The sequence below is a fragment of the Lepidochelys kempii genome, chromosome 4 (genome assembly GCF_965140265.1).
Source record: "Lepidochelys kempii isolate rLepKem1 chromosome 4, rLepKem1.hap2, whole genome shotgun sequence".
Lineage (NCBI taxonomy): Eukaryota > Metazoa > Chordata > Testudines > Cheloniidae > Lepidochelys > Lepidochelys kempii.
Window position 1 is genome coordinate 132,871,482 of NC_133259.1, and position 72,089 is coordinate 132,943,570.

A 72,089-nucleotide genomic window follows, 5' to 3' on the forward strand; every position below is an offset into this window, starting at 1 on the left:
TCTTGTGACACCACTGCTGTTTGCTACTATTGTTTCCCATCAGACGTCATTTTCAGAAAGCAGTGGCAGCTCCCATAACCCCAAACCATATTGATTTTTTTGTTTTGACTTATCTGTCTCTTTCTACAGCTGCAAGTCCCCAGCGACTCTGACATCAGCTTCTAACAGTGCCGGCCTTCTTATTTTTGGTTGAACAAAATGTCAACAGGTGACAAGCCATGCTTCTTTGGTGCCATTCACCAAATTAACAATGCTAAATACGGATCAGAAGCTGACTGCACTGCCTTGTACAGTAGCCACTTTATTATGCAGACACCATTTTCCACCAACCCCCTGGGCTGGGGAAATTGTGACTAGTGGTTACATATCTAAATGCAAACTTCACTGCAAATTGCTTAAACGCATGCCCGCTAATCTGTGGCCCATGGTCAGACATTACTATCTTGGGTGTACCGTGTCTAGGAAAAATAGATTTGATATGCACATTCACCAGTTTAGTTGTCGTATCTTAGAATCATAGAATCATAGAATATCAGGGTTGGAAGGGACCCCAGAAGGTCATCTAGTCCAACCCCCTGCTCGAAGCAGGACCAATTCCCAGTTAAATCATCCCAGCCAGGGCTTTGTCTTCTTCTAGTAAGGCTATCTCAGGGAAGTGTGAATATTACCGTAGGCAAGTACATAGGGTTTTTTTTCTGGTCAGTATTAAGAAATCTATGCTTTCTTTGCTCCATGGGGCCTGTGACATTACTGACATGAACTGTGACCATATAGATCATTGTTGCAACCAGGGTCCTATGATTGCACCAGGTCTTGTACAGAGGAGGCCAAGTGGGTTGTCTATGGAAAGGTTGTAGTTTGCTAGTTATGATTATTCTGTCTGTATGTGTGTATCATTTTTGTATTTGAAATTATGAATATTGGCTATGTACTTGTATCTCAATGTGTTTGATTCTAAGTAGCCCCAGTGAAGCATTTGGTCAGTTTCTTGAGAAAGGACTATTGGACAGTAAGTGCCCAATCAAGAAACACTTAACTGACAATGGACTTTGGGAGATGCCAATCCACATCTGAGCTTTCCTGGGAACATTCAAACTAATATATAAACAGTGGTGTTGGCCTTCAAAAAGCTGAATCATTCATAGACATGTGATTTGCCCAGGTGGCTACAAACTCTGTCTTGTTGCTGTGATTTTGAACAGGAGACCAAAGGGGTTTCCACCCACAAGAGAAGGAATATAAAAGGCCCTGGAAACCTCTCCATTTTGTCTTCAGCTGGCTCAAAAGATAGCCTCTCCACCCCGAAGAGATGCCTAAAAGAAACTGGAACAAAGGACAGTAACTACGGGGGTGTGCGTGATTGCTGGACTCAGACTAGAAAGGAGTGTAGTCTGTGAAATAAGTTTATTGGAACATCTCTGAGGGTGAGATTTAATTTCTTACTTTATTAGGCTTAGACTTCCATGTTTTATTTTGCTTGGTGATTTACTTTGTTCTGTCTTTTATTACTTGGAACCACTTAAATCCTACTTTTTATACTTAATAAAATCACTTTTGCTTATTATTGAACCCAAAGTTAGTGACTAATACCGGGGTGGGGGGGGGAGCAAACAGCTGTACATATCTCTCTATCAGTGTTATAGAGGAGGGACAATTTATGAGTTTACACTGTATAAGCTTTACACGGAGTAAAACAGATTTATTTGGGGTTTGGATCCCATTGGGGTTTGGGTGCTAGAGACAGGAGCACTTCTTAAGCTGTTTTCAGTTAAGTCTGGACATGGTTCACACCTGGGTCTGTGTTTGCAGCAGGCTAGAGTGTCTGGCTCAACAAGACAGGGGACTGAAGTCCCAAGCTGGCAGGGAAAATGGGTTCAGAAGTAGTCAGCACATCAGGTGGTAGTCCCAAGGGGGTTTCTGTGACCGAACCCACCCCAGGGCCTTTTTTTCCTGTGCCATGAACGTGGGCTCATTCCTTGACTTGGTCTGTGTTTTTGGCATATGCAAAAAGCCTTAGGAGCTTCCTCAATGTCACTGTTCATTTGGGAAGAACTGTCCTACCCACTCTGTGCTAATAGCCTTACTTACTTTCTCTTCAATATCTCATCCTGAACTGTCGCTCTGGCAATCACAGTCCACATTTTGTCTGAAACTAGACAGGGGTTTTTTTTTTAATCAGATCAGCATGTACATAATCTAGCTCTGGACTTTGCACCACTGCCGTAAAGAGTCTGCCTGCAACCACAAAATATCTTCCAGGTTTGCATATGATTTGCAAATCAGACATCTGTAGCTGAAAAAATAATCTCTATACTCTCTGGGCGGTATTTGCCGGGACCCTTTCAGCAATGCCAATAAGTGGTTTATGGTCTGCCTCAGCTAACACTGGCCTCCCATAAATAAAGAGGTGAAACTTTCTACACCCATGGACTAAGACCAAAGTTTCCTTCTCTATTTGAGCATATTGACACTTAATTTGTGTTAATGCCCACGACACGTAAGCCACTGGTCTCCAGTATTGACCATGTTCTTGTAAAAGGACTGCACCAATATCCTCCTTGAATGTATCCATGGTCATCTTAGTTTTGCAATTACTGTTATAGTACCTCAGGAATGGGGCCTTTTTAATTACCCCCTGCAGCTTCTCAAACTCTCAATCAAGATTTGCATCCCATGTCCATTGGGCATCTTTGCACAATAGTGCTCTTAGGTTGCTGGTGCGGGTACCTAGATTAGGATTAACTATCCCTACAGAAAAGGAGTACTTGTGGCACCTTAGAGACTAACCAATTTATTAGAGCATAAGCTTATGCTCTAATAAATTGGTTAGTCTCTAAGGTGCCACAAGTACTCCTTTTCTTTTTGCGAATACAGACTAACACGGCTGTTACTCTGAAACCTATCCCTACAGAGTTCACCATTCTGAGATACCTTTGTACTCCTCCCTTGTCTGTTGGGGCCGCGATGAAAGTCAAGGCCTCAACCTTACTGTAATCTGCCTGGAGCCCTTGCTATCTTTATCCTCTTTGTCCATGCTGTGCACATTCTGTTGGTACCTGCAATCTGTTGCAAAGTGATATAATCCATTGTATTTCTTCCATCTTTTACCCATTGTCTTGGCTTGTGTTGGTTGCCACAGTGTATGCACATGCTTATCTTGTCTCCTATCAGGGATTCAATTAGCCCTCCAAACCTGCAAGGTTGGCTTTTCGGCCTTAGATCAGTCACAAACTCTTACATGGTTTCACTTTTCTTTTGTACTCTGTGATTAAAAATATCTCTTTCATATGTCTCACTTTGGCATTGAGTGCTGTACTCCTCAAATTTCTGTTCATCGTTAGCCTCCTTTGCACGAGTTTACTGAAAACTATTAAATGCATCAAATGCTACTGTCAGAAAAATGGCTACCTTCTGAATGTCTCCTGTTTTACTGGAAGCCATTGCTCGCAGATACACACTGGAGGGCTGTTTGAAGTCCTTCAGATGTTTTCCACATTTCCTGAGAGTTTCAGTTCTGGTGGATCTTTTAACTACTTCATTCTTCCACTGGGGGGTATTTTCTTAATTTTGTTTTACTGCTGATAGCATGTGGTGTCTCAGTGGTATCAGGGATTAAGGTGCTTGCAAGTGCTTTGCTTTATTCTGTGTCTGATTCCAACTGATCTTGGCTGGAACTTCTCAATGCCACACCTGGACTCTGTCTGGGAAGTTCAGTCCTTAAAGACACAGTCACCTCCAGCTTCTTATAGGACTTATGTATTTCCAGAAAGCCAGTTTGACAATATTTGTTTTACAGGGGCATCTAGGTGCCCTAACCAAGATCAGGGCCCCATTGTACAAAGCACTATACAAAAACATTATGAATGACAGTCCCTGCTCCAAGGAGCCTAGGGTCTTAGTAGTCAAGGGGTGGGAGAGAAATCAGAGGCCAACAAGTGGTTTGCCTCAGGTCATACAGCAAATCAGTGGCAGAGCTAGGAACACAACATAGGTCTCCTGACTCCCATTCCAGTGCTTTATCCATTAGACTACACTGCCTGTTAACTAGTTATTGCTCTAAGCGCAATTGTAGGCTGGACTAGTTCTGATGTAATACCTATAACTGTCTGAACTGTTTATTTGGCTTTAATTATTGCTAATAATTTTAGTCTTCATGTCCTAACTATAGAATTGAGCAGAATACCTTCTGCCAGAACCTTATGCAAGAGCAGAGATCACATGTTCTGATATAAGCCAGATGTTTTCTGCATTGAATAAGAAGAAAACGTTTACACATAAATTGAAAGTACGCGTCTTGAACTCATCTACTGAAATGATTAATGGGTCTTTTTGATCTTCATCCTTTACAATCTGAAGTGCAGTAAACCAGTGCTTCGCAAACAAAACAAACAGACAAACAAATCCTGGTAAGCCTTTAAAAGTTATAAGCCTCAGTATTTAACAGCTCGATGCAAACACAGGAGTAGCCGCTGCAAAAGAGCAGATTAAAATAGGAGAGCTTGCTGAGAGTGAGATTTAACCACATGAAAGAGAACTTTAAGGGTATGTCTACACTACGGAATAAGGTCGAATTTATAGAAGTCATTTTTTATATATTCGAGTGTGTGTGCCCCACAGAAAATGCTCTAAGTGCATTAAGTGCATTAACTCGGCGGAGTGCTTCCACAGTACCGAGGCTAGAGTCGACTTCCGGAGTGTTGCATTGTGGATAGCTATCCCACAGTTCCCGCAGTCTCCGCTGCCCATTGGAATTCTGGGTTGAGATCCCAGTGCCTGATGGGGCTAAAACATTGTCGCGGGTGGTTCTGGGTACATATCGTCAGGCCCCACTTCCCTCCCTTCCTCCGTGAAAGCAAGGGCAGACAATCGTTTCGCGCCTTTTTTCCTGAGTTACCTGTGCAGACGCCATACCACGGCAAGCATGGAGCCCGCTCAGGTAACCGTCACCGTATGTCTCCTGGGTGCTGGCAGACACGGTACAGCACTGCTACACAGCAGCAGCAACCCATTGCCTTGTGGCAGCAGACAGTACAGTACGACTGGTAGCCATCCTCATCATGTCCGAAGTGCTCCTGGCCACGTTGGCTGGGAGCGCCTGGGCAGACATGGGCACAGGTACTAAATTTGGAGTGACTTGACCAGGTCATTCTCTTTAGTCCTGCAGTCAGTCCTATTGAACTGTCTTATGGTGAGCAGGCGGGCGATATGGATTGCTAGCAGTCCTATTGCATCATCTTCTGCTGGGCAGGCAAGAGATGAGGATGGCTAGCAGTCCTACTGCACCATCTTCTGCTGAGCAGCCATGAGATGTGGATGGCATGCAGTCCTTCTGCACCGTCTGCTGCCAGCCAAAGATGTAAAAGATAGATGGAGTGGATCAAAACAAGAAATAGACCAGATTTGTTTTGTACTCATTTGCCTCCTCCCCCGTCTAGGGGACTCATTCCTCTAGGTCACACTGCAGTCACTCACAGTGAAGGTGCAGCGAGGTAAATCTAGCCATGTATCAATCAGAGGCCAGACTAACCTCCTTGTTCCAATAAGAACAATAACTTAGGTGCACCATTTCTTATTGGAACCCTCCGTGAAGTCCTGCCTGAAATACTCCTTGATGTAAAGCCACCCCCTTGTTGATTTTAGCTCCCTGAAGCCAACCCTGTGAGCCATGTTGTCAGTCGCCCCTCCCTCCGTCAGAGCAACGGCAGACAATCGTTCCGCGCCTTTTTTCTGTGCGGATGCCATACCAAGGCAAGCATGGAGGTCGCTCAGCTCACTTTGGCAATTAGGAGCACATTAAACACCACACGCATTATCCAGCAGTATATGCAGCACCAGAACCTGGCAAAGCGATACCGGGCGAGGAGGTGACGTTAGCGCGGTCACATGAGTGATCAGGACATGGACACAGATTTCTCTGAAAGCATGGGCCCTGCCAATGCATGCATCATGGTGCTAATGGGGCAGGTTCATGCTGTGGAACGCCGATTCTGGGCTCAGGAAACAAGCATAGACTGGTGGGACCGCATAGTGTTGCAGGTCTGGGACGATTCCCAGTGGCTGCGAAACTTTCGCATGCATAAGGGCACTTTCATGGAACTTTGTGACTTGCTTTCCCCTGCCCTGAGGCGCATGAATACCAAGATGAGAGCAGCCCTCACAGTTGAGAAGCGAGTGGTGATAGCCCTGTGGAAGCTTGCAACGCCAGACAGCTACCGGTCAGTTGGGAATCAATTTGGAGTGGGCAAATCTACTGTTGGGACTGCTGTGATGCAAGTAGCCCACGCAATCAAAGATCTGCTGATATCAAGGGTAGTGACCCTGGGAAATGTGCAGGTCATAGTGGATGGCTTTGCTGCAATGGGATTCCCTAACTGTGGTGGGGCTATAGACGGAACCCATATCCCTATCTTGGCACCGGAGCACCAAGCCGCCGAGTACATAAACCGCAAGGGGTACTTTTTGATAGTGCTGCAAGCTCTGGTGGATCACAAGGGATGTTTCACCAACATCAACGTGGGATGGCCGGGAAAGGTACATGACGCTCGCATCTTCAGGAACTCTGGTCTGTTTCAAAAGCTGCAGGAAGGGACTTTATTCCCAGACCAGAAAATAACTGTTGGAGATTTTGAAATGCCTATATGTATCCTTGGGGACCCAGCCTACCCCTTAATGCCATGGCTCATGAAGCCGTACACAGGCAGTCTGGACAGTAGTCAGGAGCTGTTCAGCTACAGGCTGAGCAAGTGCAGAATGGTGGTAGAATGTGCATTTGGACGTTTAAAGGCGCGCTGGCGCAGTTTACTGACTCGCTTAGACCTCAGCGAAACCAATATTCCCACTGTAATTACTGCTTGCTGTGTGCTCTACAATATCTGTGAGAGTAAGGGTGAGACGTTTATGGGGGGGTGGGAGGTTGAGGCAAATCGCCTGGCTGCTGGTTACGTGCAGCCAGACACCAGGGTGGTTAGAAGAGCACAGGAGGGCGCGGTACGCATCAGAGAAGCTTTAAAAACCAGTTTCATGACTGGCCAGGCTATGGTGTGAAAGTTCTGTTTGTTTCTCCTTGATGAAACCCCCCACCCCTTGGTTCACTCTACTTCCCTGTAAGCTAACCACCCTCCCCTCCTCCCTTCGATCACCACTTGCAGAGGCAATGAAGTCATTGTTGCTTCACATTCATGCATTCTTTATTCATTCATCACACAAATAGGGGGATGACTACCAAGGTAGCCCAGGAGGGGTGGTGGAGGAGGGAAGGAAAATGCCACACAGCACTTTAAAAGTTTACAACTTTAAAATTTATTGAATGCCAGCCTTCTTTTTTTTGGGCAATCTTCAGTGGCGGAGTGGCTGGTTGGCCGGTGGCCCCCCCACCGCATTCTTGGGCGTCTGGGTGTGGAGGCTATGGAACTTGGGGAGGAGGGCGGTTGGTTACACAGGGGCTGTAGTGGCAGTCTGTGCTCCAGCTGCCTTTGCTGCAGTTCAGCCATACACTGGAGCATACTGGTTTGGTCCTCCAGCAGCCTCGGCATTGAATGCTGCCTCCTCTCATCATGGTGCCACCACATTTGAGCTTCAGCCCTGTCTTCAGCCCACCACTTACTCTCTTCAGCCCGCCACCTCTCCTCCCAGTCATTTTGTGCTTTCCTGCACTCTGACATTATTTGCCTCCACGCATTCGTCTGTGCTCTGTCAGTGTGGGAGGACAGCATGAGCTCGGAGAACATTTCATCTCGAGTGCGTTTTTTTTTTCTTTCTAAGCTTCACTAGCCTCTGGGAAGGAGAAGATCCTGTGATCATTGAAACACATGCAGCTGGTGGAGGAAAAAAAAGGGACAGCGGTATTTAAAAAGACACATTTTATAAAACAGTGGCTACACTCTTTCAGGGTAAACCTTGCTGTTAACATTACATACATAGCACATGTGCTTTCATTACAAGGTCGCATTTTGCCTCCCCCCACCGCGTGGCTACCCCCTCAACCCTCCCCCCTCCCTGTGGCTAACAGCAGGGAACATTTCTGCTTAGCCACAGGCAAACAGCCCAGCAGGAATGGGCTCCTCTGAGTGTCCCCTGAAGAAAAGCACTCTATTTCAACCAGGTGACCATGAATTATATCTCACTCTCCTGAGGATAACACAGAGAGATAAAGAACGGATGTTGTTTGAACACCAGCAAACATACACTGCAATGCTTTGTTGTACAATGATTCCCGAGTACGTGTTACTGGCCTGGAGTGGTAAAGTGTCCTACCATGAAGGACGCAATAAGGCTGCGCTCCCCAGAAACCTTTTGCAAAGGCTTTGGGAGTACATCCAGGAGAGCCGCGAATGCCAGGGCAAAGTAATCCTTTCACATGCTTGCTTTTAAACCATGTATAGTATTTTAAAAGGTACACTCACCGGAGGTCTCTTCTCCACCTGCTGGGTCCAGGAGGCAGCCTTGGGTGGGTTCAGGAGGTACTGGCTCCAGGTCCAGGGTGAGAAACAGTTCCTGGCTGTCAGGAAAACCGGTTTCTCCGCTTGCTTGCTGTGAGCTATCTACAACCTCATCATCATCATCTTCTTCGTCCCCAAAACTTGCTTCCGTATTGCCTCCATCTCCATTGAAGGAGTCAAACAACATGGCTGGGGTAGTGGTGGCTGAACCCCCTAAAATGGCATGCAGCTCTTCATAGAAGCGGCATGTTTGGGGCTCTGACCCGGAGCGGCCGTTCGCCTCTCTGGTTTTCTGATAGGCTTGCCTCAGCTCCTTCAGTTTCACGCTGCACTGCTTCGGGTCCCTGTTATGGCCTCTGTCCTTCATGCCCTGGGAGATTTTGACAAAGGTTTTGGCATTTCAAAAACTGGAACGGAGTTCTGATAGCACGGATTCCTTTCCCCATACAGTGATCAGATCCCGTACCTCCCGTTCGGTCCATGCTGAAGCTCTTTTGCGATTCTGGGACTCCATCATGGTCACCTCTGCTGATGAGCTCTGCATGGTCACCTGCAGCTTGCCACGCTGGCCAAACAGGAAATGAGATTCAAAAGTTTGTGGTTCTTTTCCTGTCTACCTGGCCAGTGCATCTGAGTTGAGAGTGCTGTCCAGAGCGGTCACAATGGAGCACTCTGGGATAGTTCCCGGAGGCCAATACCATCGAATTGTGTCCACAGTACCCCAAATTCGAGCCGGCAAGGCCGATTTAAGCGCTAATCCACTTGTCAGGGGTGGAGTAAGGAAATCGATTTTAAGAGCCCTTTAAGTCGAAATAAAGGGCTTCATCATGTGGACGGGTGCAGGTTTATATCCATTTAATGCTGCTAAATTCGACCTAAAGTCCTAGTGTAGACCAGTGCTAAGTGTCTTCCAAAGTTAATCCACCTTTACATTCAAAGTGCTGCTACTGACCAAAGGGTAAGTGGAACAGGTTTTTGTAGCTGATTTTTCTCCCAGGACAAATAGATCCAAACCCATAGAACAGTTTTCTTTTGCATTCACACACCTAAAACCCTCATCCAGACTCTTAACATGTTATGTCTTGGTTATAGTCACCTACTTCTCTTTAACAGCTCAGACCCCACACAGACTTCCAATCTACTCAAAATACAGCTGCTAACACCACCTTTTGGGTCCTGTTGCCGAACTGATCCATCAGGATCTTGCCTTCTCCTTCAAAACCCTCCTGACGATGTTATTTAGTTAAACTTTCAAATGATGTATAACAATTGAGCTGGGCAATAACTACCTGTGTAACTCTGTGACCTTGTTACGCTACACTGGGTTTCTCCCCTCCTTTCTCTCCTATTGCTGTAGCTTGTTTCAAATTAGTTTGACCCTCTTTGAGGTAGTGTAGAGAGGTTAGCCGGGGCTCGTCTCTCTCTGGAGCGGCAGGGAACCACACTGCCTCACTAAATTGGAGAATAGGTCTCGTGGGGAAGTCTTCCTCTGCGGCCTTTGTGAAGGTAAAAATAAACACAGTAAGCCCAGGCCCTAGGTCAGGGTGGGATGCTGGTGAGTCAGGCACTCAGGCCCTCAGGCAGGGGCTGAGCAACAACAGTATATAATAGCAAGCCCAGGCCCTTGGCTCCGAGTGGTCTGGGAGAGGGGGAGACCCACTGCGTCCCAACCTGGGGCCTTAGCAGCAGCAGAAGACCCACTGCTGCATCAGTGGGGATCCTGGCCACAAAACACTGACATGGGCTTTGGTAGTGCTGCAGCCAGACCAGCGTCGACTGCCCCCGGGCTACTTCCACATTCCCCTTCTTGAGGTACCTGGGTCAGCGTGGTGTCCTCAGGGGCATCCAGCACCATGCGTTCCTCGGGATAGCTGGTGAGGGGTAGACTCGGCAACTCCTCCGGGGGACTGGCGCGGGGCAGGTCAGGACAGTCCTTGGGTTTATCGCAGGCCACTGGGGTTTCCCAATCGTGAGCTAGGCCGGAGGCATCTGGCCTCCCCGGCGGCTGCTCTCTCAATGAGCTCTGGAGTTGGGCCTTTATACTTCTGGTGCCATGCCTGACCCTCTGGGGGGCGGGCTCAGAGCTCCCTGGCTCCGCCCACTCTGGTGTCCAGAGGGACTCGTCTCTCTCCGAGGCGGCAGGGAACCACACCGCCTCACTACAGGTCGGAACTGTGACTCTTGTGAGTGTGTCCAGCTGAGGCCTCTGAATGCTGCCACAACACGAAGACTAACCAAGCATGAATAAGAAACAATTTAAGGGGCAGAATTTAGGGCTCAGGTTTGGATTTTGGTTTAAAACAAGGTTTCACAAAGCTGAAAATGAAGAGCAAAGTGTTCTCTTTTTACAAAAAAGTACTGAAAGCAGGTGAAGAGAGAGGGGGTTCCTTGTTTGATTTTTCTTTAACCACTCCCCTCTAGAGCAGGACACACCAACAAAACAGCGTTGTGTCCATCCATGAGACAAACAGGCTAGAAACAGAAACTAAAATGCGTTGCTTTAGTTCCTTTGTCCCTGCTTGAAAAAGTAAGCCAACTGCATCAACAGTGAGCAGGTGAACTATATATATTTTTAAATTCATCCAAATGTTCTTAATCGTTGTTTTCCAAACTTATGTCCTGCTCTGTTGTTTATACCGCAATGACATTATGAAGAAACCACGCTGGCACAAGTTGGCTTTCAAATAACCGTGTTTACTAACTATTCACAAACAGGTAAGGCCTAACCACATACGGCCTGCTGCCCTGCAAGTGTCGGGCAGCTTCTAAAACAATGCAGAACATGGTGAGCGCCATCTGAGGACTCACTATGTATTTAAATGGATATTACACTTTCCTTTAAACTACAGGTCCCAGGCCAGAAAAGCTCTTAAGCTCCTTGCTTAAGTCTGTCTCTATTTGGAACAGCACTTAAGCAGGTTCGTAAGTCTCACTGATGTTAAAGTGAAGTGTGTGCATTAGTGCTGTCCTGAGCAGGGATGTTTTTTTACCAGGGATGGTAATTGCAACTAAGATGTTATTAATAACAACTAAGGAAACATTTTTTGTCACCTCCGAATGCCAGGCTGCTTTGGTTTTTGAAGCCTAAAATTGACTGTAGATGCCTAAATTTTAAGCACTGAAATTTGAAAAGTTGGGCCAGTATTCAAAGAACTGCTGCATGATTGTGCCATGAGTACATCAAAAGACAGCTAACGGCTGCATCATCAAAGACTGAAGCAGTAGTTTGAACATGGATGACATATATTTAATTTGCCCTTTAATAAAGGTAGGGACAATAAAAGGTGCCAGTCTGACAGCCCTGGAGAATGACGACGGTGGCTTATCCACAAAGCAAGTACAGCCAAGATAGGATCAGAATCAGCACCAATTTCCTCCACCCTCACCCGAACAATGTGCCTGAACCCTGACCTGCAATATATAAATTTAATATACTCTGCAGTATCCCAAAGCATGCCAGCCACTTGAACGTACCCTCAAATACCAGTGTCTGGAAGGGACTCTCCTTGGGGCACAGTGAGTTCATCAAGGCATATGGAGAACAATCAGATAACTGACTCTAAAAGCAGTCTGGTCCTTGTTTCACAGCAAACAGCTGTGGATGGTGTTGTCAAGCTTTTTTTTTTTTTTAATATCGCTAGATGAATTGAATGTGTCTAACAACTTGGCAGAAGGTGACTATTTACTATATGCCCTAGAGTCTAGAAAGGCATCACTGAGCGTAAATTGATTTGGAAGGGGGCTTGCATTCCAGGACTCCCGTACGCAGCTGACAGTGGACCTGTATAGCTTGACATAGCCAGCAAGAATGTCAAGATATTCTGTGTGTCAGAAAGATGGATGCATAAATTTTCCCTCTCTATATATCTATATCAATCTAAACTCAGGTTTCTTAAGACACTCATCGGTATATATAATGCATCCAAATAGCACTTTTTCCTGCTGAGCAAAAAAATAAAATCCTACATAGCCCTAATTAGGGAAATATCATCATAAACAAAACTATTGCAATTGACAGAGACTGGACATAATGCTTAGGTCATATCATAAAAGCTGCTCTATTACATTAGAAGAGGAGCTGTTCATGTCCTAATGAACCATCACACTTTATATTACAGAATAGTGGATCTAGATACTCAGTTATTCATATTTATAATGTTGAAATGGCACAAAAGGGCCTGTTACATTTCCCACTACACTGAAACATATGACGTTCATTGATTTCAGTGGAAGTTGGACTGGGCCATAAAATCTAAGACAAAACCACAGACAGAGTTGAGGTTGTTTAGGTGGTCATGGAAAATGTTTCTGTGTTGCATGAACTGGATGTTAGGGTTGATGTCAGAGTTGTGTATGAAACCTTAGCTTTTGATTCCCACATTTTCTAATGTCTGGGAATTTTTAAGGGTGCCTTTTAATAATGGAATGGCTTCTCTTGCACTGGAAGACCTTCAGAGTAATTTGTATATAGTTGTGGGAGGTTGTTTTCTTGTTTGTTATTCACATTATGTAGTGAATGTGATTGTTTCTGTAGCACATGGATTTGTGATATTCATGGTTTTCTCTCTCTCGTTTCTGGAATGGCGTCACTCCTATTCGATGCCAGTGGCAGCTGTATGCTCACAAGCCAGTGGGAGCTGGCATGGCCCACTGGAATGGGCACAAAACAGGGAGCAGAGAGACCTTCGGTCTATTCCAGTCTCTGCCCCACATTCACTGGGTGATCTCTTAGTGTCCCCATCTGAAAAATGGGGCTAATGGTACTTCCCTACTGTTGTGAAGCATGTTGAGATTGATGAAGGAAAATGCGATGGGGGAGTGATTTGGGAAACAAGCTTAGCTAAAATAATGTGACTTACCAAAATACAGAAATATCAGCACCTTCCATAAAACCAGGCATCTCCTTCTATTCACCAGGATACACCTCATGAACAGGTCTACAATTCATTTACTTGATGGACAAACAGTCCCAGAGTCTCAGAAGTGTCTAGGTGCCTAATTCCCATTGAAATCAATGGGAGCAATCAATGAGAAATCAGTGATCTAGGTCCAAAATAATTAAGGCCTGGTCTACGTTTAAATCATAGGTCGACCTAGCTATGTCACATGGTGGGGAAGGGGGGGAATTTACATCGCTAAGAGACATTGTTAAGCCAACCTTTGCCCGGTGTAGACATTGTTACACCATTGGAAGAGGTCTTCCATCAACCTTGTCACTGCCTCTGGGAGGGGGGGATTACCTACAGCAATGGAAAATCCCCGTCTGTCGCTGTGAAAAGTGTTTGCAGTTACTTGTGCTGCTGTAGTGTCTGTAGTGTTGACAAGCCGAAAGGCTCAATGGAGACTGTGCATTGTGCTGGGGGAAATAGAACCGCTGGGTGACTGAAGAGGCAGAAGGTGAAGCCAATGAAAGACTAAGTAACAATGAACCTCTAGTCACGACAGACAAAAATTCAACATAATGGCTCACGTCACGGTTATGGGACTGCCCACATGTCCATCTCCAGTCTGGTGTCACTGAGCCACTTACGCAGGTAGCCCTTCCCTGTCTTGGGGAGGAATCATGCAATTCTCTCACTCTTAGACTGGCATTTGGGTACAACACCCCAAATTGGAGAAAGTCCAGAGAAGAGCAACAAAAATGATGAAAGGTCTAGAAAACATGACCTAGGAGGGAAGATTGAAAAAATTGGGTTTGTTTAGTTTGGAGAAGAGAAGACTGAGAGTTTTTCAAATACATAAAAGGTTGTTACTAGGAGGAGGGAGAAAAATTGTTCTTCTTAACCTCTGAGGATAGGACAAGAAGAAACGGGCTTAAATTGGAGCAAGGACGGTTAGGCTGTAGATTAGGAACAATTTCCTAACTGTTAGGGTGGTTAAGCACTGAACTAAATTGCCTAGGGAGGTTGTGGAATCTCCATCATTGGGGATTTTTAAGAGCAGGTTGGACAAATACCTGTCAGGGATGGTCTAGATAATACTTAGTCCTTCCTTGAGTGCAGGGGACTGGACTAGATGACCTCTCGGGGTCCTTTCCAGTTCTATAATTCTATGATTCTATCTATGCCAACTGCTTCACCTTACGCTTCGCTGCAAGCTAAGTTAGATGGGCTTCCTTCTGGTGGTACAGGAACGGAATAGGCCCAATTCTCTTCGCAAGCCCAGGAGCTCTTGGAACCCAGCCTAGTGTCAGTGTGGCTCCTCAAGGGTGCATGCCCCCGCCTGTTCCCAGTCTCTTAGGACAGCTCTTTCTCAAAGCCTCACTGTCCTAGAGTGATGAGCCTGAGCCCAGTGGCCACAGCGGTTTTTGTAGTGGTTTTTGTAGCTGAGGTGACAAAGCCTGGCCATCTAAGATACCGCCCTGGTGACGGTTGCTGTGTTGTTTGGCAGTTAGACCCCTGGTTTTGTAACCACAGGCCTTCTGAGTGTGGAGGATTCTGTTTCCCCCTGTTGTTCCAACCCGCCATCTCAGGCACACTACACAAAAAACACGTTGTGGGGTCCAGATCAACGGACATTACCAGCACCCCCACACATCCGTCACACAGCCACACTGCTGGGTTATGCTCTCAGCTAGGTGCAACTCAAATACTGGATGAAACACACCCAGAAAGGGCCGGTCTCTTGGCAGCTCACATTCCCTGCACCATTGACTCTGAGGACTAGAGCGTAGTGTTTTCCACAGCCGTTCAGTAAGGGGCGGTACATAGCTGTGCCGCTAAAGGTGGGGCCCAGGGACCCAGATACTGGGACTCAGAGAAGCTCAAAGGCTCCCAGGGATCCCCTGTGGTCCTGGGACAGAAGGAGAAATTCACTCTACCATTTTTTGGGGTGCGGCATATGTCCCCCACAGCCGCACAAGCCAGCACCCACTCCCCAGGGGGAGTATCACATGTGCACTCCCTGCTCTTCCCCAGCGCAGCCAGAGCTGTGATTTGGGAAGCCCTAATTCAACCACAGTTGAACTCAACCACTGTAGCGTCCCACGGCGTGGCAGCAGGATCTCATCAGCCCCCGAGGACAGCTGGCAGCTACGTCCTGTCTTGGGGAAAGTCATTGTCACCACAAGTCCACCCTCAGATTCATAGGAACAAAGGCAGGGAAGGAAGCGTGAAGGCCAGAGGGACTCAGCGAGGAGTTGTGTGGCCAGCACCGTCCTCTTGTCATCCAGTTTCAGGCCCTCAGGGCCCCAGACGCCTGCCCTAGCAGGGTTTTGCTCACTGGTTTGCATTCATGCCCATTTCCTAGCCTGTGGAAGCTGTATTTGAGTGTGAGTCCCAGCAGTGCACAGCTGCACGACCGACTCATTGAAATACCCACAAGCAGGAGCTGGTTAGGGCTTTGACTCCGCAGTTGTTGTGAATGCCTGTTTAACCTTTGCTGATGCTTAGAGGCAGGGAGCGGCTGGAGAGTGCTCGAGGGAGCCTTTGTTAACTTTCTACCAAAGAAAGGAACCAGCTGCTGGAACCACCCCCTCTCTGGACACTGATAATCACCCTGCCGGAAGTGACTTACCCCTGGGGCTCATAAAAATGCTTCTGAAGTGCAAACTTTCTGCCTGTTGCAATGGGCCAGATTGCACCATCTGGCAGCTGTCTGTAAACAAATGTCCCAGGAAAGGGTAAAACCCCAGCACACATTTTTCACATGCAACCTCCACCCCAGCCCCTCTTTCAAATCACAGAGTTCAGACACAGCTTGTTGTCAGTACGCTCAGGAAACAATGTATAAAGATACTACCAGTGAAGACAGTTTAAAAGGGGATTCCCAAACACAATTCGCTCCTTCCTGGATTACGGTGATGAGGGAGTGGTTTTGTTTAACTGGGAGACCAAATGATTAGGTTCCCCCATTATTATGAGTCATACAGCAGTGCCAAGGGGCCTGGTCAGATATCAGGGCCCTGTTGTACTGGGGCTGTTCACACATGCAATAAGAGATAGCTCCTGTCCTGAAAAACTTATATTCCAAATGGACAAGACAGACACAGAGTAGGAGGGTGTCAAGGTTCCTTCCCCACTCTGAACTCTAGGGTACAAATGAGGGGACCTGCATGAAAAACCCCCTAAGCTTATTTTTACCAGCTTAGGTTAAAACTTCCCCAAGGTACAAACTATTTTTCCTTTTGTCCCTGGACTTTATTGCTGCCACCACCAAGCGTCTAACAAATATAACAGGGAAAGAGCCCACTTGGAAACGTCTTTCCCCCAAAAAAATCCCCCCAAGCCCTACACACCCTTTCCTGGGGAAGGCTTGATAAAAATCCTCACCAATTTGCATAGGTGAACACAGACCCAAACCCTTGGATCTTAAGAACAATGAAAAAACAATCAGGTTCTTAAAAGAAGAATTTTAATTGAAGAAAAAGTAAAAGACTCACCTCTGTAAAATCAGGATGGTAAATACCTTACAGGGTAATCAGATTCAAAACATAGAGAATCCCTCTAGGCAAAACCTTAAGTTACAAAAAGACACAAAAACAGGAATATCCATTCCATTCAGCACATCTTATTTTATCAGCCATTTAAACAAAACAGACTCTAATGCATATCTAATTAGATTGCTTATTAACCCTTTACAGGAGTTCTGACCTGCATTCCTGCTCTGGTCCCGGCAAAAAACACACACACACACAGAGAACCCTTTGTTTCCCCCACCCCTCCAGCTTTGAAAGTATCTTGTGTCCTCATTGGTCATTTTGGTCAGGTGTCAGCGAGGTTATCTTTAGCTTCTTAACCCTTTACAGGTGAAAGGGTTTTTCCTCTGGCCAGGAGGGATTTAAAGGTGGTTAGCCTTCCCTTTATATTTATGACAGAGGGAAACAGAAGCAATGAGAGGTGAAGTGACTTGCCCACGATTCTCAGCAGAAGAGGGAATCCATATCTCCTGAGGCCCAGCCCAGTGCTCTATCCACTAGACACCACTGCCTTTCCACTGCTATTTACCTAGTCATTTTGGTTTATATACTCATTCCATTGAACAGCACGTTCCTCTGCTGTAGGTGCTCCATGGCTCATTTTACAAAAGCATTGTTGCCATGTTGGCCCCAGGATATTAAATCCATGATTTTTAGTGTCTAGTAAAGTTATGAATTTAAGTTCCCTGGCTCGTTTTCTGAAGGTGTTGTGCAGGATTCCTTTGAGGATGAGGACTAGGAGGTCAGATAGGGACTCAGTAAAGACACTGGATTTATGGCTCATTACAATAATCTGTAACCCACTAACCCTTCTTTGTCCAATGACTGTAGAGGTGTTTACTGCCCACTGCACCTTGAATGGTTTCTTGCAACATATGTTAACTCCTTATGCTAAACAATCTGTTCCATCTTGTATTTAGCCATGACATTTTCAGTGCCTTCCCCAGTCCGAAGAAGACCTCGGTGTAGCTCAAAAGTTTGTCTTTTCCATCATCAGCAGTTGGACCAATAAAATATATTATCTCACCCACCTTGTCTCTCATTTTAAAAGCACAGTTATACCAAGAGACTACTTTGGTAACAACCCAAAATTTCATCTGATTTATAAACCTATGCTAACCCAGAAGCTGAAAACTCACTCAAGCTATCAAGCTTCCTGATCTGCAAAGAACTGAGTCTGTTACAGCAATGCTCCTCACTCAAGCTATACAATCTTGACACTCTCAGCAGAGTCCTCTCATTCCATCACCTCTTGGCAGGGGAATGGGCTCGGTAGCATGGCCTGACAGGCAGTAGCCTGGGACTATGAGACCATGTCAACACTACAAAATTAAGTTGACCTATTTTACGTTGGCATACAGCCCACAAAGTAATTACATCACTTCTGCGTGTCTACACTTTGCTCCTTGTGTCAGCGGTGCACGTCCTCACCAGGAGCACGTGTTGATTGTACTATCAGTGTGAGGCATTGTGGGACCGCTCCTGAAAGCCAGTAACATAAGCAACACCATGTCTCTACTGACACAGTGTCAAGCTAACTACATCGACCTTGACTCTACGCCTCTCGTGGAGGTGGAGTTATTAAGCCGACGTAGTGGGGCAGTTACATCAGTGGGAGCGAAATTTCAATGCACACGCTTCCAGAGGCAGGTCGATGTAAGCTGCCTTGCAATGGCCTAACTCTGTAGTGTAGAACAGGCATGAGCAAGCTGCTAAGCCCCAGGGGCCTTTTGAAGAATGTCCTGGATGGGAGCCTCCTGCTCAGCCACCCCCACTGAGCTTAGCTGTGGCAATGAGGCCTGGGCAGAGAGGGTCTGTCACTTGCAGCCCTGGCACCGGGTGTTTCAGGGGGCATATCTGTGGCTCCCCTTTTTAAAATATTGGCAGCACACTGGTGCCTCTGTAACCCACGGGGGAGGGTGCGTAACAGGTGCCCCTCTGTACCTGAGCTGCGAGGAACTGAGTCTGTTACAGCGATGCTCCTCACTCAAGCTATAGCAGCTCATGGTTTTCGCTCCAGAGGTCCCTGGTTCAATCCCTGGTGTGTCGGCCAAGGGGGCATCTGTCACGGCTGCACACGTCAGCGCCCATTGAGCCTGGCACCATTGCTGGTTGACTTTTTTCCATTCTGTACCTTTCTCAGTGATTCCTCACAGAAACGGGGGCTTGGCACAAACATTGCTAACGTGGCCAGTGAGAGCACAGCTCATGGAGGTGCAGGGTGGTGACACCCTAGAAGGGGCCAGCTCATTGGGCAGAGGCATGGTGATGCGTTGTATGTGCCCAGGGTTTCCTTTCCCCCTCCCACTGTCATTTACCCTCTCTGTGCTTCCGTTTTCCCATCTAGGAAATAAAGCTGATACTCATTAACCAACATCACAGGCTTCATTGTCTGTAAAGGCTGTCGACATAGGCGCCGACTCTGTGGGTGCTCCGGGGCTCCAAGCACACACTGAAAAAGAATAAGGAGTGCTCAGCACCCACAGAGCCGGATTAATCTTGTATGGGCCTGTAACAGGGTGTAGCAGGGCCCGCTTTGCTCCTGCCTCTACTCTGCTCCAAAAACTACTCAGAGACCCTCTGGCTCAGCAATCACCGGTGCAGTTTATTTACGGCGTGCAATCCCACCACCTTCTCACCATAGACAGCATGGGGGTTTCAGGCTGAAGGACTTTCCAGCCTCTGCAGCCAGGAGAGAAGTGCTCCCACCCTCCTTCCACTCTCTGGCTTCTCCCTTTCTGTCTGCCCCCCTTGGCTTTCTTCCTCTGAGGCTTTTATGCAGTCCCAGGCTAATCGGGCTGGCAGCTGTTTCCCCTTTGCTGATCAGGTGCAGGCTTCTCTAGGCAGCTCCAATCTAACTCCCTTAATTGGAGCTGGCGTGACAGAGGCTGAGGAGTCCCAGCCCAGCACCCTGTCACATTGCCCCAACGCCCAGAACGTGGCCCTGCTCCACCCACTGCTCTGCCCCAAGGCCCGGCCCACCCACGGCTCGCATGGGGAAGACGGAGCAAAGAGGCGCACCCGCTGGCCAAAATAAAAGTCAGCACCTGTGCATGTTGAGATTGTTGGATGAAAGAAACTTCAGTCAAGCTAGTCTTTATCCACCGCTTAAGGGACACAAAAATTGGTTGCCCAATGAAGGCTGGCTTCCTAACCCGAGACAGAGCAATATTATACTCAATGGGTCAGACTCTACATTGCCTTGCTCCTTGTGTAGCCATTCACACCTGGGCAAAGTGTCTGCAAAATATTACCATTCTTGTTTAAATGACCATGGAAGGCATGGGGAAATCAGGCCAGTACATTTGGGGTTGCCAAGGAGCAGTATCTTCAGCTAGACGGTTGCCTAGTACCGATGGTTCAGGCTGCACTGTATATAATTGCAAAGCATCTATTAATTATTAACATTACGCCACACTTAGCGTAGGTGGCATCTTCTTGCATAGTCTGAAAATCGACGTATTCCGAGACGAGCTGGACCCAATGTGTGAGCGGGGGGGTATACCTTTTAGACACCAAACAAGGCAAGCCAAATGATGGAGAGAGGCCAGTTACTGCGGCGAGACTGTCTGGCGCCTCGTATGAAATATAGTCAAAGGGAAGAGTCAAAAACTCAACGCCAAGGCTGGTTAGAAATAAATAACCACTATTTGGAGTGTTGTTATTGAACATTCCACTTGGAGGAATTTCCTACTTTAAAAAAGCACATGAACTGGTCAGACACCATTAACACGATGCTTTTTTCTTTTTATTGGTCTATTTATAACTGTGTTTAATCTGTGCCCTGGGTTGAGCTCTAAGGCACATAGAAGGGTCAGAGCTCGACTGTGTCATTGTACTTTCTTTTCTTACTCACTCCCAAAGATCTCATACCTGGCACATGGCCTTGCCACCCAGAGTTGAGACCCCTCCCCCACCCTACAGCCTTCTGATGGGGTTTCAGAGCCCGAGCTCCAGCCCAAATGTCTACACTGCAATTTTTAGCCCTGCAGCCCAAGCCCCATGAGCTTGAGTCAATTGACTCACGCACTGAGACTCAGTGTCATGGGTTTTTTATTGCAGTGTAAACATACCCAGTGAAAAATAGCAGGAACCCTGGTGCCCTTTATATCTCTGGACTCCTCAGTCTTGTTTCTGAGACACTAACAGTGTGGCACTGATCCTGCCAGGGCCTGAACAGCCTCAGCTCCCAGTGACTTCAGTGAGACAATGCAAAAGAGTGGAGCTGGTCAGCCAATGGGGTTTCGACCATGTGAATAATTTCGAGATGGAAAGCCAACATTTAGACATAGTCAGCAAAGGAAATCCTGGGAAAAAATCATTTGGGGGTCACTTGAAACATTCCATTGTGATGGACTATTTTAAATCCCCATACATAGAAAATAAAGTAAAATTAGAAACAAAAAGCCATTTTGAGGTTTTTGAAAAAAAAAATCCCAATTTTTTTTCCTTAACAAACATTTATCGAAGTGATATGATGCCGTGGAAAGAATTTGGTTTTCAGCAAAACAGCATTCTCCAAACTGTTTTGATGGAAATATTCTGATCCGCTCTACAAAAGCCCAAGAGCAGCAGCCAGTGGTGGCCGGTCTGACCCCTGCAAACTATATGTATGGTCTGTAGGGGTTTGCCATACCCACCCATTTGACTGTGCATGTTCTTGCCCTAGAGAGGAAGGATGGTTTTGTGATTAAGGCCCTGGCATGTGACTTAAGAGCTGTTGCTTCAATTGCACATATAACACGGACAGATTTTGCAACACGTCATAGCCAGACTGTGCCGACAACAGTGTGAGGACATGGAAATGTTTCTGACTACACGTGCACCCAGCCTGTCTGGAAAGGTCAGACAAGTTTGAACAGGGGTGAAGCCAACGGTGTCCTGTATGGACTGAATTGGGTTTTTTCTACCCACCCTCGAGGACACCCCTATGATTTACCTTGGCCAGCTAACTCATGTTAAAACTTCACCTTCTATCCTATTGACAACAAGCCCTGAGGGGCAGATTCTGACACCCCTATGTAGGGTGAGCAGTACATTACTCCTTAATTAGCCTCACTGAAGCCAATGTGGCTTCTTGAAGAGTGAAGTATGTAATGTGACTCACAGTGACAAAATCCAGCCCTTAGCTTCTTGGACTTTACTTTCCTGTGGATAAAATAAAAGAATATTAGGGTTGGAAGAGACCTCAGGAGGTCATCTAGTCTAACCTCCTGCTCAAAGCAAGACCAACTGCAACTAAATTATCCCAGCCAGGGCTTTGTCAAGCTGGGCCTTAAAAACCTCTAAGGATGGAGATTCCACCACCTCCCTAGGTAACCCATTCCAGTGGGTTTTTTATTGCAGTGTAAACTGATGATAAATAATACTTACCTGCTCCGGTGGTAAGGACTGCATTACAGTAGATGAAACCGCTTGATAAGTGTTAAACCTCACAGTGTTGGCCAGAACAGCAAGTGCTGTTTTTCAGATGGGATGTCTTTGATGCTGTTTTGAAGAGCCAGAACAGCGGGTCTCAATTTGGGATCGTTGGTGCTTTGTGGTCCAACAGGTGCTCCCAAGTGCTGCAGAGCTGCTCCTATCACCATAGTGAAGGATCTGTTTATCTTCAAGCAGTGACATGTCCAGGGCTCTCTCGGGATTTCTAGAGGGTGATTTATGTACCAAGTGTGCTGCAAATGTCAAGCGCCTTTCAGCACCCATTGCAAACGCTTCTGATCTTCCTGTGAAGCAACCGCTATAAAATTAGCTCTTGACACCAAAACAAGAGGGGTAGCAGCCATGCATGATCACAGCCCCAGTCTGCAAAGCGACCTGCAGAGATGAGCTCAAGGAGGCTCCAGACAAGGGAGGGAGAATTCAGCATGATTAAATACAGAGGAACATGAAATGAACAGGTACAAAATGAATGTGATTCCCAAGCAACTAAACCATCTGGTGTCAGTAGAGTTTCTGGATATTGTAATGGCTTTAAAGGACTGTACCATGTGGTTAGGGTGAGGATGAAGATTGGGGTAGGGTTTATAGGACTGGAGCTTCCTTAAGCACACACTGTAAAACCAAGGAAATACAAAGCCCAGGAGTGGGGGGCTCTTTGAGGAGCACCCTTTCCTTTCAGTGTATGGGCTGCAATCCGCCCTGGGGACACCCCTGTTTACACTTACCGCAGAAGGTGAAACCTTCCCCTCCCATGCCTGGCAAATACTGATAATGGCTTACACAGCATATGTGGGAAGCTGTTCATATGTCTGTCAGTTTTTGCAGTCATCCCCTTCTTCTCTGCTTGGTGTCAGGAAAGCACTTGGTTTTCTATCAAAGACAAGGACTGAATATCATTTTTCAGCTTGTATAGTACCATTCCCTTGAGGGCATCAAAGCCCATCACCTGTGTTAAATAGTGAAGCCTCTGAACCCCCTTGTGAGGTAGGCAGGTATCATTAGACCCGTTTTATAGGGATGTTCATGGCTGATCTGTAAATCTGGCTCTCAAGCCTGAGCGCTAACCACTAGCCCAGGCTTCTTTATTTCATTAGTTCACAGATGCTGTGTGTGGCTGGGGCAGAGAGGGCAGAGAGCACTATGGAACAGAAAGCCATAGGTGCAAGGTACCACAAACTCTGAGTGGAGGTTGTGCATAAGGAATAAAAGGGAGGACTAGATGACAGAGGAAAAAAACAACCTTGTGCCTAATTCACAGTGCCACTGTAATGCAGCTGCCAGCTCTGAGCTTTCCCGCGGTCTGCCTGCACAATTATCTTGCCTATCACTAAGCACTTGATGGAGGATGCGGGGGGGAAATGTAGGCCACCCACTACAGGTTTATTTATGTTAGGAACCTGGGATTTTGAGCATTTTGTCTCATAGAATTTCCATGAAATCATCCTGTCCTGCATCCCCCCATAGAACCGGCAAGGGCTCCGTTCCATGCATCTGCAGCTCTCCTTTCTGAGACCATGGTTGCACTACAAACTGGAGCTGATGCGAGTTCCTTCAGCATAAAGCTGCTGCAGTTAGTACACTGCTCGTGTGCGTTCATATTTGGCTCCTTGTGTTGGCATTGCACATACTCACCAGGAGCACCTGTCTTGAGGCACACTGCATTGCATCCTGAGTAGGTATCCCAGTGTGCAACTCGCACCATCCACCATGCTATCTTTTGCAGTTTTGACAGTGCGTGGTGGAGCAGAAACGAGTCACATAGAGGTGACTGGGAGCAACAGGTCAAGTTCCCAGCATGCCATTTTGTCCATCCCATAATGTCATCCATATCCCATAATTTTTAAAATGGCACAAAAACTTGCTCAACCCCCACCTCGCTATCTGCCATCTCTGCCAGAAGCACGGAGCTTGCACAGCTCTGCACTATTGTCATGAGCATTGGAAGCACCAGACACATGATCCTCTGGTATCTGCAGAGCTGCAAGAAGAACTTAATCAGCAGAGCACATGACAATTTTGTGGAGGACTGATTGCTGTGGGACACAGTGAAAACAAATTCAAAGTCATGGGTGGCATTCATGGAGCAGCTACAGATAGTAGAGTGCCACTTCTGGGCCTGAGAAACAAGCCCTGACTGGTGGGATCCCATTGAAATGCAGGTTTGGGATGACAAGCAGTGGCTGCAGAATTTTTGTAAGCACAAGGCCGCATTCCTGGATCTGTGAGCTGAGCTCACCCTGGCCCTTCAGCATGGGGACACCAGAATGACAGCTGCACTGACTGTGGAGAAGTGAGTGGTGATCACACTATGGAAACTTGCAATGCCAGATTGCTACCAGTCAGTGGGAAATCATTTTGGAGTTGGAAAACCCACTGTGGGGGCCGTTGTCATGCAAATGTTCAGGGACATTAATCATCTCATGCTATGCAGGACTGTAACTCTCGGCAGGACATAGTGGATGGATTTGCAGCAATGGGGTTCCCGAACTGTGGTAGGGCAATAGATGGCACGCATATCCCTATTTTGGAACCAGACCACCTTGCTCCAGAGGGCATCAACAGGAAGGGATTCTTTTCTATGGTTATGCAAATGTTGGTGGATCACCAAGGATGCTTCACAGACATCAATAGTGGCTGGTGAGAGAAGGTGCATGACACTTATATCTTTAAGAACACGGGACTGTTCAGAAAGCTGTTAGCAGGTACATCGTTACCTGACTGGTGGATTACCATTGGCAAAGTTGAAATGCCAATAGTGAACCTTGCTTCCCTGGCTCATGGAGCCGTATACTGGCCACCTTGACCGCATCAAGGAAAGATTCAGCTACTGGCTCAGCTGGTGCAGAATGAAAGTTGAATGGGCTTTTGGTAGAGTGAAGGGATGATGGGGTTGTTTACTCAAAAGACTGGATCTCTGGTAGAAAAACATCCCAATGCGTATAGTTGCCTGCTGTGTCCTGCATAATATCTGTGAGGCAAAGGGGGAAAAGTTGCCCTTGGAGAGGAGGCAGAAGGTGGAGTGGCTGTCTGATGAGTCTGCTGCTATTAGAAGAGTTCAACATGGACCTAAGGGGGGCCTTGAAAGAGCATTTTAACAGTGAGCCACAGTAATGTAGTTATGCATTGTGGTGTACTATGTGCTACCGGGTCCTGCAGTTTGGGGGCCTGTTAGGAATCGTGCCATGCTTGATGTACATCTCTGACTATAACACCACCTATTTAGTCTGTGGTGCTTGCTGTACATTTATGATTATTACATTGTGTTCATCACTGGTCTTCTGAATTGTGTCACACTGTACAATAAAAAGCAAGTGGGTGCTGTCAGTACCGCTAGGCATCCTGCGGCATATGCTGAGAACTCATAAGGATGAATTATTTTCTATACAATAGAATTTTATTGAGTAACAAAATTAGTTCAGAAAAAATCTGTGCAATTTAACCGCAACTGTATTAGAAACAACTGTCAAAGTTTGACTCAGACTCACAATTTATCAGACCACTCTGTTTTATTAGCAAAGCTGCTCTGCTAATACATTTAGAAGTGAGCCCCCCGAGTGGGGCTTGTGTCTCTTAATTTATACAGTTTTTTGGAGAACAAGTTACAGAGAAGTTACGGACAAAAGAAGAAAAAGATTTTAGTCACCACCCTTCGAGATCCCTGAGACCAGTCACGTACCTTCAATTACCTGCCACCCTTAACAATCTCCCTTAACAGCTTCCAGTTAACTTAACTAATTGCCCTTCACACCTTCCATTCTGATGCCTGCTTCTTAGACGTGCTGGCTCTATCTTAATTGCTTCTCCATTCAAAAGCTAACTGTCCCTACGTGTGCTCTCTCAGATACTTTGTAACATGTTTTGGCATGCCCTCTTATATACAATGTATCCAGCATGTCCCCTTATACAATGTTATACTTCCACAATGTTATACTTATACAATGACAGGTTTCAGAGTAACAGCCGTGTTAGTCTGTATTCGCAAAAAGAAAAGGAGTACTTGTGGCACCTTAGAGACTAACCAATTTATTTGAGCATGAGCTTTCGTGAGCTACAGCTCACTTCATCGGATGCATACAGTGGAAACTGCAGCAGACTTTATATATACACAGAGAATATGAAACAATACCTCCTCCCACCCCACTGTCCTGCTGGTAATAGCTTATCTAAAGTGATCATCAGGTTGGGCCATTTCCAGCACAAATCCAGGTTTTCTCACCCTCCACCCCCCACACAAATTCACTCTCCTGCTGGTGATAGCCCATTCAAAGTGACAACTCTTTACACAATGTGCATGATAATCAAGATGGGCCATTTCCTGCACAAATCCAGGTTCTCTCACCCCCTCCCAAAAACCACACACACAAACTCACTATCCTGCTGGTAATAGCTCATCCAAAGTGACCATTCTCCCTACAATGTGCATGATAATTAAGGTGGGCCATTTCCAGCACAAATCCAGGTTTTCTCACATCCCCCCCACCCCCATACACATACAAACTCACTCTCCTGCTGGTAATAGCTCATCCAAACTGACCACTCTCCAAGTTTAAATCCAAGTTAAACCAGAACATCTAGGGGGGGGTAGGAAAAAACAAGAGGAAATAGGCTACCTTGCATAATGACTTAGCCACTCCCAGTCTCTATTTAAGCCTAAATTAATAGTATCCAATTTGCAAATGAATTCCAATTCAGCAGTTTCTCGCTGGAGTCTGGATTTGAACTTTTTTTGTTTTAAGATAGCGACCTTCATGTCTGTGATTGCGTGACCAGAGAGATTGAAGTGTTCTCCGACTGGTTTATGAATGTTATAATTCTTGACGTCTGATTTGTGTCCATTTATTCTTTTACGTAGAGACTGTCCAGTTTAACCAATGTACATGGCAGAGGGGCATTGCTGGCACATGATGGCATATATCACATTGGTGGATGTGCAGGTGAATGAGCCTCTGATAGTGTGGCTGATGTTATTAGGCCCTGTGATGGTGTCCCCTGAATAGATATGTGGGCACAACTGGCAACGGGCTTTGTTGCAAGGATAAGTTCCTGGGTTAGTGGTTCTGTTGTGTGGTATGTGGTTGTTGGTGAGTATTTGCTTCAGGTTGTGGGGCTGTCTGTAGGCAAGGACTGGCCTGTCTCCCAAGATTTGTGAGAGTGTTGGGTCATCCTTTAGGATAGGTTGTAGATCCTTAATAATGCGTTGGAGGGGTTTTAGTTGGGGGCTGAAGGTGACGGCTAGTGGCGCTCTGTTATTTTCTTTCTTAGGCCTGTCCTGTAGTAGGTAACTTCTGGGAACTCTTCTGGCTCTATCAATCTGTTTCTTTACTCCTGCAGGTGGGTATTGTAGTTGTAAGAAAGCTTGACAGAGATCGTGTAGGTGTTTGTCTCTGTCTGAGGGGTTGGAGCAAATGCGGTTGTATCGCAGAGCTTGGCTGTAGACGATGGATCGTGTGGTGTGGTCAGGGTGAAAGCTGGAGGCATGCAGGTAGGAATAGCGGTCAGTAGGTTTCCGGTATAGGGTGGTGTTTATGTGACCATTGTTTATTAGCACTGTAGTGTCCAGGAAGTGGATCTCTTGTGTGGACTGGACCAGGCTAAGATGTCTTCCATCCCACCACCAACCTCCCTTGAGGAATTCCACCATGATTTCAACAATTTCCATCCCACCACCAACCTCCCTTGAGGAATTCCACCATGATTTCAACAATTTCCATCCCACCACCAACCTCCCTTGAGGAATTCCACCATGATTTCAACAATTTCCATCCCACCACCAACCTCCCTTGAGGAATTCCACCATGATTTCAACAATTTCCATCCCACCACCAACCTCAGCCTGGTCCAGACCACACAAGAGATCCACTTCCTGGACACTACAGTGCTAATAAACAATGGTCACATAAACACCACGCTATACCGGAAACCTACTGACCGCTATTCCTACCTGCATGCCTCCAGCTTTCACCCTGACCACACCACACAATCCATCATCTACAGCCAAGCTCTGCGATACAACCGCATTTGCTCCAACCCCTCAGACAGAGACAAACACCTACAAGATCTCTGTCAAGCTTTCTTACAACTACAGTACCCACCTGCAGAAGTAAAGAAACAGATTGATAGAGCCAGAAGAGTTCCCAGAAGTTACCTACTACAGGACAGGCCTAACAAAGAAAATAACAGAACGCCACTAGCCGTCACCTTCAGCCCCCAACTAAAACCCCTCCAACGCATTATTAAGGATCTACAACCTATCCTAAAGGATGACCCAACACTCTCACAAATCTTGGGAGACAGGCCAGTCCTTGCCTACAGACAGCCCCGCAACCTGAAGCAAATACTCACCAACAACCACATACCACACAACAGAACCACTAACCCAGGAACTTATCCTTGCAACAAAGCCCATTGCCAATTGTGCCCACATATCTATTCAGGGGACACCATCACAGGGCCTAATAACATCAGCCACACTATCAGAGGCTCGTTCACCTGCACATCCACCAATGTGATATATGCCATCATGTGCCAGCAATGCCCCTCTGCCATGTACATTGGTCAAACTGGACAGTCTCTACGTAAAAGAATAAATGGACACAAATCAGATGTCAAGAATTATAACATTCATAAACCAGTCGGAGAACACTTCAATCTCTCTGGTCACGCAATCACAGACATGAAGGTCACTATCTTAAAACAAAAAAACTTCAAATCCAGACTCCAGCGAGAAACTGCTGAATTGGAATTCATTTGCAAATTGGATACTATTAATTTAGGCTTAAATAGAGACTGGGAGTGGCTAAGTCATTATGCAAGGTAGCCTATTTCCTCTTTTTTTTCCTACCCCCCCTCCCCCCAGATGTTCTGGTTTAACTTGGATTTAAACTTGGAGAGTGGTCAGTTTGGATGAGCTATTACCAGCAGGAGAGTGAGTTTGTGTGTGTATGGGGGTGGGGGGGATGTGAGAAAACCTGGATTTGTGCTGGAAATGGCCCAACTTGATGATCACTTTAGGTAAGCTATTACCAGCAGGACAGTGGGGTGGGAGGAGGTATTGGTTCATATTCTCTGTGTATATATAAAGTCTGCTGCAGTTTCCACGGTATGCATCCGATGAAGTGAGCTGTAGCTCACGAAAGCTCATGCTCAAATAAATTGGTTAGTCTCTAAGGTGCCACAAGTCCTCCTTTTCTTTTTACTTATACAATGTTATACTTCCACACAACACTATAATAGAACAGAACTTAACAAGGGGAAAGAACAGTCAAGTCCATTTTGGCTACACATACAGCAGCCGTGACTCTCACAGCTCAGTATATGTGAAGCTATGATTGTCTTAGCTCCCTCCTTGGTAGAGTGGTTGGGGTCGGGATGCAGCCCCTGATACCACATGGAATGATGAGGGACAGTGCAGGGAGCTGCCATAATGGAGTTCTCCAGGGACTACAAAGGGAGGTGAGCCAGTGATTACTGAATCTGTAGGTCCACAAGAGCCTGCAGCATCTGTGATTGCTGCCGGAGAAGCCACATTATGTCCTGGTGCATCTCCCTCTCCTTTTCCTGCTGGGGTTCCTGGGCTTTTCTCCTCTCTGCTCCCCTTCCCCATAGGTCTGAAATAGTCACTTTCCTGGCCCTCAGCACACGGTCTGATACAACATCTCGCTGAACATATCATCTCAAGTCCTCATCTTTCTCCTCCTTATCTGGCTTAGGCATTCTGCAGGTGTGGAGGGGGAACCACTCAAGGCCACAATGGCAGCAACTGCAGATAAACCACACAGAGGTACCATTGTTACCATAGTCACAATGGAAAGCTAAAGTTAAGATCCACAACTCCCCTTCTCTTGCTCCCCTAAAATTTTAAACAAGACTTGCTGATCGACACTTCTGCTTCGGAGCGCTTGTGCGTGGCACCTCTCACAGCACCAGCCATGTCACCACGTCATTGTACAGTGCACCAGCAGCGAGGGAAAAGAGGAGGGAATTTCTCAGTTTCATGAAACTATGAGCATAGGACAATAGCACTGAATATTGGCTACGTTTCCCACAGGCGATGGTGACTTTAGCTGATATCTCACCCCTGAGGATAACAAAGGCAGAGAGAGAACAGCTGCTGGTGGTGTCCTGAAGCTGCCGTGGCCCATATGCTGCTAACCCGTGTACTGCAGAGGTGCCTGCTGAAGTTATCACCAATTGATGTGGGAAAGGGTCAGTCTCAGAGGAAGAAATAAGCCTGCCCTCCCTAGAAACCTTTGGGAGAGGATTGCAGAGTTCTCCCCTGAACGTTTCATTGGGGTCTCTCAGGAGGATTCAAGAGACATCCATGCATACATAAACAAACTGCTCTGCATGCCCCTCTTCCCCCCCTGAAAAAAAAACTCTCCGGGGGAATGAAAAGCAGATAACAACTCTACCTCTTCTTGTTGTAACGCTATTTCTTCTACGAGTAAATCAACAAAACGCCCATAGCTGTGAAGTTGGAGTCCATCAGTACTTTATTGTAATGGAAAATACATATACACACTGACCCAAGCTTCCTTCCCCTGCATCAGGTTTGCCCATGCTCAGCTGCCAGGACTGACTGCACTGTGGTTGAGTCTCAAACAGGTCCTGACCCCCCGCTAGTTGCATGTCCTCCACTCTTCTCTTCATCCTCGCTGTTCCGGGGTCTGTGTCTTGGGGTCTGTCTCTCACACTCATCGGAGAAACCCCAGTGGTCTGCAGGGTGGCAGTGGGGTCTCCACCAAATGTGGCATGCAGCTTTTGTAAAAGCAGCAGTCTTCAGCCAGCACTTTACTGACTGTTGGCCTCCCTGGCCTTCTGATGTACCTGCTGAAGTTCCTTTGCTTTCACGTGGCAGATGGGGGTACCTGTCGTGTCCTTTTGCCTGCATCCCCCATGCAATCTGCTCATAGGTGTCTTAAGTTTTTATGGTTGGTTCACAGCTGTGTCTGCACAGTCTCTTTTCCCCACAGGTCCAGGAGATTTAATATCTCCAGTCAGCTCCCTGATGGAGAGTATCTGGAGTATGTAGCCTGCCTGGTCAGCTGAGTAGCTGCACACAGCAGTGGAGATCTCCCACGAGGATTCAAGAGACCTCCCCTGTGTATATAAACAAACAGCTCCCCATGTCCTTCTCCCGTCTCCTCCCTGCCTTACTCTACAGGGGAATGAAAAGCAGATAACAACTCAACTCTACCTCTTCTACGAGTAAATCAATGAAATGTCCATAGCTGTGAAGCTGGTGTACTCCCCAAGCTGGACAATCAGGAAAAGGCATTTCAAAAATTCACAGGATTTTAAAAGGCCGGGGGCAGGTAGTGGAGTTCACACCTGTGACCAGAGCAGTCAGTGCTGGGCATTGTGAGACAGCTGCTGGAGGACTGTTCGGGTCAACATAGGTATTGCAGTGTCTACACTCGCACTGCATCAACCTCAGTGCATTGACCATGGCTCAACACCGTTCGGCAAAGTGGTGTTACTGTGTCGCTGCAAAGGGGCGCTTACACAGGTGGGAGACAAACGTAAGCGTCAACACTTGCACAAGCTCGACGTAAGACAGCTTATATTGCCCTAACTTTGTAACGTAGACCAAGCCTGAGATCTGTGTGGTTGGTAGGATGTTCACAGAGGGCAGAGCCATCCACACTGATCCCCAGGCTGCTCCCACCCTCCCCACAGTCAGCATCACTGTTGATACCTTTCAGGCAGATTCCACTGGGAAATCCTCACCCCTGAAAGTGGAGTATGCTTGATGCAGGGGCTGTTCCTTGGGGCCTGCTCTCTGTGTCCCAATGTGAGACTCGTGAAGGATCTGGGAGCCAGGGGGGAGGGTTGCAGTGGAACTATCCTCTCTCCCTTTGGGGCTGTTCTTGCCACAGTTTGTCAGCTTCCAGCCTCATTAGAAAACAACCCATGGCCCTTAATATTTTACATTCTAGGCATTTTATCCACAAGCCAAATCTGTGCCAAAGGTCAGCCGAGAGATGGAATGCATAACATTGCAAGAGCTTTCTCTTTATGCAGCTATAGAACATAATGAGCAGCACATGTGGAGACCAAACTCAGGAGGAGACGCAACAAAAATAATGACAAAGTCTTTTACAAAGGTAAAGACCAACAATCACAATCTCAGACTTGAGCTCAAAGGAACAGGGTTCACCATGACCCAGCCTCGGAAGGTTCTACCCATTCTTCCACCCCTGAAACTGGAGCTGGCTCGTAAGTCTTCTTCTCTGGCCTTGGAGAAGTGAAGCAAAGGGACTGATAAGAAACTTTGAGTGTATACTTGTGAGCCTATACTGGTACATGCACAACTATGGAAATCCCACACTGCAGTACTTACGGTCACTACTCAGCTTTTGGTCCACTGCTTCCTACTAAGTAGAGCTGGTCAGAAAATATTTTGTTTTGTGGTTTTTAAGTTTTTGGCAAAAAAATCAAAATCCAAAATATTTCAGCCAAAAATCAAAATATTTTGATTCTGAAATGCCACTGTAGTGCCTTGTGGGAGTTGTCATTCACATTCCTCATGTTCCCATTCTCCCCTGTAGGCGGGGCTCCTTGATAAGATTACACCTCCCATGGTGCACCAGTCTCCCCTTTTGATGAGGGGAGGTGATGAATTTTTGCAGTCTCCTGGCTGCAGTGCCTCATGCCGGATATAGTCTGGCCCTGCAGCCTGGCACACGGAGAATGGGGCATGAGGTGCCCAAACTACAGCTCCCATGAAGCACCACGGCAGCTCAGACAGACACAGATTAATGGTGAACTGATCAAAATGTCATGTTTCAATTTTGTTCACACAAACCAAAATATTTTGATCCGGGGTGACCCAAACAAAAACAAAATGTTTCTTTCTGATTCTCCCAACAAAATTTTTTGGCAAAATCAAAATCTTCCCACAGAAAATTTTGATTTTTGCAAAAACTGCATTTTCCAACAAAAAGGATTGACAGACAAATCCCAACCTGCCACGTCTTCTAAATGCCTGAAGGCACTCTCTTACATCCATCCGCCCTCAGAACTGAGCCACGCAACCTAAAACTGTTGCCAGATATGATTTAAGTTTCCAGTGGGGACAGGACTCATGCTGTATAATCAATCCCCCTAACAAATGTTTAGTATGGCTCTTTAACATAGATCCTGCTCCTCCTACCCTTTACTCACCACAATAAACCTTACTCATGTAGGTAGGTATATTTAATCTTGCCTCAGCACAGGGAATTGGACTAGATGATCTCTCAAGGTCCCTTCCCGCCCTACATTACTATTATGCTACATAGTCCCATTGAAATCAATGCATACACACAAGGGCTTGTCTTGTGAGTAGATCAGGCCCATGGTCTGTAACCCAGTGTGAAGGCAAACAGGGTTGCAGACCGTGCTTGGCTGTAACTGAATGTGAAAGTTGTTTTTGACACTGTTCTGAGCCCTGTTGTCAGCAGGATTTTACTCAACAGAGACAAGCAAAGCAATTAATAGAAGCAGTTGCTGAGCTGAGGTCATTTGAGGACAATTTGAAGGAAAGCTGCACGACCTCTGACCTGTGCTACAGAAAAAACCTAAAGGAAGTGACTCAAATGGAATAAGCAGATGATGGGAGAGCCAGGCGAGTGGCAGCAATCTAAGGCTGGTCACGGGCCTTTCCTTTGAAATATATAAACCTCTGCTCACTCTCCTTGAAAAATAATGTTAAGAGTTCAGAGTCCATGCCAAATTCAGCTCTCCAGGCGCAGGGCCACCCCGGGGGGGGGGGAAGTGGGGCAATTTGCCCTAGGCTCCCGAGCCCCACAGAATACTATAATATTGCAACTTTTTTTTATGGAAGGGGCCCCCAAAATTGCTTTGCCCCAGCCCCCTGAATCCTCTGGGCGGCACTGTCCAGGCACGATTAAGGATTTTTCCTCTACAAATTGGAAACACTGGAGTGTGTTGACATGCTTACAATGATTTCTCTGCACTGAGTCCTCCAGCAAGGGCAAGTGATAGGGCAAAGGTCACCTCTGGACCTATTTCATCTCAGGTATAGCGTCAAAGCTAGCCCCTAAAACGTAATCCTGATCTCATTCCGGAACCTGCGTGTTCTTTGTCAGGCTGCCCAGAATGGGATAGTGAACAATAGAGAATGTATGGCCTCCCTTCCCCCAGAGTCTGCCTTTCCATTGGCAGAATGAAATGCTGCATGTTCCCAGCACACGCTCCACTTGGATCTAGTGAGGAGGGAGATGTTTTTATTGCAGATGATCTCACCTGGGGAAGTAGATGACGCAGCCTGGCGGAGGAGAGGATAGGGTGCACCTCCACTTTTGCACACATTCGTTTGTGGTGCATGTTGCTTTCTGTTAACCTGGTGTATTTCAGGAACCATTAACTGCAAACAGATGTGAAATTTCAAAATCCTCAGTGGGACGATACTTGCCCACTGAGTCACCTCCTACAAACTGAAGTCAGACTCTTGTTCTTCATTAGCTGGGGCCAGCGTGAATCTATTCTCTGTTTAGAAATAATAAAAATTGAATATCATTATTAGATGTCTGATAAAAAAAACAGAGGAATGTTTTGATTTATCTTAAAAGTCTTTTGAACCACTCAACAGACAAGAAAGCTGCAAAGATATTCCCGTCCTACTCAAGGCTGATTGAGATTGAGATTCACAAGCTTGAGACAGGTTTGTCTATGCTTGGGACCAGATATTCCAAATGTTACACCCAGTCTTGGATCTAAACAGACTTGTGTAGGCTACGTTTACACTACAACCTAGGGGTGTGAGTCCCATCTTGTGTGCATAGGATATGTTTACACTGCGATAAAAAACCCTGGGTCAGCTGACTTGGGCATATGGCACTGGGGCTAAAAATAGCAGTGTAGACATTCATGCTCAGGCTGGAGCCCGGGCTCTGAGACTCTCCCTCCTCACAGGGTCTCAGAGCCCAGACTCCAGCCCAAGCCCCAACATCTGCATTGTTAATTTATAGCCCCACAGCCCAAGCCAGCAGCGGCCATGCTGTGGGTCTTTTACTGCACTGTAGACATGCCCATACTCATGCTAGCTTGATGAGAGCTAACATGCAGTGTAGCCACGGTAGCATGGGTAACGCAGCCTGGTTTACCAGGGCCCAGTACAAACCCGCCTGAACCCTGGGCATATGGCTACGCTGTGCCAGGTTTGTATCCATGGGCTTCAGGTGGGTTTATCCTTGGCATGGGTAAGTCATGCTGCTGCAACCCATATAGTCATGGCTACACTATTTATACTCACGCTAGCTCTCATTCAGAGAGCATGACTATGTGTATGTGAGCTGGGAATCACACCTCCAGCTCATAGTGTAGATATGCCATACGGAGTATACACTGCTTCAGATTTCAGCCATCGCTTGGAAGGGTTAAACATACAGGACCAGATTTTCATATCATCTAAGTCAGATTTTTCAGAAGATTTCAGCTCCCATTTGGGCATCCAAATCAGTGGCTAGATTTTCAAAAGGGCTCGGCTCCCTGGGTAGCGAGCTCTTTTGAAAAGATGGCCATGAATGTCATCGCGGAAACTGAGACATGCTGTGCCATTTGGAAAAATATGGTCACTTACTGAGGTGCGTAAATGGGAGCAGAGCTCTTTTGAAAATTTTACCCCCGTTGAGGGTGTTAACACTTGGAAATATGACTCTGAACTTTGAAAATCTAGTCCATAATGTAGAAAAACAGAATATACAGTGTCACCATGCCTTTGTGGGTCACAACTGAGAATACCAAATTCAGGAAAAACTGCTGAGAAATAAGGCAGATACATCCCAAAACTGACTGTTATTCTCCCTTAAGATATACCAAACCAGCAACAAAAGTAAACTTTTGTTTCCCCATACTGACTAACAAGAAGTCAGAAAAACAGTTTCCTTAGGCATTCCAGTCCTTGTATCACCACCAAAAACACTGGATTTAAAGATGAGTGGTTCTTTAAAACCAGTCTCATCAAACAAAAGGTTCTTCTGATCCCAAAGGACAGACACACACCAATATACAACTCAGATCTTACCCAAAAATCACACTGTTGCCAATCCCTTAGTATCTAAAGTCTAAAGGTTTATTTTAGGGATGTCAAGTGATTAAAAAATCAATCATGATGAATCGTGTGATTAAAAATATTAATCGTGTGATTAATCTCAGTGTTAAACAATAACAGAATACCATTTATTTAAATATTTTTGATGTTTTCTACATTTTCAAATATATTGATTTCAGTTACAACACAGAATACAAAGTGTACAGGGCTCACTTTATTTTTATTACAAATATTTGCACTGTAAAAAACAAAATAAATAGTATTTTTCAATTCCCCCGTTAGAAGTACTGTAGCACAACCTCTTTATCATGAAAGATGAACTTACACATGTAGCATTATGTACCAAAAAACCTGCATTCAAAAATAAAATAATGTAAAACTTTAGAGCCTACAAGTCCACTCAATCCTAGTTCTTGTTCAGTCAATCGCTCAGAGAAACAAGTTTGTTTACATATGCAGGAAATAATGCTGCCCACTTCTTATTTACAGTGTCACCTGCAAGTGAGAACAGACATTCGCATGGCACTGTTGTAGCCTGTGTCGCAAGATATCTACGTGCCAGATGGGATAAGGATTCATATGTCCCTTTATGCTTCAACCACCATTCCAGAGGACATGCATCCATGCTGATGATGGGTTTTGCTGGATAACGGTCCAAAGCAGTGCGGACCAACACATGTTCATTTTCATCATCTTAGTCAGATGCCAACAGCAGAAGGTAGATTTTCTTCTCTGGGGGGTTGGGTTCTGTAGTTTCCGCATCGGAGTGTTGCTCTTTTAAGACTTCTGAAAGAATGCTCCAAAACTCCGCCCTCTAAGATTTTGGAAGGCACATCAGATTCTTAAACTTTGGGTGGAATGCTGTAGCTATCTTTAGAAATCTCACATTGGTACCTTCTTTCGATTTTGTCAAATCTGCAGTGAAGTGTTCTTAAAATGAACATGTGCTGGGTCATCATCCGAGACTGCTACAATATGAAATATATCGCAGAATGCAGATAAAACAGAGCAGGGGGCATACAATTCTCCCCCAAGGAGTACAGTCATAAATTTAATTAACACATTATTTTTTAACGAGCGTCGTCAGCATTGAAATATGTCTTCTGGAATGGTAGCCGAAGCATGAAAGGGCATATGAATGTTTTGCATATCTGGCACATAAATACCTTGCAATGCCAGCTACAAAAGTGCCATGCAAATGCCTATTCTCACTTTCAGGTGACATTGTAATCAAGAAACGGTCATAATATAATATCCCATAAATGTAAACAAACTTGTTTCTCTAAGCAATTGCCTGAACAACAAGTAGGACTGAGTGGACTTTGGAGGCTCTAAAGTTTTACATTGTTGTGTTTTTGAGTGCAGTTATGTAACAAAAAAAATCTACATTTTTAAGTTGCACTTTCATGATTAAGTGATTGCGCTACAGGTGGATTGAAATGAGGTGAATTGAAAAATACTATTTCTTTTGTTTATAATTTTACAGTGCAAATTTTTGTAATCAAAAATAATAATATAAAGTGAGCACTGTACACTTTGTATTTTGTCTTGTAATTGAAATCAATATATTTGAAAATGTAGAAAAACTTCCAAAAATATTTAATACATTTCAATTGATATCCTATTTTTAACAGTGTGATTAAAACTGCAATTAATTGCAATTAATTTTTTTAATTGCAATTACATTTTTTGAGTTAATCACGTGAATTAAATGTGATTTATCAGCAGCCCTAGTTTATTTATAAAAAGAAAGAAAGGTGAGAGTCAAAATTGGTTAAAGGAATCAAAAACATACAACAATTGCAAAGTTCTTGGTTAAGGCTTGTAGCAGTGATGGAATAAACTGCTGGCTTAATTCAAGTCTCTGGTTGCTTCCAAATCATTGGAAGGTCCTCAGTCCCTTGCTTAGAATGCTCCCATTAGTACATGTTCATAGTCCAGAGGTGTGAGCAGGATAGAGGCAAAATGGAGGGGTTTCCAGGGCCTTTTATGGCTTCTGCCATGTGGAGGGAAACCCACTGTTTCAAACAAAGCCCTCAGCACAGCTAATGGAAAATCACAGGTGACAAGATAGTGTTTGGAACCACAAGGGCAAATCACATGTCCATGCATGATTCTGCTTAGACACAGTAGAAGCCATTACCTAAACCTCAAACAGCACTTTGACAGGAAAGTCCATTCAGGGTAGATGGGCTTAACTTTCATTCTGAATTAAATGCTCCTTGATGAGCCAATTAATTTGAATAGTCCCTTCAAGATGTGCAGGCTAACTACCTAGTGGGCATTGCCTCAGGAGCAAACATTTGAAATCCAGGTATAGAGCCAATACTCATAGCTTCACATACAAAAATGATACCTGCATACAGATAGCATAATCATAACGAGCAAATCATTCCCTTTCCACAGACACCTTACCTGACAACCTTTGTACAAGATTGGTTGCAAATATATAATAGTGGTTGCAACAATGACCTATATGGACATATTGATTGTGTCAACACTTGGAAACATGACTCTGAACTTTGAAAATCTAATGTATAATGTAGAAAAACAGAATATACAGATTGAAAAGAGCTACCATATTAACTTCTTTAATCCATTCCCCTGCTGCTGCAAAATTGCTCTCAGTAGTCCATTTTCCAGGATCCGTTCCTGTGTCAGCAGAAGAAAAACCTCATCCCTTTAGTCCTCCCAGTGAAGGAAAGAGAGACACTGAGAGAAGAAATTGCATCCTATTTCACAGGCAAAAAGGCTTACTGATTAACACAACCTGAAATATCATTACAAGGACAGCCAGTCCCTGAAGTTGTCTTCTTTTGAACATGCATCTGCAATAAGATACGTATGAAATCCATAACATTTGAGACTGTTTGCATCCATTGCCTCTATTTAGGATTTAGATAGTGCCAGAGGTGTGCACAGCACATAACAAACACATATGGTCCAGGCCCTTCTTAGGCGTTTACAGTCTGAGACACCATCCTATTACTAAGATCCCCTGGCACAAACCCCCATTAGTGGATCCCAATGCAGCATATGGGGCCAGGCAACCCATCTTGCAGTGCTTACCCACAAGAGTAATCTTTATCCACAGGTGGAGTCCTGTTGCTTTCAGCCCATGCAAGGGTCTACCAGGGGCTGGCCCTGATGAGTATTCAGGAGTTACAGCTTCAAGCGTCCTTTGATAACAATGAAAATGCCTTTCATGTGAAGCAAACCGACACCCACACATTACACTAGTGTTCTGTGCCCTGCCTGCCCTGCAGTTTGCCACTGAGTGCCGCACGCAGTGCTAACTGCTCTCTGTGAAGTCCGAGCTTCTAGAAGCCGGACTCAGGAGGGCTGATTCTCCAGCCCCATGGGCTGTCATCTATACCTGTGCAAAGCGAGTGAAGGTGAAATGCTATTAAATTATCCTGGGCCAGGTTCCGATCTCAGTTACTCTGCTGTAAGTCTAGCGTAATTCCATCAAAGTCACTGGTATTACCCTGTCTTTGCACCAGTGTAAATGAGATCAGAATCTGGCCCACTTTGCCCACGTGCAGGTGACTACACAAGGTGCCAGGCCACGAAAAATCAGCCCCACAGGAAGCAGGATCAGGCACTTACATGGGCATCCACCCTCTTTCCCCAACATATCACCTATTACTTTGGACCACTGCAGCCAAGGGAGTCTGAATTAATGTAACTCTAAAGAGAGGAGCGTAGCAGAGAAAGCAGCTAGCAGATTATTCTAAGGAGATATAAGTCCTTTGCAGTGGTGTAAACAATCATATAAGGTGCAAGGCAATAGAGAATTCAGCCTCATAAGTCTAAGGGAGTCTGTCAGTCGGTCTTACCAATCAAAAATGAGAGCAAGAGGTGACTTTATCATGGTGTATAAGTATCTTAGTGGGGAGTAGATGCCAGGAATAAAGAGGTTCTTCAGCCAAGCAGAGAAAGGTAGAACCAATGGCTGGACATTAAATCCAGCAAATTCAAATTAGAAATAAGGCACAGTTTTTAACAGTAAGATTAACCATTGCACGGACTACCAAGAAGTGTTGGATACACCATCTTGTGAAGTCTTGAAATCAAGACTGGTTCCTTTCTCTGTGTGTGTGTGTGTGTGTGTGTGTGTGTGTGTGTGTGTGTGTGTGTGTGTGTGTGTGTGTGTGTGTGTGTGTGTGAAAGAGAGAGAGAGAGAAATTAGATTACATTAGATTAGTTGCCAAAATGTTATTCATTTATATAGCTGGAATTCCCATTCCCTCCCCGCTCCCATGCAGAATGCAGCAGAGATTATAAGGTGGTTAGAGTGGCATAAATGTTTTATTGACATGTTTATGGGACTGACTGCTCAGTGTTCATCACAAATAAGTGCCAGTAAGATCTTACTAGCACACTGAACTATCTTGTAGCCTGTCCCATGTTTGACAGAGCAATTGCAGAGTGAGTTAAAATGTTTGCTAGTGTTTTCTTGGAGGCAGTGTAGTTTAGTGGATTACCCTGAGATTTGGGAAAGCTGGGTTCTATTCCTGGCTCTGCCCATGAAGTTCTGGGTGCCCTTAGGGGAAATCACTTCACTGCTTTGTTCCTCAACTTCCCCATCTCTAAAATGAGGATAACCACAAGTGTAGGACTGGCAGGGACATCCAGAGGTCATCTGGTTCATACCCCTGTGCTAAAGCAGGATCAAGTATACCTTGACCATCCCTGACAGGTGTTTGTCTAACATGTTCTTAAAAACCTCCAGTGATGGGGATTCCATTACCTTTGTTGGTAACTTATTCCAGAATTTAGCTACCCTTACAGTTAGTTTCCTAATATCTAACCTAACTCTCTCTTACTGCATATTAAGCCCATTACTACCTGTTCTACCTTCAGTAGATGTGGAGAATAACTCATCACTGTTCTCTTTAAAACAGTCCTGAACACATTTGAAGTTTATCAGCTCCCCACACCCCGTTGTCTTTTCCCAAGCATAAACATACCCAGTTTTTTTAAAATCTTTCTTCTAGTTCAGGTTTCTAAACCTCTTACACTTTGTTGCTCTCCTCTGGACTTTCTCCAGTTTGTTCACCTCTTTTCTAAAGTTCAACCCTGAAATTGGACAGAATACTCCAACTGAGGTGGTGACGCTGGCAAACCGGGTCATGCTAGAGTGTATTCAGGTCAATTCACTTGTGTGGTAATATAGATCAAAGTGATTGTGGAATGTAGAAGTATGTATTTGGTGTTTCAACTTCATGAACACTAATGGGACGTTACTTGCATTGTTTTCACTTGTATTTATCCTGTTATAATGTAATAGCAAACATTTTACTTTGGAAAAAGAAAAGGAGTACTTGTGGCACCTTAGAGACTAACCAATTTATTTGAGCATGAGCTTTCGTGAGCTACAGCTCACTTCATCCGATGAGGTGAGCTGTAGCTCACGAAAGCTCATGCTCAAATAAATTGGTTAGTCTCTAAGGTGCCACAAGTACTCCTTTTCTTTTTGCGAATACAGACTAACACGGCTGTTACTCTGAAACCTGACATTTTACTTTGGGTTATACCCTGTAATTAACCTATCAAAGCAGCCTTGTGAAATGCTAATTTCAAAGCAAGTGGCCATAAATGGTGACCATCGGAGGTCAATGACTCAAAGTGCCTTCCTCACTCCCCACCATCTTCGAAAGAAAAACCCACCTGGGTAGAGATACTGTCAGCTTGTTTTCTGTCAGAAGCTATAAAGATCCTTTATTTCTGCACTGTTTGGTCACTTACAAGGAAGGGCATAGGGACTGACTCTGTGGATGCTCCAGAGCTGGCGTACCAATGGTGGGGGAAAAACAGTGGGTGCTCTGCACCCACTGGAATCCCCATAGGTCAGCACCTCCCACTCCTTACCAGCACCTCCCACCCACCATGGATCAGCTGTTCCTCAGTATGCAGGGGCCACTGGGAGGGTGAGGGCAGGGGCAGGAAGAGGCGGGGCTAGGGCTTGGAGGAAGGGGTGGAGCACGGGGCAGAGTGGGGAGTCGAGCACCCCTGGCAATTTGGTAAGTTGGCACCTATGGGGAAGGATACCAGATGCAAAGCTGAGACCCCCAGAGACAATCTGGGTACCCTGAAAAGCTTTTGGAAAAGTGGCAGTTTATTACATCACTGCCACTGTGACGGGTTCAGCCACAGCGACCCCTTTGGGACTGTCACCTGATGTGCTGAAACTACCTCTGAGCCCGTTTTCTCTGCCAGTTTGGGATTCCAGAACCCTGCCTTGTTGAGCCAGACATGCTAACCATGTCTGCCCTCTATAACACTGATAGAGAGATATGCACAGCTGTTTGCTCCCCCAGGTATTCATCTCTTACTCTGGGTTAATTAATAAACAAAAGTGATTTTATTAAGTATAAAAAGGAGGATTTAAGTGGTTTCAAGTAATAACAGACAGAACAAAGAAAGTTACCAGGCAAAATAAAACAAAACACGCAAGTCTAAGCCTAATACATTAATAAACTGAATACAGGTAAATCTCACCCTCAGAGATGTTCCAAAAAGCTTCTTTCACAGACTAGACTCCTTCCTAGTCAGGGCCAAATCCTTTCCCCTGGTACAGTCCTTGTTAGTTCCAGCTCAGGTGGTAACTAGGGGATTTCTCACAAGTGGCAGCCCCCTTTTGTTCTGTTCCACCCCCTTTTATAGCTTTGGCACAAGGCGGGAATTTTTTGTCTCTCTGGGTCCCCACCCCTCCTTCTAAATGGAAAAGCACCAGGTTTAAGATGGATTCCAGTACCAGGTAACATGGTCACATGTCCTGTGAGACCCCAAGCCTCCATTCTTCCCAGCCTGACTCACACGAATGCAGGAAGGCTTGCAAGTAAGCAGAGCCATTTACAACCAATTGTCCTAGTTAATGGGAGCCATCAAGATTCTAAACCACCATTAATGGCCCACACTTTGCATAATTACAACAGGACTTCGGAGTTATACTTCATATTTCTAGTTTTAGATACAAGAATGATACATACTTACGAATAGGTTAAACACACACAGTAGATTATAAGCTTTGTAATGATACCTTACAAGAGACCTTTTGAATGAAGCATATTCCAGTTACATTATATTCATACTCATTAGCATATTTCCATAAAACATATGGAGTGCAACGTCACAGCCGCCATTTGGACTTACAAACCGTGACTCACCTGGTAATGTATTTTACCTGCTTTAACCTCTCAATAACTCATCTCCTTTTCTTAGCTACTAAACCTATATAGTTAGTTTTCTATAGAATTGTCTTCCAGTGTTGTCTTTGGTGTGAGATCTGATCTGGGGTAAGTGACTGGTCTCTTGGGATTGGGAGCAACCTGATGTGGTGTGATTTTTGGGGGGGTTTGAATAATCTTTTATTACAGTTCAGTTTGTCTGGGTGGTAAAACAGACTGGAGATGGCGAGTATAAGAAGACTGTCTGTGATTCTGTGGTAAGACTGGTATAGTGATCCAGAAGTTCACATTTGTTACTGGCTTGGTGAAATCTAATTATAGAACACCCCACCAGCTGGGGTGACTGCCCTGCTTTTCTAACAGTCAGCCCTGAGGTAGGCACTCACAGTTGTGAGCCACTCCAGACAGCTTGACACAGGGCACACCAGAGCCACGTAGAGTCAGATAACTACCACCTTACATACAATACTCTCTTGTTAATACACCACAGAATATTAGCCTTTTTCACAACTGCATCCCACTGTTGGCTTGTGTTTGATTTGTGATCCACTATCAGCCTCCGCTCCTTTTCGGTGGTACTACCATCAATCCAGTTATGGCCCATTTTGTAGTTGTGCATTTGGTTTCTTCCATCCTAAGTGTAGTATTGTGCACTTGTCTTCACTGAATGTCATCTTCTTGCTTTCAGACCAGTTCTCCAATGCGTCAAAGTTGTTTTGAATTCTAATCCTGTCTTCCAAAGTGCTTGCAACCCCTCCCAGTTTGGTATCATCCTAAACCTTTATAAGCATATTCTTGACTCCATTATCCAGTCACTAATGAAAATATTGAATAGAACTGGACCCAGAACAGACCCCTGCACGTCACCACTAGACACACCCTCCTAGATTGACAGTGAACCATTGATAACTACTCTCTGAGTACAGTTTTTTAACCAGTTGTGGACCCAGCTTATAGAAATTTCAACAAGACCACATTTCTCTAGTTTGCTTAAAGGAATTTCATGTGTGACGCTGTCAAAAGCCTTGCTAAAAATCAAGGTATCATGTCTACTGCTTCACCCTATCCACTAAGCAAGTAAGTCTGTCAGAGAATGAAATTAGTCTATTTTGGCATGATTTCTTCTTGACAAATCCATTCTGGCTATTACTTATCACTCTATTATCATCTAGGTGCTTTCAAATTGATTGTTTAATAATTTGTTCTAGTATCATTCCAGGAATTGAAGTTAGGCTTATTGGTCTATAATTCCCCAGGGCCAATTTGTTTTCCTTTTTAAAGATAGTAAGTTTGCCACTCTCCAGGACCTCACTTGTCCTCCATGAGTTCTCAGAGATAATCGCTAATGGTTCCAAGACTGGGTCAGCTACTTCCTTAAGTACCCTGTGGTAAATTTCATTAGGCCTTGCCAACTTGAATACATCTAATTTATCTAAAAATCTTTAACCTGTTCTATCCTTAATCTGGCTTGTGTTCTTTCCCACCGCCTTCCCCCTCCTTGTTAATATTAATTGTGTTAAGTATCTGGTCAAAATTAACTCTTTTTTTTTTTACACTGAAGCAAAATAGGAACTAAACACCTCACCCTTCTTGGTGTCATCCTTTATTAGCCCTCCTTCCCCACCAAGTAATGGGCCTACACTTCCCTTCATTTTCTCTTGTTCCTAATGTATTTAAATAATTGCTCTCATTGCTTTTTATGTCCCTTCATATGCCTTAGCCTGATTTTGTCCCTTCATGCTTGCACTATTGTTTTAATTCATCCTTGGCAATATGTCCATGTTTATATGGATAGCAATGACTCTTTCTCTGCCAATCTAGGCTGAAATAAACCCAGAGTCCTTGATGTCACAGACTTGTGAAGGTGATATGCAGTCTCAGGATCCTTCCAGACTCCATTTTGCCCCTGGATACCCTAAAGATATCAGCAGCTAGCTGGCTAGGAAGATGTGCCACTTCTTTTCAGATGAGGACTTGGCCACAGTGGTCCAGGTGCTCATCACTTCCATGCTCAACTACTGCAACACACTGCACCCAAGGTGGGAAGTAGTCATGGAAAAAGCTACAGTTGCACCAAAAATGGCAGCCCATCTACAGTGTAAAACAGGGTGCTAAGAACACACCAGTCCAAGGCTTTGCACAGTAGATTGGATCCCTATCCACAACAAGATTCAATTTGTCTCTGATCCAGATCTTCAAGGGACTAGGCCCTAGCTACTCAGACCATCTCCATGACTCTGACCTAAGATGATCACTCTCATTGGCTGGCCCACAGTTGTGGAGCTTCCTCCCACTAGGCATAAAAGGACCATGGATCCCACCATGTGCTGGCTAACATGTACAGCTCCTCTCTCTTTGCACAAGATTTCTCTCAACAAGCCAGCAAAAGTCCTTTCTTCCAAGGAGAGAATTGTGTGTGTTGTGGGGGGATGAATTGTAGCATGCTGCCAATGGTGTCCATGAGAAAGAAATGGAGAATGTATTCTTTTGAATGGTTTGCCTGCCCATGGTACTTTATTAGAGCTAGGATACCACAGAGATGGGTAAGTGATGCAAAGCCAGGCTAAATTTGATGTGGTCGACTAGATCAGAAATGTCAATAAATATTCATTTTCTTGTATATTGTCTCTTCTTCACAACAGATTCCCTCTTATTAAACATATGAGGTGAAAGTTATACTTAGAGAAGGTCAAATGTTTTCAAACAAAATTTGCTTTCATTGAAAAATAGCATATTTGAAAACAAATATTTGCAAAAATGTTTTGGTTCTGTGATGGAGTCTACAGTCACCCCACAAAACACAGGCAGGAAGGGGTGAATAAATGTCAGTTATGGAGATACACACTCACAGCTGCTGTCGCTAATGAGGGCAAACCCATATATAAAGAGAGAGGAACACGATGAGAGGGGGGCAAAAGAATTTGAGAACTCAAAGGAGCAACTACTCTATCCCAGGTAAGTAGCACCACATTGGCTCTGAGAGACTTATAACCTGAAAGTACAAGGGGGTAACTGGAGACAGGAGCCCTGAGGATCAAAGGCTTTTTGACTCATTTATGTTATGTTTATGGACTTTTCCTTTTCTGTTGATCTGATCTGAGCCACTGCTGCCAGGATCCAGGACTGACCTAGGGCACTTGAATTGGGACTTTGCACAAGGCAGTCTGTGTCACTGCTGACAGGTTCTGATGACATCTTTTGGTTGTACAAAAACGTATTAAATTTTCTGTGTGTGGTGTTTTTGCAAAAATGCAGGGATTTTTTAAATGAATATTTTTCGTTTTCCACTGTGTAGCTTTTGACTGGGTACGGGTGTTGTTGTGATTTCCTGACTCTTTGATGGGATGAGTGTACATAAATACTTGATACACCCACTCCAGTTCAGTCCCACATCAGGGTCCCTGTTTTTAAAAGAGGACACTTACCTCTTGAGTGCCTCCTTGCAGCTGGGTGTGGTATTTTGGATCTTTTTCCACTCCTGGCACCTCTGTTGGTTTCCAACCAACCTTTGTAGATCTTCAGTGGTTTGGCCCTCCAGCCAAGTCACAAAGTCTGAATGTACCCCTTTCAGGATATTAGAGACCATAAAATAAACAGTCTTTGCCCTCATTAGGGTCTTCCTGGCTCTGGGCCCTTTAAATTCAGCCCTTTGTTCAGGCTCTCAAATAAACCCAGGCCCCTTCTTGGGATTTATACCACTTTACCTGTGGTGTGGGGGGAACCAAGCCTACCCACTGCTCCAGATTCCAGCCCAGGGATCCTATACACAGTAGCCACATAGTGCTCAGCTTCAATCCTTTGCTGCTATTTCCCTGGTCCTCTTACTACAGGGTCCTTTTACATCCACCCCGTCTCAGAGTCAGTGTCATCAGGTTCTTCTTTCTCTGCAATCCTAGCTATGTAAGTTCAGTCAGCCATAAATTCTGTCTGATTGTTGAGCTCCTTTGGCCAGAGAGAAGATCTTTCTTCACTCCTCTGGTCCCAGTCAGAAGCTGAACAGTTAAGGTCAGCCAGCTCTTTTTATCTTGGCCAACAGGGCCCAGCTAGCCCCCTTGGAGGACCAGGTCTCTGTAATTTACAAAATGGCTGCTCTGGAGAGTTCTCTCTACGCAATCTTGGAGGACCTACCTTTGCTGCTATTTTCCCCCTAGCTGGTTGTTTTCTGAGGTGGAGTGTAATAGGACAGGGGCCTCCTGTAGAGAGCCACCTGGTCATACTGTGGTTTGGAAAATTTTAGGTAACCATGGAAAAAATGTAAAATAAAAATATATACATTTCAAAAACTTCAAAATAGAAACATTTTTGAAATTTTTCACAAATGAAAAGGAAAAATGTCAGCCAACTCTAGTTGTAGCCTCTCTCCATAAGTCTAGATTATTTATTTAACTGTATGCAGTTCTCTCTTCAGGCTCCACATCAATACATACGATGTGTGTATATAAAGTAAGCTGGTTTAATTGAGAATTTAAGAGGGCAAGAAAATTGCATTTCTCTGTAATTTGCCTTGCCAAAAAATCATTCTTTAAATGCCTCCAAATGGGAAATCATGTGTATCCTTTTTGGGACTTGCCATTATTAACCATAGGCTCTGAAAATAACAGCTTTTGCTATAGATATCTGCTCATGTGACATCTATAATTTATACTACTTGTAAATATAAACAAACCTAATGCCAGGTTTAGGTTGCCAAAGGGCCTGGGAATGGAATATGCTTTAAAAATTATCATTGACCAAGAATCACAGACTAATCTGTTTAAAGGATAAGCCTGCTGCTTGAGCCTGCAAACACTTACTCACATGAGTAGCTGTGTTGGACTCGGTGAGTTTACATGCACAAGTAAGCGTTGGCAGAATCACACCCTTGGTTCCTTCCATTTTTTTTTGGTTGTTTAATTTTGCACAGAGCTGTCTAGATGCATGTGAGAAGCTGTAACTGATTCTGATTTTCTTATTTTGTTCATGCCAGTCAAAATAATACAGGACTTGGGACATTAGCACGTCTGTTCTCTTATTTTCCAAACATACTGTAATCGTTACAGAATAGAAAAGAGATCAGATGTCCCAAAATTAACCTTTTTCTGTGTTGGGTTCTTTGCTGATGCTAAAATCTTTGGCGCTCTTATTTAACTCTGCAACTCACTGTGGCCTGTTGGCATATCATGAGTGTATCTTACATTACCATGATAGTAGTAAGACTGAAACTGCTCTCTGTCATTCCACCTGCTTTAAGATGATCCTGATAAATTACACTGGTTTAAGTGAGAGAAGGGAGTCCTAATAGCTTGCTCAGTTTTTACTCATTTATATAGTGCCATAAGTTTTACGGGCATAGAGCAAGATATAGTCCTTACCTGAAATAGCTTTCAGTTTAAGATACATAAATGTGACATTGGTTTTGGGACCTGTTGCACCCATACAGGATAGTTTTGCAGGAAATAAGAGTGCCCCATCAACAAACAAGACAAGACCGGAAATCTCCAGGAAGGGTGGCAGCCTAATTTAATATAGGAACATAGTACTGGAAGAGAACTCCTGGGTCATCCAGTCTAGTCTCCAGCTATCTGCAGGCAATCTCATGGTATCATCCTCTTCATAAACTTATCAAGCTAAACTAATTAGGTTGTTTGTCCCCAACTATTCTTATTGGAAGGCTGTTCCAGAACCTCACTCCTCTGATGGTTAGAAACCCTCTACTTTCCAGCCTAAATAGATTCACAGACAGTTGATATCCATTTGTTCTTGTGCCAACATTGCCCATTAGCTTAAATAGATCTTATCTCTCCATTGTGTTTACCCCCAATATATTTCTAGAGGGCAATCATATCTCCTCTCAGACTTCATTTTTCTAGGCTAAACAAGCCAAGCTCTTCCAGTCTCCTAAACAAAAACTACTAGTGTATCGGTTATTGGCTGAATCGTGTAAAAGCCTCTTCTCTAACAGTGAGCAGAATTAAAAACCAACTTTCTCTTGAGCAGTTTTGTGCCCCTTCATTATTCACTATTCATCTACATTCCTAATACTGAAGTGATGTTTTTACAAATGATCATGGCCAGTATGCTTTGGAACAGGAGTATTACCATGTAGCTCGGATAATCAGTTGCGAAGGTCAGCTAGTGAATTTTAGATATCAAGCAACCAACTAACTGATCAGGGAAAACATTTTGCAAACAATAGCTGGAATATATGTTGAACAATTTTTAAATAATTTGCAGACTAATCACCATCAGGAAAAGGGGCCAAATTAATTGAATAAATTGTTTCCAACAAACAGTTCAAATAGCTCTTCATCAGTAACTGGAGCCTTTGCTGATGGTCTCAGAAAAAAGGCCAAGGACTTAATAGGCATGCCAGCTGAACCTTTCACCCTGAATACTAGAAAATGGTAGAGGCACATAACCAAGCAGGAAGCAGTTGGGAAGGAGGGAACTGTTGCTACTCAAATAAAACCACCTGGTGCAAAGGGCAAAAATGGCAAAGTAACAAATTTCTGGTCTGTCACTGGAGAGTTTGGTGGGATAGTTCACATCCTAGCCTAGTGGAAAAACAGAGCTTGTTTCACTTCAGCTCCTCAGCTGTGATACATCAACCTAAAAGTTCTGAAGGAGAGACATCTGTATAACTACACAGTGATCAAGGAGCATGAAAAGCAGCTTTTCCCCCACTTTATTGGCTGGGTTGTTTATAGTTTTCATGGTGTTTGTTTTAACTTTGCCTAGTTGGTGCCTGAGTCACTCTGCATAATATTTCCTCTAGCTGCTGATTATGGGTGTTTTTAATATCCTCTGGGCAACTTGTTCAATAGATAAAGAAACCCATAAAGTTATATTCCTGTTATTGTTTAATATGTGAACATTATTTCTTGCATTTGGCTTCTTTTTTCTATTCTATCCTATAAAGGTTCCTGCAGTGCTGTTATAACCATAGCCTAAATTCCTCCTTACCTGTAAGGGGTTAAGAAGCTCAAGTAACCTGGTTGGCACCTGACCAAAGGAACCAATGGGGACAAAAGATACTTTCAAATCTGGTGGGGGGGGGAAATTTTGTTTTGGGTTCTTTGTTTCCTGTGACCGTTTGCTCTTGGGACTAAGAGGGACCGGAAGTCAATCCATGTTCTCCAAATATTTCTGAACAAGTCGCTCTTATTTCAGACTTGTAAGTAACAGCCAGGCAAGGCATATTAGTTTATATTTGTTTTCTCAACTTGTGAATTTTCCCTTTGCTAGAGGGAGATTTAATCCCTGTTTTGTTGTAACTTTGGAACTAAGGCTAGAGGGGGTTTCTCTGTGCTCTTTGAATTTTCTGCTACCCTGTAAGGTTAACTACCAGCCTAAGTACGGAGGTGATTCTTTTACCTTTTTCTCTTTAAATAAAATCCTTCTTTTTAAGAACCTGACTGATTTTTCCATTGTTCTAAGACCCAGGGGTTTGGGTCTGTAGTCCCTTTCTAACCAATTGGTGAGGATATATGCTCAAGTCTTCCCAAGGAAAGGGGGTGTAGGTTTGGGGGAATAGGACCCCAAGTGGTCCTTTCCCTGATTGTTTGTTAAATCACTTGGTGGTGGCAGTGATCCCAAGGCAAGAAAGGAATCTGTGGGAAGTTTTAACCTAAACTGGTAAAAATAAGCTTAGTGGGTCTTTCATGGGGGTCCCCACATCTGTACCCCAAAGGTCTCATCAAGTGCTCATCACAGTAGTATCTGAGAGCCTGCCACCAGCTCATTAAGCAACATAACAAACATCTCTGTGTAGTTCTCTTGTTACCTCCCAAGGGAGAGAAGCATGTGCAGTAGAACACTAATAATATTTATTATAATAATTATTAAATATATCTGTTGCTCTGTGTTTCTTAGAGAAGGCAAGATTACAGGAATTCACCTTGCACTTGGAGCAGAAGGTGGTAAGGTCTGTGATGGTCCTAAGTTCCTGGAGGAGTTCAATCAACAGGCTTAAACGGGCCTCCAAGAAAGTTCTATGCCCCCAACAGACAAGCTTTATCCTTACTGTAGAGCATTCCATTATGCCAGAGGAGTGGGGTCTGTCAACCATGATGTTAATCATAGAATCATAGAAGCTTAGGGTTGGAAGAGACCTCAGGAGGTCATCTAGTCCAACCCCCTGCTCAAAGCAGGACCAACACCAACTAAATCATCCCAGCCAGGGCTTTGTCAAGCCAGGCCTTAAAAACCTCTAAAGATGGAGATTCCAGCACCACTCTTGGTAACCCATTCCAGTGCTTCACCACCCTCCTGGTGAAATAGTTTTTTCCTAATATCCAACCTAGAACTCCCCCACTGCAACTTCAGACCATTTCTCCTTGTTCTGTCATCTGCCACCACTGAGAACAGCCTAGCTCCATCCTCTTTGGAACCCCGCTTCAGGTAGTTGAAGGCTGCTATCAAATGCCCCCTCACTCTTCTGCAGACTAAATAAGCCCAATTCCCTCAGCCTCCCCTCATAATTCATATGCCCCAACCCCCTAATCATTTACTTTTCCCTCCACTGGACTCTCTCCAATTTGTCCACATCCTTTCTGTAGTGGGGGGCCCAAAACTGGACACACTACTCCAGATGTGGCCTCACCAGTGCCAAATAGAGGGGAATAATCACTTCCCTCAATCTGCTGGTAATGCTCCTACTAATGCAGCCCAATATGCCATTAGCCTTCTTGGCAACAAGGGACTCATATCCAGCTTCTCATCCACTGTAATCCCTAGGTCCTTTTCTGCAGAACTGCCATTTAGCCAGTTGGTCCCCAGCCTGTAACCATGCACAGGATTTTTCCATCCTAAATGCAGAACTCTTTACTTGTCCTTGTTGAACCTCAGCAAACATTTTTAGCCCAATCCTCCAATTTTTCTCGGTCTCTTTGGAACCTATCCCTACCCTCCAGTGTATCTACCTCTCCCCCCAGCTTAGTGTCATCCGCGAACCTGCATGAAAGGTGCATTCCATCCCATCTTCCAGATTAATGAAGATGTTAAACAAAACCGGCCCCTGGGGCTGCCCACTAGACACTGAGCCGTTGATCACTACCCGTTGAGCCCAGCGATCTAGCTAGCTTTCTATCCACCTTATAGTCCATTCATCCAATCCATACTTCTTTAACGTGCTGGCAAGAATACTGTGGGAGACCATATCAAAAGCTTTGCCATAAAGTCAAGGTATGTCACGTCCACCACTTTCCCCATATCCACAGAGCCATTTATCTCATCATAGAAGGCAATCAGGTTGGTCAGGCATTACTTGCCCTTGATGAATCCATGTTGACTGTTCCTGATTACTGTCCTCTCCTCCAAGTGCTTCAAAATGAATTCCCAAAACCTGCTCCATGATTTTTCCGGGGACTGAAGTGAGGCTGACCAGTCTATAGTTCCCAGGATTCTCCTTCTTGCATTTTTTAAAGATGGGCACTGTTTGCCTTTTTTCCCAATTGTCTGGGACCTCCCCCAAACGCCATGAGTTTTCAAAGATAATGGCCAATGGCGCTGCAGTCACATCAGCCAACTCCCTCAGCACCCTTGTATGCATTGCATCCAGCCCCATGGACTTGTGCATGTCCATCTTTTCTAAATAGTCCTTAGCCTGTTCTTTCACCACTCAGGGCTGCTCACCTCCTCTCCATACTGTGCTGCCCAGTGCAGCACTCTGGGAGCTGACCTTGTCTGTGAAGACTGAGGCAAAAAAAGCATTGAGTACTTCAGCTTTTTCCACATCATCTGTCACTATGTTGCCTCCCCCATTCAATAAGGGTCCCACACTTTCCCTGACCATCTTCTTGTTGCTAACATACCTGTAGAAACCCTTCTTGTTACTCTTAACATCCCTTGCTAGCTGCAACTCCAATTGTGCTTTGGCCTTCCAGATTACACCCCTGCATGCTCAAGCAATATTTTTATACTCCTCCCTAGTCATCTGTCCAAGTTTCCACTTCTTCTAAGATTCCTTTTTCTGTTCAAGCTCACCGAAGATTTCTCTGTTAAGCCAAGCTGGTCACCTGCCATATTTGCTATTCTTTCTGCACATCAGGATGGTTTGTTCCTGCACCCTCAATAAGGCTTCTTTAAAATACAGCCAGCTCTCCTGGACTCCTTTCCCCCTCATATTAGCCTCCCAGGGGATCCTGCCCATCAGTTCCCTGAGGGAGTCAAAGTCTGCTTTTCTCAAGTCCAGATCCGTATTCTGCTGCTCTCCTTTCTTCCTTTTGTCATGATCCTGAACCCGACTATCTCATGGTCACTGCTGCCCAGGTTGCTACCCACTGCTACTTCCCCTACCAATTCTTCCCTGTTTGTGAGCAGCAGGTCAAGCAGAGTATGGCCCCTAGTTGGTTCCTCCAGCACTTGCACCAGGAAGTTGTGCACAACACTCTCCAAAAACTTCCTGGACTGTCTGTGCACTACTGTATTACTCTCCCAGCAGATGTCAGAGTTATTGAAGTCCCCCATGAGAAACAGGGCCTGTGGTCTGGAAACTTCTGTTAGTTGTCCAAAGAAAGCCTCGTCTACCTCATCCTCCTGGTCTGGTGGTCTATAGCAGATGCCCACCACAACATCACCCTTGTTGCTCTTGCCTCTAAAATGAACCCAAATACTCTCAACAGGCTTTTCTCCAGTTTCATACTGGAGCTCTGAACAATCATATCGCTCTCATACATACAGTGCAACTCCTCCACCTTTTCTCCCCAGCCTGTCCTTCCTGAACAGTTTATACCCATCCATGACAGTGCTTCAGTCATGTGAGTTACCCCACCTAGTCTCTGCTAATCCAATCACATCATAGTTCCTTGACTGTGCCAGGACTTCCAATTCTTTCTGTTTGTTTCCCAGGCTTCTTGCGTTCATGTAAAGGCACCTAAGTGCTCTTTCAGAAGTGCTGCCCCAGCTACTGGATCTGGATCTCTCCCCTTACACCTCCTCTTGAGCCAATTTTCCCTCTTCAGCTTGCATATGAACATCTCTTTCATTTAGACCGGACTGTCTCTGAGACGCATGTTGTAAGTCAGGCTAGAGGAAGGAAGAACATTATAACATATATATAACTCGACAACAGTAAGGCAGCTGAGACCACAGCCCATTAAGCTGGCTCATATTGTCTCATTGTTTACCCCAATCTGTCTTCGGGACAAGCATGGACTTTTTTGTTTTGTGTTTCTTCACCATCAAGAGCAGTGGGGTCTTGATCAATGAGCAGGACTCTGCTTGCTGCCACAAGATGCATACCATAACCTAATACAAATCAATATAGACATCAAAGATGAGCAAGCCAGGAAGGACTGGCAGATACAGGATCGTCTGGATAAACATCTCAGCATTTGTCACACCTGGTGAAGTACCCTCAGCACCAGCCAAATGTGCCCCAGGAAGCAAAACTTTGGCTCATGCTGTCCTGACCAAGCAGCCAGCAATGCCATTCACTATCATTAGGTTTCACTTGTTCCTGGGGAGATGTTCCCACTGAGTGAATTTCCGAACTGAGTGTATTCTAGTTAACCAAAGCCTGCTTTATTGACAACATAACTTGGAAGGACATGAGCCTTGTTTAGTAAATGGTTCAGCAAGGGGAATCCTCCCTCCGAGCCTGTGTGATTCATTAAACTTTTCGTAAAATGAGTGAATCATGCGAGCACTAAATCACTCCTTGTCCAACCTTCCCTCTTGGCCAGCTGCCTGTAGATCAGTATCTCTTAGTATTTTATTTCCTGAGAATTTTACTAACATCAGAGCTGATTTTAAACCCCTTCACACTTGTTTCTACTGGTGAATTCACTCTGTCTTATCACTCCAGCTAGGATACTGTGACAAAGTTCCTGCTCTACCTTGGTGGGTCTTGTGCTTATTCGCAGATTCGCTCGCCTTGGAGCTTCACGGCAGCTCTCAGCTTGGCCTTTTTTCCTGAACCCACAGTCCAGGTTGACTCCTCCTGTGTCTGACCAGGAGTTGGGAGGATTTGGGGGGGAACCCGGGCCCGCCCTCTACTCTGGGTTCCAGCCCAGGGCCCTGTGGATTGCAGCTGCCTAGAGTGCCTCCTGGAACAGCTGTGTGACAGCTATGACTCCCTGGGCTACTTCCCATGGCCTCCTCCCAACGCCTTCTTTATCCTCACCACAGGACCTCCCTCCTGGTGGCTGATAATGTTTGTACACCTCAGTCCTCCAACAGTCCGTGTTCTCACTCTCAGCTCCTAGTACCTCTTGCTCCCAGCTCCTCACACACACACCACAAACTGAAATGAGCTCCTTTTTAAAACCCAGGTGCCCTGATTAGTCTGCCTTAATTGATTCTAGCAGCTTCTTGATTGGCTTGATTGGGTTCTAATCAGCCTGTCTTAATTGTCTCGAGAAGGTTCCTGATTGTTCTGAAACCTTCCCTGTTACCTTACCAAGGGAAAAGGGACCTACTTAGCCTACTCTCCTGCTGCTGCCCTCCGGCCTGGGCTTTCCTTGCTTTTTGCCCCTGCTTTTTGCTTCCCCCCCCCCCCAAATGGGCCAGACGCTCTCCCCCCTTTCTTTTCTTTTTGTTGTTTTTTTTTCTTTCTCTGCTGTTGCTAGAGTGCTGGCTGGCTGCCGGCCAGCTGTTAGCCTCCCCCCCCAGTCCTCAGACGCTGCTGCCGCTCCAGCTGAACCGCCCCCCAAGAGAGGGGAGGCCTGCCGGCCCGCTTCCCCAGAGGGGGGGAGTGGAAGGACCCAGCCCCCAGACCCAGCCGCTTGCTGTTTGTCTGCGGACCCGTCCCCAGTCGAGAGGACTCTTATCACTTGCTCCAGCATTTCTGGAATGCAAAAAAGAGAGCCCAGAACAGACAGAGAAAAAGCAGTCCACCGGAGGAACACTGCCTGGGGAATCTACAAATCTCCATGGAGGGGGCCTAAAACTGAGTAACTTTCGAACTGTGCTCTCGTGTGGGGGGAGGCCTTGACTGTGTCTCAACTGTGTTTGTAGGGACCCAGGGGGTATGGCACGGAACTGCCCCCCGATCCATCTGTGTCCTCCCAACCCCCACACTACGATCTTCACCCCCCCACACACTCTACCATCTTTGCTGGCTATCTAACATCTGCCTCTGGACTCAGCTGCTCGCCCTGATTCCACCGCGTGGGCCAGAAGCACCAGCCAACCAAACAGGACTCTCTGGACAAGCGTACGGTGGTTCATGTGCCTCCCCCCCCCAAATTGTCCACCCCACAGCTTGTCCCTTTCTACCTGACCCCAACTCCTGTTAATCACCTGCCACCGCCCCCGCAGGGGCATCGGCAATGGAGGGCACCGGGGTGACCTCCGCCGCTGCCATGCCCATCACCTCCTCAGACTCTAGGGAAGCCCCCCCGCAGCCAGCGGGAAAGGCCAGGGCAAGAAGAAGGGGAAGGGCCCGTTAAAACCACCGGGCCCTCCATGGCAGGGGCCACCCCCACTGCTGCAGCCCCACCACTGACCACGGCGTCCTCCCCCACTGCCCTCTCCACCAGCTCTACAGATGTCCCTCCCTCAGCCCCCCGGATATATGCCCGGGTGGCGGCAGCCCCCTGCCTGCCGCCTCGTCATCTCTCCCTCCCACCGCCTCCACCACCGTCAATAGCGGCCAGGGCCCCTTTCCCACCATGACAAGGAAGCATGGTGTCCGATGCCTCCTAGTGCCCACCTCGCCCCACGTGAAGACCTACGTGCGGGCGTTGGCGAGGGTGGTGGGGCCCTCGGCCATTGTGACAGCCTCCAAAATGTATGGGAAGGTCATTTTCTTCTTAGCATCGGAGGCTGCTGCCCAGAAGCGGTGGAGAAGGGCCTGGCGGTGGGGGGGGGGGGGTGTTTTTCCCCCTAGAGCTGCTAGAGGACCTGGGCGTCCACCTTGTCCTGACCTCTGTCCCTCCTTTTCTCCCTAATGCTGCCCTGCTACCCGCCCGTTCCACCCTGGGGAAACCTGTTTCTGTTATCAGCCCTCTCCCATTGGGTTGCAAGGACCCCACCCTCCGTCACATTTTTTCCTTCCACTAGAAAGTGCAACTTTTACTGCCGTCAGCAGCGCGTGACGGAGTGGTGCTCGAAGGGTCCTTCCTAGTCCCCCACCAGGGGGCCCATTACCGGGTTTACTTTTCCACAGGGGAAGCCCGGTGCTACCTCTGCCGGGTGTCGGGGCATGTCCAGAGGGACTGCCCCTTAGCCCGGCAAGGAGGGGCACCTGGGATCCCCGAGACCCGGCAGGACATCGGCCCCGTCATTTCCGACGCCCCTGGCCGCCCGGTACCCGAACCCGCTCCCCCCTCTTCGGACCACCAGCTCTCCTGCTCAGGCCCAAGGGGCACCTCCCCTACAACGCCCAGACAAGCGGGAGAGCCCCGCCCTCGCTGCTGACAATCTAGCGGGGCCTATGGAGGAGGGTGTGGCAGAAATACTCACTCTGGCCGAGTTCTTGGAAGCCCTCCATCGTGTGACCACTAATAAATCTCCAGGCATGGATGGGCTGACCGTGGAGTTCTACCGCGTGTTTTGGGACGTCCTCGGCCCAGACCTAGTCACCGTCTGGGCCGAGTCTCTGCAGAGCGTGGTCCTCCCTCTTTCGTGCAAGTGAGCTGTGCTCACCTTACTGCCGAAGAAGGGGGACCTCTGCGATTTACGAAATTGGCGTCCCGTCTCGCTCCTCAGCACAGACTACAAAATCGTAGCGAAAGCAATCTTGCTGCAGCTAGGGTTTGTGCTGGCGGATGTAAACCACCCAGACCAGACCTACACCATCCCGGACCGCAGTATCTTTGATAACCTATTTCTGGTTCGGGACCTTTTGGAACTCGGGCGTAGAGACAGTCTGTCGTTCGCCCTCCTGTCCCTAGATCAGGAGAAGGCGTTCGATAGGGTGGACTATCATAGAATCATAGAATATCAGGGTTGGAAGGGACCTCAGGAGGTCATCTAGTACAACCCCCTGCTCAAAGCAGGACCAATCCCCAATTAAATCATCCCAGCCAGGGCTTTGTCAAGCCTGACCTTAAAAACTTCTAAGGAAGGAGATTCTACCACCTCCCTAGGTAACGCATTCCAGTGTTTCACCACCCTCTTAGTGAAAAAGTTTTTCCTAATATCCAACCTAAACCTCCCCCACTGCAACTTGAGACCATTACTCCTTGTCCTGTCCTCTTCTACCATTGAGAATAGTCTAGAACCATCCTCTCTGGAACCACCTCTCAGGTAGTTGAAAGCAGCTATCAAATCCCCCCTCATTCTTCTCTTCCGCAAACTAAACAATCCTAGTTCCCTTAGCCTCTCCTCATAAGTCATGTGTTCCAGACCCCTAATCATTTTTGTTGCCCTTCGCTGGACTCTCTCCAATTTATCCACATCCTTCTTGTAGTGTGGGGCCCAAAATTGGACACAGTACTCCAGATGAGGCCTCACCAATGTCGAATAGAGGGGAATGATCACGTCCCTCAATCTGCTCGCTATGCCCCTACTTATACATCCCAAAATGCCATTGGCCTTCTTGGCAACAAGGGCACACTGCTGACTCATATCCAGCTTCTCATCCATTGTCACCCCTAGGTCCTTTTCCGCAGAACTGCTGCCTAGCCATTCAGTCCCTAGTCTGTAGCTGTGCATTGGGTTCTTCCATCATAAGTGCAGGACCCTGCACTTATCCTTATTGAACCTCATCAGATTTCTTTTGGCCCAATCCTCCAATTTGTCTAGGTCCCTCTGTATCCTATCCCTGCCCTCCAGCATATCTACCACTCCTCCTAGTTTAGTATCATCCGCAAATTTGCTGAGAGTGCAATCCACACCATCCTCCAGATCATTTATGAAGATATTGAACAAAACCGGCCCCAGGATCGACCCCTGGGGCACTCCACTTGACACCGGCTGCCAACTAGACATGGAGCCATTGATCACTACCCGCTGAGCCCGACAATCTAGCCAACTTTCTACCCACCTTATAGTGCATTCATCCAGCCCATACTTCTTTAACTTGCTGACAAGAATACTTTTGTTTGACTATGGGTACCTCCTGAACGCTCTGCGAGTGTTTGGCTTCGGACCCCAGTTTGTGGGTTTTCTCCGGGTGCTGTATGCCTCCGCAGAGTGTCTGGTTAAGCTCAACTGGACCCTGACCGAACTGCTCAGCTTCGGGCGAGGAGTACGACAGGGGTGCCCCCTCTCGGGCCAGCTGTACACTCTGGCGATTGAGCCCTTCCTCTGCCTCCTCCGCAGGAGGTTGACAGGGTTGGTGCTGCGGGAGCCAGAGCTGCGGCTGGTCTTGTCGGCGTACGCTCATGAAGTGCTTCACGTGGTCCAGGACTCAGGTGACTTCGCGCGGGTGGAGGCTTGCTAGGCCATCTATTCGGCAGCCTCCTCTGCCCGGGTCAACTGGGTCAAGAGCTCTAGCTTGGCGGTAGGAGACTGGCGACAGACGAGCTCCTTCCCACCCACGCTTCAGACCATCCGGTGGAGCGCGGGTCCACTGCTCTACCTCGGCGTTTACCTTTTTTGGTCAGGAATGCACTGGGCCCCTGTAGGGGTTCTTCATCTACCCCTGAAGGAAGGAGGACAGGGCCTGAACTGTCTGCACACTCAAGTCTGCATCTTCCACCTCCAGGCCCTGCAGAGGCTCCTTTATAGTGCAGGCAGTTCGGCATGGAGCATACTGCTGCACGCCATCCTGCACCACATCCAAGAGCTCCGATATGACCAGCAGCTCTTTTATCTCTGTCCGGGAGGTCTTCCGCGAGACCTCTCTGGGCTGCTGTTCTTCTACCAGGACCTCCTCCAGACTTGGAAACAGTTTTTAATGACCAGGTCCATGACGGCCACCGAGGGGGCAGATCTCCTCGCAGAGCCCCTGCTACACAACCCCCAGCTCCATGTGCAGGTGGCGGAGTCCCGCTCGGTGTGCCAGAACTTGATCCTGGCAGAAGTCACGAGAGTTGGAGACCTCCTGGACTATGACCGGGGAGACTGGCTGGATCCCCTGATGCTCGCTCGGCACATGGGGCTCTCCAGACCTCGTACCCCCCCGCGCGTACTTCAGGAGGTGAAGGCCGCTTTGCCGCCTGCTGCTAGAGCTTACCTCGATCAGGTCCTGCTCGAGGGCATGCCCTGCCCACCCTCTACCCTAGGCCCGCCGGACCTTTTAATTGGACCCCTGCCCCGTAGACCCAATCGACCCCCTTACCCCTTTACGGCGAGCCGGCTGCATGAACTGCAGCCGGTATGCTTCCAAACCGCGCCAAGGAAACATCTATACACGCTCGTGCTCCACAGCCTTCACGCCCTCACCGTAGTGTCCCACGCTGACATAAAGTGGCGAGACCTTCTGCCACATTTGGAGGGCGAGCAGCCCCGGTGGCCAGCCTATATTCCACCTTCGTTCTGAGGCCCGTCGGGGACATCAGTTGGCGGCTCCTTCACGGAGCTGTGAGCACGGGCACATACTTGGCGCAGTTCAACCCCATCCCAGATACTTGTCCCTTTTGCAGTGTGAGGGAAACCCTGGTGCACGTATATTTGGAGTGCGCCAGGCTGCAGCCCCTGTTCCGGCTCCTCACAAATCTTTTATTACATTTTGGTTGCATTTTTCCCCTCACCTTTTTATTTATGCACTCCCCATCTGTGGCCTCACAAAGTCGCGGGATCTCCTAGTTAACCTCCTCCTGGCCCTGGCTAAAACGGCCATCTATAAAACCAGAGAGAGGAGGTTGGCCGATGGAGTTTCCTATGACTGTGGGGCCGTTTTCCGATCCTCTGTCCATTCATTATCCGGGCGGAGTTCCTCTGGGCGGCATCCACCAACTCCCTTGATGCTTTTGAGGAGCGGTGGGTGCTGTCCGAGGCTCTCTGCTCGGTGTCCCCGTCCGGCTCCCTTTGTTTTGACCCTTTGATTGGGGGAGAGAGTAAGGGACCCCAGCCCCAGCAATTGCTGCTGCGGACACCACCACCTTAGAGGGGTCCTTTCACATGTGGGTTCACGTGCCCCCCCCCCAGGTTGTCCACCCCACAGGCTGCCCCTTTTGTTGGATGCTTTCAGAGGAGGGAATTGTTGGTGACATTCGGGCGTGGCACCAGGTAACTCGAGAGGGTGGCAAACCTTGAGAGTCGATGAAGCCCACTCGCTCTGGACCACCAGGTAACTCGGAAGGGTGAAAGACCATGAGAGTCGAGGAAGCCCCCCGCTCTGGGCCCAGGCAAGCTTGAACACTTCCCTCCCCTGAAGCTAATGAGAAAACAATTGTGATTGGTTGCTGTGTTACACATTGCATATGCTGCTGTTTTTACTTTGTAAGTGTGTTATGCAAATTAAAACATCTTTTGCTTCAAAAAAAAATTACTCTCCTATAGCCATCTGGCCCGACCCTGTCACAATACTTAAAGTAGGATTTGAGCAAGGTATACCATGACCACATCAGCCTCAAACCACATCAGCCTCACTTTTCCAGACAAGGATAAAGATAAGGTATAAAGACAGATATATGGCTTAATCCAATTCCCACTGAAGTCTTTCAGCTGATGTTAATGGCAGTTTGTTTGGCCCTCTAAAGCAGTGGTTCTCAACCGGGGTACACATATCCCTGGGGGTACACAGAGGTCTTCCAGGGGGTACATCAACTCACCTAGATATTAGCCTAGTTTTACAACAGGCTACATAAAATGCACAAGTGAAGTCAGTATAAACTAAAATTTCATAGAGACAGTGACTTATTTATACTGCTCTATATACTGTACACTGAAATGTACGTACCATGTTTATATTCCAATTGATTTATTTTATAATTGTATGGTAAAAATGAGAAAGTCAGCAATTTTTCAGTACTAGCGTGCTGTGACACTTTTGTGTTTTTATGTCTGTTGTTGTAAGGAAGAAATTTTTAAGTGAGGTGAAACTTGAGGGGTACGCAAGACAAATCAGACGCCTGAAAGGGATACAGTAGTCTAGAAAGGGTGAGAACCACTGTTCTAAAGAAAGTCAATACACACACAGTAACACAACCACGAAGATGTGACCCAGGAATTTCACTGAGGGTTGATTTATTGTAACCTTTGTCCATCCCCCCCCCCTTTTTTTTGTTTATTACTGTAACTTGTAAACGAGGTAAGGTGATGTAGTAGAGTAGGCATTTGATTGGGGGTCTGGAGACCTGAGTGTTAATCCTAGTTCTGTCACTGACCTGCTGTGGGACCTTGGGCAAGTCACTTTACCTCTGTTTCCCTTCACACCATTTGTCTTGTCTGTTTAGATTGTTAGCTCTTTGAGGACTCTATCTCACTATGATGCAATGCCTACCTCAACGGGGTCTTAATTTCTGTTGCAGCTTCTCTTTGCACTCTAATAATAATGTAAGCCCGATGGTCCAAAGCCCTGGAAAGAAGACTCACTATTGACATCTATTGGTGAATAAGGAGAAGAGTAGCCCAGAACTACTTGAGAACTCCAGATCGACCAGGGCTCAGTCGGAGAGGGAGCTCTCTGTTGGCACCTGGTGGTGAGCAAAAAGAAATGACTGAATGGACCTGGCCTCATTTGCATTTCAGTTATGTGACAGTCTGGGACGCAGGTTAAAATACAGTTAAATTTTGAGTTTGGGGGCAATAACATTTTATTGTCTCTGTTGAGAAAATGAAAGGGTTAAAAACTGCACCGGATATGTTTGGAGTGAAGGGGTCACCCTGTCTGAAACTGCAGTCAGGCACAATTGGGTAGGGGAGTCTGGACAGGGCTAGAGAAAAGGAGGAAGAGGTTCTTATCTTTTGGGGGGAGGAAACATTGCCTTAAGTCATCCTATATGCTACCAATTTCTCCAGACACTTGGTACAGAGGCAGCATCAAGGCAGCAGACTGAGCTGAGATAGCTTGTGCTGAAGCCACAGAGAGTGAGAATCAACCTGAGGGACTCTGGTGTGGGCTTCCTTATGCAGCAATCAAAGCTGAAATCACTTTGGCTGAGTTAAGTGGTAGAGCCCACACACCAATTCCCTTAGTGGCTGCAGACTGATCTGCCTGAATCTTGGACTCCACCAGCCCCTGAACAACAAAGTATGGGTGGAGAGCTGGGGAGGACTATAACAAGGTTCAAAAAATAACTAGATACATTCAGGGAGGATAGGTCCATTAATGGCTATTAGCCAGGATGGGCAGGGATGGTGTCCTAGCCTCTGTTTGCCAGAAGCTGGGAGAGGGTGACGGGATGGATCACTTGATGATTACCTGTTCTGTTCATTCCCTCTGAAGCACCTGGCATTGGCCACTGTCAGCAAACAGTGGGCTAGATGGACCTTTGATCTGACCCAGTAGGGCCATTCTTATGAGGAGGGAAGTGGGTAGAAGGCATCAGCCACTCACAACTCTAAGATGATGTCTGAGGTTAGGACTATTTTTGAGACACCCATGGGGGCGATAGCCTTACCTAATAAATATTAATTTATTGTTAGCCCATCAAAGCTGCCCAGGATGCTACGTACAGTTTCCCAGGCTTCTAGGTGGGAGCTCCGCCAGTGTTTAAGTTTTCAGAAGGAACCCCCTCAGAAATTGAACCCAGCCCTTTTTGCTGCCAACAATACCTGGCTGAGAGGTTACAAAAATAAGTAAGCTGTCAGGGCAGGGACTTTGTTCTACAGAGCGGCAAGCACCTTGCATGCTTGGTGTTGTAAATAAAAATAAATAATGAAGTCCTTAGCTTGCAGTCTGAATAGGCACACACTCATCTCCAGAGGCCTCAATACTTTTAGCTGTACTTACAGGGGGTTCATAGGACTTTTGGAAGAGGAGGAAACAATTGAAAGAAGAGAGCATTGAGGCCTGGTGGACTAGATCAGGGAGGAGTTCCAGGCCCAGGGGATTCCCTGTCTGCCCTCTGTTTTCCTATATTTCCTTACAATTTCTGGTCATTATTTATTAAACTAGTAAAGTTTTGTGTCAACATTGACTTTTATAAACAAACACTCCATGGTCAACCTCCTCTTTGTTTGAGCTGTCGACAATTTGATCTCTGAACTTGAGCCATTTGTTCTCTCCTCTCTGTTCAAGAAGGACCTGATCCAAAGCCCATTGAAGTCAATGGGATCAGATCCTAAACCATCTTCTTAAGAATATAAGAATTGCTGTACTTGGGCAGACTAGTGATCCATTTAGCCCGGTATCCTTTTTTCCAACAGTGGCTGTTACCAGATGCTTCAGAAGGTATGAACAGAACAGGGCAATTATCAAGTAATCCATCCCCGGTCATCCAATCACAGCTTCTGGCAATCAGAGGCTTAGGGACATCCAAAAGATGGGGTTGCATCCCTGATCATCTTGGCTCACAGCCATTGAGAGACCTATCCTCCATGAATTTCTCTAATTCTTTTTGGAACCCAGTTATACTTTTGGCCTTCACAATACCCCTGGCAATGAGTTCCACAGGTTGACCTTGCGATGTGTGAAGAAATATTTCATTTTGTTTGTTGTAAACCTACTGCCTATTAACTGCATTGGATGACCCTTAGTTCTTGTGATATATGAAAGGGTACATAACACTTCCCTATTCATTTTCTCCACACCGCTCATGATTTTATAAACCTTTATCCTATCCCCTCTTAGGATATGTCTACACTGCGAAGTTGTCGACAAAACTTTTGTCTTTCATGGGTACTTAAAAAAGCCCCCGGCACGAAAGACAGAAGTTTTGCCGACGCAGTGTGAACATGGCTCTGTTAGCCGCAGCGCTCTCCTGCCAACAAAGCTAACGCTGTGTTGACACAGCCTTGTCGCTAAAAGCTGCGTGGTGTAGACAAGCCCTTAGTCATCTCATTTCTAACCTGAACAGTCCCAGTCTTTTTAATTTCTCCTTATATGGAAGGTGACCCATAGCCCTTGACTAATAGTTCTGCAAGTATTTACTATCATACATCCCAGCTTTGTTAGTGTTCATCCCACTCTCCTGCCTTTCTTTCTTGTGCTTAGGTTCTCCCATTGAGCTTTCTCAGCCAGTGGAATTGTCTGGATTTACAAGGCTAACTGTGCCCTGGATTGAGAATCTAGATTTATTTATCTTGTGCCACTATGGAGACAACAACTACCATACAAAGTTGTGTCAGTGACTAGGTGCTCTTTGGGGTTCCTTGTTTCCCCACCACTTTGATAATTATATGCTGAGAAATGAGTGTATTCCCAATAATACAAAACAGCATTTATTTCTCTCATCTTTCTCCGCCATTCCCATCCAATCAAAAGAATCCTTGAACTTTAACTGATTTTTTAAATTACATTATTGATGTTTGTGAAATCCACGTTTTCATTCTGCAGCAAAGCAGCAGGAGAAAGTACTCTCTAACCACAATAATTTCCAGGACACTGAAAAGCTGTTGTCAAAATGTGGGATTCACTGGCTGCTAAAACACCTGTCCTGGATTATGGTAATTCTTGGATTGCTACGCCAATACAAACTGTGATCAACACAACACTAAACTAGGAGTTGGGTAGTGTGCAGATGCCAACTTCAGAAGATCCCATAGCTTCTCAGTCTAGAAGGCCTCCTACAAACTTCCTATCCAGAACTCAAGATTTTATTAATGCATCCTCTTCCAAACCCTACACAACATAGAGTAAATCCAAGTTCTTCCTGGGGATAAGGACTATCTAGTCACCCCACCACTGGCCTAGGACTTGGGAAGTCAGATCAGTTCTTACCTCTGTCATAAACTCTGTCATCTTCGGCGAATCCTCACTTTCTAATCCTCTTCAGGCTGTAGCTCTTTCTCCTGCTGTCTGTTTACACTGTAAGCTCTTCTGGGCAGGGCATGCATATCTTAACTATGTGTGCGTGTGTGGGAGTGTGTACAGTGCCTATCACATTAGGGCTTCTTGATGCCACTAAACATAATAGTCATAAATAACTGAGCTCTACTTGGTCCAAACCAGCTGTTTTTCCTGCCAATGCAGGGATGATATTAATTGTCTTCTCAGAAATGGTTTCCATGAGTCATTTGGAAGGAGAGCTTGTGTCTGATTGACTCATTAGCTTTTGAGAGCCTCATTAGCCAAAATGAGAAAGATAGAGTCAGATAATGCCTTTCAGGGCATGTCAGCTCTGATTTTCTCTGGACAGATAGTGGTGCACAGGGACCCTCTAGAGTTCAGCCCAGCTGCCTCCATTCTCAGAGCAGGTGTGCTGATGCTCTTATTGCTACAATTGATACCTGTTTGGCATTTTGACAAGCAGCCCCATTTTCGCCAATTTTTAGTGCCGCTGTTGTACAGACCGTCTGATCCCAAACGTCTTTAAAGGAAAAGGTGTGTTAGAAAAGGGACAGAATATCCATCTGATGAGGTGAGAGCCCCAGAAAAACCAGCTTATTAAAAAGTTAGCCATTTACACAGTGAAATTGTTAGACTTTTAACAGGATATAGGTAAACACCGACTTATACACTTAGTACCTATTCTCTTATTCTTATCAATACAAAGTGAATGAGTTGGGGATTGCCAGCCTAATTAACATGTCTTTGATACCCATGCATAAGTGGATTGTCTTGATTACAATTGTAATGCCTCTTGTTAAGTTGTTATGGGTCATACACAGGTTGGCTGATCTGCCAGTGTCACAAGTATCTCCATGGAGAACAAATATTTGATAATGGGCTCTTCTATCAAGCTGAGAAAAGCAGATTCAATGGATGGAAGTTGAAGCCAGGGAAATTCAGATTGGAAGTAAGGTGTAAAATTTTAACAGTGAGGGTAATTAACCATTGGAAATGTCATCTTTCTGCCGTGTGGAGTCGGCAGCAACAACGGCCAAGTTCAATATCTGGGGGCTCCTCTTAACACTACAAAACAGAACCAGCTCGAGCCCCCATCCAGTAATCTGGGAAAATTAAACACAACCATTGGGTGCCTCTAAGAGGCAATACATCCCTTCTCAAAAGCACTGCCTGTGAATAGCAAAGAAAACTTTTAACAAAAAGGGAAAAGGAACCTGGTATTAATTTGGGAAAACACCACAACCCCAATTCAAAAGCATATCACCATGAGCAAAAACCCAGCGTACATTGAGCAGTGACTTTGCAGTGTGAAAGTCTGACCACCAGATGTTCCTTTAACACGCCACTCCCCCCTCCCTCCACTGCACCCCACTCACAGTTGCTGTCCTTGGCCAGTGAAGACCCGGAGTTCACAAGTGTGTTCACATGAGATCACCTCCCACCCTGGGGGCAGAGGGGTGGTGGGGGCAGAAGACATCAAGCAATGCCTCCGTGCTGTGGCCACTGCTGAACTGGCTCACAGTTGCTGCCTTTCATTCTGCGTTGCTGCCGGCTGACACTGCCCCCACTCTCTGCTACGGCTCTCTCGGCTGCGACGTCACGCTCTGAGGTCCCACCACTAACCCAGATGAAATCTTGGGGATTTCAGCAGACAGTGGGGAACCTCGCTGCTGGTGCAGGCTCTTTCGCCGCAAGACTGTCCCACAGTGGGTATAAGGGTCAGCACCTGGTTATCAGTGATTTCAGCCCTAGCGATCACTGAACAAAACTAGGACTCTCAAATGAGTCTTATCAGCCCGGTCTCTAAATAATGGACAGGGAAGGGTCAAATGATGTCTAGGGATTCTTAGGCAGAGGCCACACCACCGTGCAGGAACACCCAACCCCCACCCCTTTTTCCCTTCCCTGGGATTTGGCAGGCCTACTCGCTGCTTAGCAAATGAGGTACAGTGTAGGGTGACCCCCTCAACCAGGGTAGGCTACATACAGTTCTGCTGCCCTTTACTTATTCAGTAAGGATAACAACATTTCATTAACTCTGCACTCAATACTAAAGTATTTGTAACTCAGCACCAGCTAAAATTCATTACTTTGGCAAAGGAGTTCCATCATGCTGCATGACTAGGCTGAGTAGGTGTGTTTACGCAAATATGGTCTGTTCCTGAAATCTTTTTCCCCCGCCCAGTGCATTCCTAGATGTCAAGGGAGAGCTCACTCAGACCCTGCTTACAGAACAATTTACTGAGGGTTGTGGGGAATTCTCCATCACTGGCAATTTTTAAATGAGGATAGGATGTTTTTCTAAAAGCTCTGCTCTAGGGATTATCTTGGGGAAGCTCTCTGGCCTGTGTTATACAGGAGGTCAGACTAGATGATCACAATGGTCCCTCTGGCCTTGGAATCTGTGAATCTATAACACGGTCTGCTAAATTAATTACCGGTGTAACTTCAGTAGGATTACCCCAGGGATATCTGGCCCCGTATGTTTGTATATGACTCAGTTCTTCTTTTTATAACTGCTTTTTTACGCTTTTTTTTTTTTTTTGGCTTTAGAAAAGTGAGGATAATTAGTTAACCTGCAGTCACACTGAAAGGCAAAAGCTCATCGAGATTTTAGTGGAAACACCAGGAGCAGTGTTGGGAGACGTACGTGCTAACATCAGCCACTGGACACATCACTCTGTTAACCACAGGGAGAACTGACAGGTTAAATTAAGTGAGCAGAGGACTCCTAGAGAGGAAAATAGAAACACATTGTCTATTTGAAAGGGAAAAAAAGTTCCTGTCTTGGCTAAGACATTGAAGAGGGAATGAAGAGATGTGAGTATAATTCTCACTTCTACCAAATGTCTTCTGCGGCCTCAATATCACCATTCAGTGCCTCAGTGTTCCCATCAGTAAAAATGGACAATAATGGGTACTACTCATGCCTAACCAACACACTTGTGAGGGAGGTTTTTCATTAATATCTGAAAAGCCCTTTGAGATTTTGAACCAGAAGGCCTGACGTGCCGAAGCCTGTATCCACTGACTTCAATAGAGCAAGAGCCACAGAAATGCAAAACATTGCCATTGTTCTGAAATATCCGTAGCATGGATTAGAAGCAGCTTGGTGAACCAGGAATGAAGACTGGCTTGTGTTTATGGGTTGTCATTAGCGGTAAAAATAACTGATAAACTTAGGGCTCTTTTAGATTTGTAAAAGACAAACGCTGTTAGTGCAGCAACCTGCATGGAACTTGGAGAGTGGAGCACAGGTTGCAGGAGGGAAGAATTTCTAGGAGGTGCTGGGAAGTCAGCCTGTGGGCACATGGCTAGAATGCTACTTACAGTTGCAGCATCCCTGTAAACAGTTCTCTTAATAAAGAGCCAGTTTAGTTTTACAAGCACGGAATCCTTTATATCACTTCCCAGCATGTGGTACAAGAAACAGATCCTAAGCAGGTCTAATTAACATAGCTCCACTGATTTCAACAGGAGTAAGGGTAGCTAAATCTGATCCCAAGAGAGGCCAGTAGAAACCGTCTGAAGGATTCAAGTGGAGGCTACTGGGATTTTCATTGAGGATAGCCACTTATTGTTGGTATTATTAGCAGCAAGAGTAATATAGGATGCTTTATCATGGCATTGCTTTTCAGACACCACTAGAGATCCAGGTAACTCCACTGTAACTTGCACCAGGGCAATATTTGACCCACATCATTTTAATGGGTATGACGTTAAATGGAAATGACAGAGATGAAGTGGGAAGATAGTAACAAAAGTGGTGAATAGTGCTATTAATGCAAGACAGTTCTCACTTTGGGTCAGATCCCTATTCACAGGGCATACTGCCTTACTCCATGAGTGTCCCATTGAAATCAGTGCAGCTACTTTCCAAAAAAGAGTGAGAGGGACACCATCTGGCCCTTTGTGACCAAAGAAAGCAGGCTTTGCCCCTAGTCAGCATGGCTGTGGCCAAGGCAATGGGTTCACTTCAGGCAGGGGCGTTAATGCTGCTCGGGGGGGCTGTTTTGGGGAGGAGGTTGTGGTTAACAACACAACAGGGGCTGTCTTTTCTGATCACATCAGGTGCCACTTTCAAATGACACTATAGCTCAATGAATTCACGATCTGGCTCACAATAGGGAAGATCAGCTCATAGGACAGATTAAATGATCAAAGCACTTTTCTTTGCAGCTTGAGGAATGTACAGACGTTGCTAATACGGCAATTCTGATGGTGTATGTGCGCTTTGAACGTGAGGCTGATTTGAAGGAAGAGTTTTTGTTTTCTGCTTCACTACCAACAAAAACAACTAGTTCTAAAGTGCTCAAGACTGTGAGCGACTACACCGCTAACAAAGGGGGGTTGGATTTCACGTTTTGCGTAGGCGTATGTTCTCATGGTGCTGCCGCAATGACAGGACGGCATTCTGGAGTGGTTACCCAGATTAAGGCGCTTGTACCCGAATGCACGTCGACGCACTGCTTCCTTCACCGAGAAAGTCTTGCAACAGAAAAAATGTCAGCGGAACTAAACAGTGTTGTAAAAATTGTGAACCATGTAAAGGCGAATGCTTTAAATTCGAGACTACTCACTGCCTTATGTGATGATATGGGAGCTGATCATAAACAGCTCCTATTGCATACCGATGTACGTCGGTTATCGAGGGAAAAGTCCATTCAAGAGTATTTGAGCTCCGAAACAAGCTTGCTGAGTTTCTTCAGGACAAAAAATCAAATTGATCACAATTGTTCTGAGATGTGGATTGGATAGTCAAGCTGGTTTATTTGGCTGATATCTTTGCCATCTTTAATTATCTCAACACCTCCATGCAGGGAAGGATAGCTTCGTATCTTACAATAGCAGACAAGATCGACGGACAGAAACAAAAGCTAAAAGCATGGAAGAGTCGAGTGTCAAGAGATTGTGATGACATGTTTCACAACTTAGCGACTATCATCGCCGATGCAGGTGAAGACCTTGATGTTACACCTCTACAAAATGTCATCAGTGAACATTTGACAAATTTGGCAGAACGTTTTGAGTTTTACTTTCCAGTAGAAGAAGATCCACGAAAAGGGACTGAATGGATCCGAAATCCATTTATTCCATTGAAAGATGACTTAACTGTCACTATGGAGGATAAACGGTTGAAGCTGGCTGCTGACGAAAGATTGAAGATGAGTTTTGAAACTACAACATCACTTGCTTCCTTTTGGATAAAAGTGAAAGCAGAATATCCTGAGCTTACTGAAATTGCTCTGAAAACTCTTCTCCCATTTCCTTCAACATACCTCTGCAAGTCTGGCTTCTTAACCATGAGTGTCATTAAGACAAAGTACAGGAATAGTATGGATAGTCATTCTCCATTACGTGTGGCACTGTCCTCAATCAAACCACGACTGGATAAACTGACAAAGAAGAAACAGGCTCACCTTTCACATTAGTAAAGGTTAAGGTTTTAACATGCCTATTATTGTGTTAATAAATTCTTTTATAATATCTTTGTTAGGAGACTTTGCTGGTTTGATTTTTTAATATTTTTTTTATTTTTATTGTAATATTGTATTATTTGTTTACAAAATAAACATAAAATAAAAAATGTCTGCCAACTTTTATTTTATTCATTATATTGTTTCTGATATAAATTAATATTACTACAAATGTTCAATTAATATTTTCTTAGATCGTAAATGAATAATAGTCATTTCATGCTATCCACACAGACGCACAGCCTTTCAGTCAGTCTTCAATGTATTTAAATGGGAACATCTCTGCATGTACGACACACTCCCATTCCAATTAATACAGTGAAGAGTGTTAGTTTTTCTGATCTGATATGCTACGTGCCTATGTG